General features: G+C 36.8%; 7 protein-coding genes and 1 pseudogene across 9 annotated transcripts in view; 5 read left to right on the top strand and 3 right to left on the bottom strand.

The window, feature by feature from the left end:
- Positions 1–908, top strand: part of LOC149406649 (uncharacterized) — a 3985-nt gene extending 3077 nt beyond the window's left edge. The window contains exons 3-4 of the mRNA XM_089617255.1: positions 146–648; positions 719–908. Coding sequence (XP_089473381.1) covers positions 146–648; positions 719–908 — 693 coding nt within the window. The remainder of the gene's footprint in view (positions 1–145; positions 649–718) is intronic.
- A 794-nt stretch (positions 909–1702) lies between these two features.
- Positions 1703–4272, bottom strand: LOC149406648 (uncharacterized). Its single transcript, XM_089617243.1, has 6 exons — positions 3821–4272; positions 3248–3537; positions 2713–3088; positions 2452–2668; positions 2335–2403; positions 1703–2152 (listed from the first exon to the last, which is right to left on the bottom strand). The coding sequence occupies exons 1-6, from the start codon at positions 4270–4272 to the stop codon at positions 1703–1705; spliced, it is 1854 nt and encodes a 617-aa protein (XP_089473369.1).
- A 1381-nt stretch (positions 4273–5653) lies between these two features.
- Positions 5654–7991, top strand: LOC149406647 (plant-specific TFIIB-related protein PTF2 pseudogene; annotated as a pseudogene). The gene is made up of 2 exons (XR_016295581.1): positions 5654–5879; positions 6454–7991. The product of XR_016295581.1 is annotated as a plant-specific TFIIB-related protein PTF2 pseudogene (transcript).
- A 10130-nt stretch (positions 7992–18121) lies between these two features.
- On the top strand, positions 18122–19418 carry LOC149406646 (heavy metal-associated isoprenylated plant protein 28-like). Its single transcript, XM_089627873.1, has 3 exons — positions 18122–18382; positions 18472–18547; positions 18980–19418. The coding sequence occupies exons 1-3, from the start codon at positions 18374–18376 to the stop codon at positions 19351–19353; spliced, it is 459 nt and encodes a 152-aa protein (XP_089483999.1). The 5' UTR covers positions 18122–18373; the 3' UTR covers positions 19354–19418.
- An 18407-nt stretch (positions 19419–37825) lies between these two features.
- On the top strand, positions 37826–41267 carry LOC149406645 (peptidase M50B-like protein). 2 transcript variants are annotated; one of them, XM_089607973.1, is made up of 10 exons: positions 37850–38273; positions 38781–38876; positions 39635–39719; positions 39801–39922; positions 40043–40067; positions 40164–40247; positions 40338–40367; positions 40458–40563; positions 40642–40706; positions 40997–41267. In XM_089607973.1, exons 1-9 carry the CDS (start codon positions 38178–38180, stop codon positions 40703–40705), a joined length of 708 nt encoding a protein of 235 aa, XP_089464099.1. In that variant the 5' UTR covers positions 37850–38177; the 3' UTR covers position 40706; positions 40997–41267. The 2 variants fall into 2 exon arrangements, with proteins under 2 accessions (XP_089464106.1, XP_089464099.1); XM_089607980.1 differs by lacking the exon at positions 40997–41267 and having other exon boundaries at positions 37826–38273; positions 40458–40559; positions 40637–40710.
- A 292-nt stretch (positions 41268–41559) lies between these two features.
- On the bottom strand, positions 41560–45496 carry LOC149406644 (elongator complex protein). The gene is made up of 9 exons (XM_089607961.1): positions 45253–45496; positions 45049–45141; positions 44785–44924; positions 44628–44674; positions 43387–43456; positions 42894–43111; positions 42665–42754; positions 42078–42153; positions 41560–41930 (listed from the first exon to the last, which is right to left on the bottom strand). Exons 1-9 carry the CDS (start codon positions 45417–45419, stop codon positions 41740–41742), a joined length of 1092 nt encoding a protein of 363 aa, XP_089464087.1. The 5' UTR covers positions 45420–45496; the 3' UTR covers positions 41560–41739.
- A 9381-nt stretch (positions 45497–54877) lies between these two features.
- On the bottom strand, positions 54878–60205 carry LOC149406643 (uncharacterized). Its single transcript, XM_089617232.1, has 4 exons — positions 59368–60205; positions 56966–59061; positions 55979–56869; positions 54878–55861 (listed from the first exon to the last, which is right to left on the bottom strand). The coding sequence occupies exons 1-4, from the start codon at positions 60203–60205 to the stop codon at positions 54878–54880; spliced, it is 4809 nt and encodes a 1602-aa protein (XP_089473358.1).
- Positions 60206–65923: 5718 nt separating this feature from the next.
- Positions 65924–68874, top strand: DIN9 (Mannose-6-phosphate isomerase, type I). The gene is made up of 5 exons (XM_089607949.1): positions 65924–66525; positions 66637–66804; positions 67424–67636; positions 67749–68015; positions 68356–68874. Exons 1-5 carry the CDS (start codon positions 66163–66165, stop codon positions 68671–68673), a joined length of 1329 nt encoding a protein of 442 aa, XP_089464075.1. The 5' UTR covers positions 65924–66162; the 3' UTR covers positions 68674–68874.
- Positions 68875–70590: the final 1716 nt, after the last annotated feature.

Below are 70590 nucleotides of genomic sequence, written 5' to 3'. Positions count from 1 at the left end.
TTTATTATTAAATGAATAAGCAATTACAAGTAAGAGTCTTCGTAAGACTATATGACATCAAATGTACATAAATAGACACTACTACTCTTCTTGTGGGCACCATTGACAACAGTAGTGTAATTGTAGACTTATTTTTTTTTTGTAGCATATCGACATTGCCATGTACTACTTGGGCAAGAAGCGGAAGTATGGTCAAATGTCACAGAAGTTCACCATAATGGACGGGTTTTTTTATAGTTACGCCGATGAGGCATATGACAAATGGAAAGCGGGCACCGACAAGGATGAATTTAACTGGAAGAAGGAAACCCGCATCTTGGACTACATTACTGCTGATATTGAGTGTCAACTTCATTCATGGCCGTGGGTGGAGGTTGATTATATCTACGTCCCTTGTTGTATCAAGAAGTTGTCTCATTGGGTCCTTTTGGTAGCTCATCTAAAGTCACGGAAGCTAATGGTCTACGACTCCATGTCCAAGAGCAAAAGGAGCCACAAATCCGTGATGACGCACCTGCTCAGACTCGCTGAAATCATCCCAATTGTTCTGTGTTCGATTAATGCTTTCGACGGATTAGGCATCGAAGACACAAGCTCGGCGGCGTTCAGCGTTGAGGACCATGATGCTATGCCACAACAAGAGAATGGGTAATGCCCTCCGCTAGAATTCTTGTGTATTTCATAATTTTTTATACTAAACTAACATATATATTTACAGCGGAGATTGTGGCATGTTCGTGATCAAGGCAGTTGAGTACTTGACCCACGGCGTACACATGTCTAATTTAGACGCATCCCTCATGAACATGTTTAGGCGGAAGCTCACGATTGATTTATTCCGTCATGGGGCGGTGAAACTTGCGACCGGCTACGGATCTGACGACGAGTTTCCGACATCTTTGGACTAGATTTTTATGTTTACATGAACTCAATCTCAAACTATGAAGTTACTTTTAAAACTATGTTTTATATTTTTGTATGGCTTTGTATGACAATTTGAAGCATGAATGCCTAAACAGTGCTATCTATCTTGGTATGGTTTGTTTTGTTATGGCTACAGTCGTCGTGATTGTAGACATATATATCTAAAGTTTGACATTATAGGTCTACAATCATAACAACTGTAGACATTAATGTCTACATTCACTACAACTGATAGCTTTTGTTTTGTTATGGCCGTGTCTAAAGATCTATACAGTGATGTCTACAGTCGTCGTGATTGTAGACATATATATCTACAGTTTGACATTTTACGTCTACACAACAACTGTAGACATTAATGTCTACATTCACTACAACTGATAGCTTTTGTTTTGTTATGGCCGTGTCTAAAGATGTGTACAGTGATGTCTACAATCGTCGTGATTGTAGACATATATATCTACAGTTTGACATTTTATGTCTACAATCACAACAACTGTAGACATTAATGTCTACATTCACCACAACTGTAGACATTAATGTCTACATTCACCACAACTGGTAGACAATGAAGTCTATAATTTGAACAACTTCTATCATGTAATGTATTCAAGACGTAAAAAAGACATAATTTTATCATATAAGTCGTCATTCAAACTCCAAAACAGAGTAAATACACTCCAAGTTCCAAAAAGACATTAAATACACATTCAAAGGCGTACACTCAGCCGGAATTTGAGAAGTACATGTGTATGTTGGACTCTGAAAATCCGGAAATAATTCATCCATTCCTCTCCGACAAAGGAACTGGACTGCTGCATGTAGTCTGGTTGTGACCAAATTCTCCACACCGCGAACACTTCCTACGAATAGGCTCTTCCCCTTGAGAAGGTATACGTCTCTTCTTCGGTCTACCGGCGGCACGTGCTCTGTGTGTTGGAGGCTGAATTACAAAATTTGCGACCTCAGGGGGAATAGTCCACGTCTGAATATTACCATGGGGATGGTGGACACCTGCATAACTTGCCCTCCAATACTCTGCAGTATAGTAAGGCGAAATATATCCCTCAACCGCAAGGTTACGATGTCCACATGCAGCAATACCATGAGCACATATGAAACTGTCAAGTTGAAATTCCCGACACGAGCATGTTTTTTCGTGCAAATTGACAGCCCACGTGTTTCCATCTCTGTCACCTATCTCAAACTCGAGGAATGATGATGGCCTCACCTAGAATAAAAGAATAATTAGAGTAAGTCATGTACGTGTAGACATATAACTAAAATTGTAGACGTAGATGTCTATAAATACCTGTAACTGTAGACTTCAATGTCATTGTAGACATCAATGTCTATAGTTTTATACAAATTGTGGACATCAATGTATATAATCACCACCAATTGTAGACATACGTCATCTACAATCACTGCTAATTGTAAACATAAATGTCTACAATCATCACAGTTGTAGATGACGTATGTCTACAGTTAGAACACAATACTGAATAAAATACAAAAAGATCAACATACCGGCATTCCACAAGCTGCAGCATAGTTTGTCTCTAGTTTCTTCTGGGCCTCTTTGGTCAATAACGTTGTTGTTTTTGTTGCCAACTCTGTACGTTCGTGATACCATCCTAGACTTCTTTCTCGCAACCAGTCGAACAACTTAGAAATAGGAAACTCTCTAGGCTTAACGTTGAACGCATTCAATGATTCCACGTTGTTGTTCGTCATGATATCGTACCTGTTTTCACGAAAACAAGATCATGCCCACCTTTGATACCCAACCTCCTTCTCCAGGTATGGGCGTATTTCTGGATTTTCAGAGTCCAACATATACATGTACTTCTCAAATTCGTCTGAGTGTACGCCTTTGCTGCGGCGTAAAATTTCCACTTTACTTGCTTTGTTATGCTCCCTTTGAATGTGGTCTTCAAGTTACCAAGCAAATGATGTACGCAAAAACCGTGTTCACGGGTTGGATACACCTCCTTGACTGCATTAACTATTCCTTGGTGCCTATCAGATACAATTACCGTATGCTCCCTATCCCCAATAGCGTCCTTCACCTTTCTCAAGAAGTAAATCCAAGTCTCATTAGATTCATTAGAACCATGAAAGAAGGCGAGTGAAAATATTTGTTCATTTCCGTCCATGGCACACGCTGTATACAAAGTTCATTTGTAATAGTTCTTCAAGAAAGTTGCATCAACAATGATAATAGGCCTGCAATACTTCCAACCCCTCCTCCACGGGCTAAGTGACATGAAGAAGCTAACGAACTGATTATTCGACCCCGTAGTGACAAGGTCAAAGAGAGAACCTGGATTTTTAGTCTCGATCATGTACATCAACTTAGGTAGGAACGCGTAGGACTCTGCTTCGGTGCCGTAAAGGGACTTAAGAGCTTTTCCTCTCGACCGCCACGCTTTTTTGTATGACATACGAACTCCATAATCCATTTGCATGTAATTAATGATCTCATTTGGTTTACACAATCCCAACGTCGGATCTATGCACTTGTGCTTCACAACCTCTCCCACTACTTTGGATGTGGCTTGAGGATGATATCTTTGTCTTTCATTTATAGGACAAATATGTTCACTCTCAAAACTGAATAAGAAAATTCCAAATTAAACATTACTTTCAATTTATATGTATAATTGTAATAAAAAATCTCATAAACTGTAGACTTATAAGTCTACAATTAACGATAATTGTAGAGATATATGTCTACAGTTTCAGTAACTGTGTACTTATAATATCTACAATTGTTGTCAATTATAGAATTGCAAGTCTACAATTTATGTAAACTGTAGACTTGCATGTCTACAGTTGGAGTAGTTTGTAGACATGTAAACTAACAATTATTCTATTATGGCAACCTAATAATTACCTTTTAATCCTAAAAATCGGAGAGCTGGGAATTCTAACTGCTCGAACACTCCATTTACAATGCTCTCCCGGACAAACTACATGGAGACATTCTTTAGATGAATACTTTGTCCGAAACGTACAGTGTTTGTTAATGGCATACAAACTCAATTGTTTTTGCAACACCAATTTGCTAGCATACATTCCATGAAGCTTGAGTGTCACAGGGGAATTGATATCCAGCACTTGCTCATCGCTACTTGGATGAGGAGGAGGAGGATGAGCGGACTGCCTACGTGGAGGAGGCGGAGGATGGGACTCTCTATGCGGAGGAGGCGGAGGATGGGACTCTCTACATGGAGGAGGCGGAGGAGGGGATTCTCTACGTGGAGGAGGCGGAGTAGGAGGAGTCTGTCTAGGTGGTCGAGGAGGGGATTCTCTACATTCTTCCGTTGCATCGTAGAAAGTATTCATGTCCTCAAGTCCATGCGTTGGCTCAACCGTGTTAGGAGTTGATCTAAATCCTGGAGAAACTACGCTTTCCCATGCTGCCTCATGCCCTTCCCGTGGCTCTTCAGATATTTCCAAAATCATATGAAATCTTCCGACGTCAAGTATCGTTTTCCTCAAATACAAATAAGCTTTCAATTGACCGTTGTCTTTAATCTCAACAGGTTTACATGCACCGTCAATCAAGTACTTCAAACCGATCCTGTGAGTTGATGGGGAAAGGCCAAGCTCCGCGAACAAAATCTGCATCAAACTAGGGTAGTTCACCGAAGACGACACCATAATACCCAAATTTCCTCCCTCGACGTATACTGTGGGTTCGACCCATGTACCACTGTGTTTCAAAAATATATATATTTCGGACATTCCTGCATAGGAGAAACGCATATCTGATTTTGTTATTATCATGTATGAAAAAAATTAAATGTCTACAATGAAAATATTTGTAGAAATGTATATCTACAATTACACCAATGAAGTGTAATTGTAGATATACTGTCTACAATTATTGTAATTGTAGATATACTGTCTACAACTGTAGACATACAGGTCTACACCTTCAGCTGTTGTAGACTAATACGTCTACAACAACGGAAGTTGTAGACCTATATGTCTACAATTACAACATGTCTACAGTCTACAATTTTAGAGACTGTAGACATGTATGTCTACAATTCAAGAACGCGAAAAACAATGAAGAACAACACACAAACAAACCCAGCAACAAACAACACAGAGACGGCGGGTAATGGCAGCAACAAACCCAGAACGACACAGACCTAAAACCCAGACAAACGCACGAAAACAAAGATGAACGACGAAAAAGAAGCTTTCTTTTAAGATGCACGATAATGACGTTGAACAAACATGAATCCGAAACCCATAAACTCAAAAACCCCACGACGATGAACGAAAGCCCAGAAACAAAAAGAGAGGAGAGAAGACGACGAAGACGATGAACGAAAGAAGCTTACTTTTAGACGAGGACGAGGTGGCCGGAGAGCTGAGCTTCACTTCATAGACACGCAGCTCATGGAGGATCATGACAGGGAGATGAAACGTCCTTCACACGCAGAGAAAAAAAAAAGAGAGGAGAGAGAGAGCTGTACATGACACAATAAACAAGACCGTATGAGAAGTCTTATACAACAAGTTTTGGTTTGGGGGTTTGAATGAACAAAATTACAAATTCAAGGGCAAACCCGGTATCAAACTATTATCTCTCCTCAAAACACTACTAAAAGTGTCCAAAAACAAGGTACCCTATATTTTGGTCCAAATAATTGAAAACACTACTACATCCGGCCATTTCCCACAAAATATTGGAACTTGCTGGGCTGGATCAGGCAGATGGCACTATGTAGTGGGTTAGTGAGGAACGGGCTGAGCAGAAACATCCATACGACCCCTAATCCATATATTATATATAGCGCTGTATTTGAAATCGAAATCGAGTAATCCTTTCTTCAATCTCGTCTGAACTCCATGTTTGGCTCTGGTTTCGTTTGTTCTTCAAGGTGAGGCGTGAGAGTTCGTGGATTGGATCGTCGGAGCTCGTGCTCTTCGACGAGGTAGGAAACCTCGAAACTTGCATCCTCTATGTCCGATTTAGGTTTTGGAAATTAGGAATTTCGATTCTCTTTTTGTATTCCGTGGATTAATGGTTGTAGGACTTGGTTTGTGATTTACTTGGTTTGAATTTGTTTTTTAGGTTTCAATATCTGAAAACTGTTCCTGTGTAGCGGAATTAGGGTTTTAATTTGGGGGTTTTCATGTTGTTGTTGAAGCTTGAATCTTTTAATTGGTGACCGGGTCTTGGTTTTTTTTAATATTGAATTGATGAATTACATGTTCAATTTTTTTATTCCTTTCTTGAATTGAGTTTTTGGCCGAATTTGGTTTGAAATTGTGTTTGCTCGAATATTTGCTGGAATTAGGATTCCGATTCTGGTTATTGTTGTTCATTCTGTGGTGAATTGGTTTGTTCTTGGAATTGTAGAGTTAGTCAGAAAATTCTTAGTGGAACTAGGATTGAAATTGTTTATACTCGATTTCATATTTGATGCTGAACTGATTTGCCAACAGGATTTTGATTGTCTTTTTTTTAAAAAACTGATGTGCTCTTGTTGAGTTCCATATATAAAGCGCCGTGATCGAAATCGAAATCAAAATCGAGTGATCTGAGAGAGAATGTCGTGCTCGAAGTGTCGGTCACCGGCGTTAATCCGCGACGACGACACCGGTCAGCAAGTGTGCTCGTCGTGCGGTCTCCTCCAAGAATTCGACAGCTTCGAAGCCCACTTCGGCGGAATCAGCGGTGCCCCCGAGGGCACTTTCGTCCGCCTCGGCACCGCCGGCTCGGGAACGGTCCTCTCGTACCGCACCAAGAAGCTTCTCGACGCTCGCTCCCTCATCGACGACGTGGCGCTCCGCCTCGGCCTCTCCGCCGCCAAGTCCGCCCAGATCAGAGCCACCGCGTCGGAGATCACCGCCGGCGAGTTCGGCGCCGGACGCTGGTTCACCGTCTTCGTCGCCGCCTGCGCCTACGTCGTCATGAGGGCCGAGTCGAAGCCGCTCCTCGTCTCCGAAGCCTCCTCCGTGGCCGGCTGCGACGACCACGAGCTCGGCCGCATGGTCGAGCGAGTCGTCCGATTCCTCGACCTCCGAGCCTCCTCGAGCTACCCGGAGCTCGACGTGGTCGCGCTCTTCGAGCGAGCGCTCAGAGACTCTCCGAGCCTCTCCGGCGGAGACTCCGAGAGGATGAGGAAGCAGGGCGTGTTTCTCGTCGAGTTTATGGTCAAGCGGTGGTTGACCACCGGACGGAGGCCGGCTCCGGTGGTGGCGGCGGCGCTGGCGCTGGTCGGAGAGGCGAACGGGATCGAGAGCGCCGGGATCGAAGCCGCAGCGAGCGAGCTCCGAGCGAACCTTCACACGTGCAAGAAAAGATACAGAGAGCTCTGCGATGCTCTGGTGAAAATCGCTCAGAAGCTCCCGTGGGGGAGCAATGTGACAGTCAAGAACATCACGAAGAACGCGCCTCTCGTCATCCACTTCATGGAGAAGAAGAAGAGCTCCTCCGATATCCCGCGTGGCGGCACGTCGGATCTCGAAAGCCTCGGCCTCGAACTCGACGAGGCGGTTCGAGATTGCCTCAGGAAGGACGTCGGGTACGGCGAGATCAGGACCAGCGAATCGAGGTACTTTGACGTCCTCGGAAGTGAGTGCTCGTCGGCGCTGGCGGTTCTGTCGCCGGAGGCAGCGGAGGAGGAGGTTTTGCCGCCGGCGCTCGTGGCGGGTCGGGAGGCTTGTGAGAAGAGGAGAGAGAGGATCGAGGCGGCGAAGAGGCGGATCGAGATGATCGCTGCGAGGCCGTCCAAGAAGAATAAGAAGAAGAGGAGATTCGAGGGAGACATTGATTGGGAAGACATGATTGTGGAGGCTCTTCTTCTTCACGGCGTAAGGGAAGATGATATCTTGACGGGTCATTATAACGCCTTGATGGGATTGCATGTCTTGTAGATATATATATATTTACTCTTGTCATTGGATTACACGGGATTAAAGTGAAATAGTGATTTATGTAGGTGGTTTGAGAGGTTATAAGTGTTACTTACTGTCCCTTTCGAGTTTGGAACGTTATAAGCTGTCAAATCTATGATTCTTTTTGCTGAAGAAGTATCTAAATTCTTCTCATTTTTCTTTTATTAATTGAAATATATGAGAGGCTCACGTGCTTAATTGAAATCGAAATGCAGCCGACTTTATTTTGGATTTTCATAGATGTTCTTTACTTTATTATTAATAGTACGTTTGTATCTTAAAAAAAAAATTAATCAAATATGACCCTTCTAAGACTTCATGTTGACTTTATTAAGAAATAAATCATAAGAGGTTAAAAATACTCTTGATGTAAAAATATTACTATGAATTCAAAATAAAAAAAAAAACTATAAAATATATGATCATATCAAGTGTTTCTTGTTCACAAACTGTATAATTCTTTTTTCTGGTTAATGCTTCATCGCTTCTTATGATTAGTTTGGTGTTCCAAATTCTGCCTCTTTTGTAGAGAAACACAGATGATTTCCCTTGATAGAAGAAGGGATGATTAGTCTCTGACACTTGGATTAATAATCCTTATTTGAAACATTAATTTTATTTTAATTTGAAATCCACCATAACACTTGGATATGGCGAGCTTTGAGCCCGCCTCGTGGCATGTCTTCACGATCGCTCCTTTCTTCTCCGTTTCAATGAATTCCTTCTCTTCTAATATGTTTAAATCTTTTTACTGGGCTTAGATTTGGAGCTATTTGTAAAGACATCATAGTTTGCATGAGACAAGTTAGGTGGAGAATCCAAAGAGGATGAGCCTCCAAGATTCTGAATTTGTATATCATACTTTTATCTTCAGCCTTAACAATACATGCATGTTTCTAGAGCTTCTCCAATAGCTTTGGCAACAATATAATTGTCTCAATGGTTCCTGTTTTGGAGCGTGCACAAGATGCTCTAGCTATAGTCTTACCATGTGATGTAATTCACAAGGGAAATCGATTTTGTTCATAGAGGCTTTTATTCAGAGCTGTGAGCTTGTGACAACAATGTGTTGATCTAAGAATAAAACTATCATTCAAGTATGAGTACTGATCTATATTTATCTTGTACTTTGGTATTTACTAACATAAAATTTATATTTATTTTTCATCTTATATTGTTGATTTGTGTTATACGCAGAGCAAAGCCGCAGAATCGATTTGTAAGCACTACGTTCATACGTAGTTTTTGAGAGAGGAAGGTTTATATTCTTATCTAAATGTATATATATCTGTCGGATGGTTAGCATTGGGAATGACTTTTGTATGAGAAGGGACTGAAAGCATGAACTAAGAAACATAACTAAGTCGTGAAAATCTTAGCTCCAAATTTTTCTCTACAAAATTATTGTTCTCTATTGCCTTAGTGGGTTTAAGAGCGTGACAAAAGCAAGCTCTTTGACCGTCTAAGGTTTGTGTATATATGTCATTGGAAAAGAAAAAAAAAATCTGAAAAATATATAGGTGATTCTCGTTGATCAATTTTCCTGCGTGTAAATCGACCTAATGCTAGATTAATTACAAAACCTATATATTCATTTAACACTGTATAAGCCGTTTTTCAACAATCTGTCGCATAATTGGATTAAAAAAAAATACTATTGTAACTTAATCGTACTTATTGTTATCATAAACTTGTAACAATTTGATTAGTAGATGGATTCCAAGTTTCAACTAATATAAAAAGAACTATAGGGCCATAAAAAAAGGCAGACAAGAAGTTACTTTGCAATTAGAACACTAGTACAATTAATAGCATCAGGTGCAACAAAAGTCGCACCTGAAAGCATCATCGTCGCACCTGAAAGTATCATCAGGTGCGACTTTAGATGCGACAAAGTCGCATCTGAAAGTGCGCACCTGATGATTTTAGGTGCGACTTGTCGCACCTGAAAGTCATCACTATCAGGTGCGACATTTTAGGTGCGACTAGTCGCACCAAACTTCGCATCTAAATATCCCTCAAAATAAGAAATTAAAGCGTGAATTATAGTATCAGATGCGACTAGTCGCATCTGATACTTTCGCGGGAAGAGTATCAGATGCGACTAGTCGCATCTGATAGCAATTCCCCGCGAAATATTTGGCGGGTGTTAGTACAATCAGATGCGACTAGTCGCATCTGATACTCTTCCCGCGAAAGTATCAGATGCGACTAGTCGCATCTGATTGTCTGTAGTTATTTTTTTAAAAATGCTGATTCTAATAGAATCAGCCTATTAAATATATAAAAATTATAATTTAAAAAATTAATTAAATAATTTTTTTGTTAAATTAAATAAATAATTTGAATAATATTAATTAGAATAATTATATAAATAATTTAATAGAAATTCTAATATTAAATTCATAAAATTTGATAATTTACATTCAATAAATTAAAAAAATTACAATTTATTCTTTTTGTTTCCCTTTTTCATTCGAAGTCTGCCAATTCTGGAATGCACGGCCTCCTCTTCCGCCAGATCTTGCTCGTGCGCCTTGGCGGCCTGATGCGCTGCCGCTCGAACGATGTCGCTGAAATTCTACCGAACCTGGCGTCTGATCAACATTTGGCATTGAAGCGGATGGCGGCGTCTGAACATTCGGCATTGAAGCGGATGCCGGCGTCTGAACATTCGGCATTGAAGCTGATGGCGGCGTCGTCCCAGGGTGCATCATCGCGGGGGACGTCTGCATGGGAGACGGATGCTGCTGTGTGTAGGCAAAGAACTGTCGCTGAAACGCCTCCATCTGAGCTTGTTGTGCGGCCAACGCTGCTTGTAGCTCGCTAATCACTGGATCTGGAACGCGCGTCGATGAAGAACCTGAGGACGAGCTGTCGTCCTGAGCCTGAGCCAAGAGATACGAGGATCTCGGGATCGAGTGACCTATCCCGACATACCAATCTCGACGTTGCCCGAGAACATTATCCATCGCGTACTGCTCCGCCTGGTCTATGTCAAACATTTGGCCTGACTCCGCTGCTTGTCGCTGCATATCCTCGACTTGAGTCATAATTCGCGCCTTCAAACATATGTTAAAAAAATTATTAAGATTATCGAAACTTGATTATTAAGTAATTAACACAAGTAACTTACAAATGCTTGTTGCGCCCAAGCTGTCGTCCAATTGCCTTGATCATCTTGATGTTTTTTCTCCCACGTGTTTAACGCCGAGGCCAAAGTCCCATCTTCCCTACTCTGCAGTTCTTATGAAAATATGAGTAATGTATTTATTGCAAAAAAAAAATTACAAAATTAGAATAAACTTACGTTCAAATGTCGATGAGCCAAAAAAGAAATCGACCCTTGTGTGGACTTCGTTTTCTTGTTCTTTGAATTGTCTCTGTTGCGAGTAGACTTTTTCTGCACATATTAAATTGCGTTATAATTCGATTTCATAGAAGATAACATAATTTTTTGAATTATACATTACATTTCAATCGTCAGTTGCGAACTCATCTATCACCTTCTCCCAATCGTCTTTTTGATATCCTTTTGGGATTTCTTTCTTGGCGACATTCATTTGCCCACAACATTTTCCTAAGAAAGTCCCTGATAATCTAGACTTTTGGTTGCGCCTCATACGCTTTGCATCGCGAATGATAGTCTGGTCAATCTGATGACGATAGCAATCCGCCGGAAGCAGCTCCTCGGTCTCATCATCCTTGTACACGAAAGTGTACTCGGAATGAAGTGCGCTCAGAATATTGCCCAACATCTGGGGCGTCACTTCGTTCCAATCACGAAGTGTGACCGGGATATGGACTTTCACCAAAGCGCCGACGCGGTTGTTGAATACTCCTACCTTTTTTATTGTTTTTCTTACGTCCTGGTAGAAAGTTTGGTTAATTGGGTCGTACCTAACAACTTTCGCACCGGGTACCCCATGCGCTGCTTTTGCCGAAGTAGACCCGGTTGTTGGTCCCCTTGTTTTCTTAGGACCTTGGGAACCCGGTGTCTCTAGCGGAGACTCATCTCCACCTGCTCCTGAACGGTGTAGCGGAGACTCATCTCCACTTGCTCCACCTGCATCTGACATCCTGTAAGATGTGAACAATATTAGTAAATAAATATTAGTTTTCTGTTTAAAAAAAACGTGGACGGCACCACGGATTTTATTATTAACAAACCTCACATATGGCGGAGGAAAACCGTGGTTACATTATATAGTAAATAAACATACAAAAAAGACATTAATCATTCATCATCATCTATGCCTATAATGTTAATATCATCTTCTATATCGACATCAACATCTTCTCCCTCAAAAACGACATGTCTCTCATTTTCATCATCGTCAACGACAGTCACTAACTCAGCTTCATCGATTTCGTGTCGATGATTCAAACGCTCGATGTTTGACAACTCTATAGTCAATGGGATCGAGGCTGAGTTGGAGGGGTCAACTTCAGGAATGTCCCAAATCCCTCGATGATTGCATTCCTGGACGATTTCCCAGTCGCCGCCTTTAATAAGATCTTCGATGTAAAAAACTTGTTTCACTTGAGTCGCGAGTACGTACGGCTCCTCTTTAAACCACTGTTTCGCAGTATAAGCACTCGTTTCTCCAGTAGTCTTATCGGTGTGCACTAGTCGGTTTGCATGATACTTGTCACCGTACCAAATGCATTTGAACATACAACACTACAGTTGTGCCTATAGTTCACGACGATGACGTCTTCCATTCGACCATAGTAAGTGAAATCATCCACAAGTACACATACACCGCTATTTTGAGTGACTCGTTGATTATCGCGACGACGAGTGATGAACTTCACGCCATTTACAAAGCAGCTCGGATATTGATAGGCGACTTGAAGGGAACCGATAGAAAGCGAATAGAGCTCGTCAGACACGTCAGAACCACTAGCTTTCATATCAAAAATCTGATTACGAAAGAAAGCATTGATTAGCACTTGTGCGTTTATCAAAAAATTGCATTGATATTGTGTTATTACCTTCTTCTCAAACCAAATTTTGAACCTCTTTCTATGCTCCGCTTCAATATCGCAAACTCTAGATTCGCTCAAGAAATCCAAATGCTCGCTGTTATTAAAAACATTACTTCAATAGCAATATATAAAAAAGAATGAATTGAAACACATTCCCAACGATAACTTACGTCAAATATGGATCCACTTCAGGACAGTTGGTATAGATGTACCACTCCGCATTCTCTTTCTGTTCATCGTTTAATACTATCGGTTTCATCATCCCATAAGGCACACACATCTCGGATCGAAAAACAGAGAGCTCTTGCACTTGAACTTCATCTACACTTTTTTTATCTTCAAGATACCTTGCAACGAACGTTAGAGCTTCTTCTACAACATAAGCTTCCGCAATAGAGCCTTCTGGTCTAGCTCTATTTTTGACAAAATGTTTTAACGTCCCAACGTATCTCTCAAATGGGTACATCCACCGCATATGCACCGGACCGCCATACAACGCTTCATCTGGTAGATGAATCGCCACGTGAATCATGATCGTGAAAAAAGCTGGTGGAAATATCATCTCAAGCTTACACAAGATCTCGATGATAGACTCTTGCGCATTTTCAAGATCTTCTACTCTCAAGGTTCTCGAACTTATCAGCTTGAAAAAGTTGCAAAGCTCGGAGATCGTCTGATGTATTTCTTTTGGCACAAAAGGACGAATACCAACAGCCAACAACCTCTGCAAGATCACGTGGCAATCATGCGACTTCAAACCTGTGAGTTTTCCATCAGCAGTCACATTTTTCTTCAAATTCCCAGCGACCCCATCTGGAAATTTGACAGATTGGAGGAACTCGGTAAATCGCTGCCTCTGAACAAGGGTTAAGGTGTACGATGCTCGCGGTTTGTACCACGAATCCCCTTGTTTTTTCAAGTGGAGAGCGGTCTTGATGCCCAAGTCCATCAAATCAAACCTCGCCTTATCTGTGTCGTAGTTCTTCTTTTCTAAGCTGAGCAAGGCTCCGAGAAGATTCTCGCACACGTTCTTCTCTATGTGCATGAAGTCCATGTTATGCTTCAACTCCAAATCTGACCAGTACGGCAACTCGTAAAAGATGCTTTTCTTGGCCCAATTTAGTTCGCACTCGGCTCGCTTTCGTTTTCTGCCCACGGAGCCAACATGTTTGCCAGTTGTCGTGCAAGAGACACTAGCCAACTGAGCGAGTATGTCTTGCGGAGTCAACTTCTCGGGTTTACTGCGTTTCTCGTGGCGATCCTTGTAGTGATCGGTGCTTTTTCTCAATCGGTGACGCATACGCAAGAATCGACGATGGTCGTAGTAGACGATCATGTTTCTGACTTTCAAAGACGGCGTGTCAAGGTTGCACGTCGGGCAAGCGAGATACCATTGGCCACTCCATCCCGATAAATAGGATCGAGCTGAAAAATCGTTAATCGTCCAAAGTAGCGCGGCACGCAATCGAAACACTTCATCGTTGGCTCCATCTCGAACGCGGAATCCGGTCTCCCACAGTTCTTTCAGCTCTTCGACAATTAGCTGCAAAAATACGTCCATGTCCTTTCCTGGTGAGTGAGGCCCCGGGATCAAAAGCGTCAGCATCAAGTACTCTTTCTTCATGCATAACCAAGGCGGCAAGTTGTACGCAGTTAGTACCACAGGCCACATGTTGTACGATAAACTCATTTCTCCGAACGGATTGAATCCATCCGCAGCTAGTCCAAGCCGCACGTTTCGAGGCTCTGCAGCAAAGCCTGGGTATCTCTCGTCCAGGTTTTTCCACGTCGTACCATCCGCAGGATGTCGTAGAACACCAACTTCCCTGACGCGATCTCTTTCGTGCCACTGCATCAAAAGCGACGTGTGTCGAGACGCGTACAACCGCTTCAATCGATCTTTCAAGGGAAAATATCGCAAAATCTTTTGCGGTATCATTTTCCCAGTTGGCTTCCATCTGCTCTCGTTGCATACTGGGCACACATCGACTTCCGCGAGATCTTTTCGAAATAGGACACAATCGTTAATACACGCATCGATCATCTCGTATCCCATGCCAAAACGCTTCAGCTTCGCCTTTGCCTCGTAATGCTTCTCCGGAATTCGATTACCAGCTGGATGAGACTTCTTCAAGAGCTGCAAGAGTTCTGTAAAAGACTTGTTCGTCCAATGGTTCGTGACTTTGAGGTGCATCAATGAAACCAAGAACGACAAAGAAGAAAACTCTTTGCATCCAGGGTACAATTCTGCTTCCAACTCGGCGAAGAGGTCTTCCACTTGCTCCTCTGCACGCACCTCGCTCTGGGTCGGCTCCGTAGCATCGTCGAAATCCTCGTGATCCCTGATATCCTCCACAGCACCGTGCAATCCTCCTATTCCTCTCTGATCTGTTCCTCCGATGGAATCTTCTTCATGAGGAAGGACGACATGCTCGAGCTCGCCGTGATGATACCATTTTGTTTAGCCTGGGGTAAACCCCTTGTTCAACAAATGATTCCTGACAACCCCGATGTCGTGCCATCTCACGTTGTTGCAAGGTTTGCAAGGACACCGATATTTGCCAATTTCGTTAGGGAATCTTCTTGCAGCGCGAATAAACTCGTTAACACCGGTTTTGTACTGCAATGTCACCCAATCATTCTCCGTGATCCAATCTCTACTTGGATTGGACATTTCGCTGAATGAGAGCGAGAAATGAAAGTTTGGAAGAGTTATTGATAAAGGACGACGGAGATCAAAATGAAAGAGAGATTATGAATTCTATGTTATTTTGAGCTCGGATTGAATAAGTTGGGAGGTTTTAAACTAATTAATTCGAAACTCTACCGAAATTTCGGCAGAGTTTCCCCTATTATACTGACAAACCAAAAACCTGCAAAATTATTTAAAAACATACACAAACCATCCAGAACTATCCTATAAATTAGCTCAGCCCTAAACCGAACCTCCGTGGTTCGATCACAACATTTATAAATGAAAAATCGAAATAAACAAAATATCACAAACTATCAAACATGTCACAAACTATCAAAGCATGTCACAAAACTATTTTTCTTATTTAAATTACAATTTAATTACATGTTAAATCAACTACACAAACTTATCACAAATTAATTAACTAATTATAAACTAAGCAACATAAATGTAATTATTAAACTAATTACAATTTTTAGGTAATAATTTACTTACAATTAATCTAAATTAATTAAAAGCAAAAAATTTAAAAATGTCACAAACTATATATCAAAACATGTCAAAAAACAACTAAAACTTAATTTTAACCTAATATAAACTAATCACATTATTAAACTTAATTATCAAAATCAAACTTATTTTAACCATATATCATTTTAATACTAACTAATTTACAATCAATTATCAAAATTAATTATCAAATTACTAAACATGTTAAATTAATTATCAAATTAATACTAATTAAGTTACACATTATTATTAACTTACATATTTCACATTAATTAACTAACCTAACATATTATATATATACACTAACCTAACATATTATATATATACACTAACCTAACTAACTAATATATACACTAACCTAGGACGGCCGGCTGGGGACTCGGGGACAGCGGCTCGGAGGCTGGGACTCGGGGACAGAGGCTCGGTGTGGCTGGGACTCGGAGGCAGCGGGGCCGGGGCTGAGCGCACGGTGAGGTCCGGAGGCACGAGACGACGGCTGTGAGTTTAAACCGAGTTAGAGAGAGCGAGGCAGAGAGGGAGCGAGGCAGAGAGGGAGTGAGAGAGAGAAATACCGAGTGAGAGAGAGAGTCGGTGGTGACTCGGAGGCAGCGGGGCCGGGGCTGAGCGCACGGCGAGGTCCGGAGGCACGAGACGACGTACGGCTGTGAGTTTAAACCGAGCTGTGAGAGAGCGAGGCAGAGAGGGAGCGAGGCAGAGAGGGAGTGAGAGAGAGAAATACCGAGTGAGAGAGAGAGGCAGTGGTGACTGGCGAGGTCCGGTGGCCAGGTACGGGTACGTGGCGTGGTGGTCGGCGAAGGAAGAGGCCGAGAAGAGAGGGACGGAGGAGATGGAGCAGCGACAGCGGCGGAGCTCGGTGTGGCTGGGACTCGGAGGCAGCGGAACTTGAGACTCGGCGGCGGAGCTCGGTGTGGCTGGGACTCGGCGGAGCTCGGTGTGGTGGTCCGGTGGTGGTCGGCGAAGTGTTCTTAGGCGAAGGAATAGTCGGAGAAGAGAGGGACAGAGGAGATGGATGTGGGCTAATGAGTTTACAACCGGAGAAGAAGAGAAGTTCGCAGGGAGAGAGAGAGCGTTTTTTTTTTAACAGAGTTTGAGCGGCTGGAGAAGAAAGGATCGCGACCTGAGTTTTTAAACAAAACCCTAATAATCAGGTGCGACAGAATCGCACCTGATTATTCTTCATATGCGACTAGTCGCATCTGATGAGTTATCAGGTGCGACTAGTCGCACCTGATTATAAAAATAAAAAATAAAAATTTCATTCGGCACGTCAGACTAATGAAATAAAAGAGGGGGAGATGAGGCCCGCTCAAAAATTTCAAACTATCTGATGCGACAGAGTCGCACCTGAAAGTTTCAACATATTTTCAGGTGCGACTAGTCGCATCGGATTGTCAAAATCAAAAGACAATTTGAGCGAATTTTTTCGGCTTCTGATTGACTATCAGATGCGACTAGTCGCACCTGAAAGTTATTTAGATGCGACTTTTAGGTGCGACTAGTCGCAACTGATAGTCTTGCGCATCAGAAAATCAATTTTGTAGTAGTGGAAGTGAATACCTAATCTTACGAGAGTCCTTGTTGGATTTTATGGCAATAGTGACAAAAACATATTTTAAATTGATCACAGTTACATATTGAGGTGTAACCAAGTAACTTACTCATTACAATATATAATTAGTCCGACGTGGTGAATCAATCATGAATACATAAATGGCATTTATGTCATATAATATGCTTGACCAAAGCATTCGGGTCTTTATATATGTATATATACATATATACACAGGCCTGTATATACATATATATGTATGTATATATATATATATAATCTTGATATGATAGTTACGATATTCCAGTTGGCCCGCGAAAGATATTACCTTTGAATCTTCAGGCAATCGCTACGCACTTTCCAAAAGTCACCGGGTCCGGTATTTGTCGCTTCAAAGCAAGTTGAGCAAAAGAAATATTCTATGTATATGCATATATCCTGGTAATATCCATAACCTATATATAATGAATGATAACATATTATATATATTTATACAGACCGGTGATAGAAATTGTGTGGGGGACTGCTATTATTGCAAATATAATATTATTCTATCTTATCCAGCTTCAATTAATTCCATTCCAAGCATAATTGAAAGAAAACAGCGAGAGAGACAGAGAGATATAGAGAAGATGTTTCTCTATATATTGTAAGATCAAACACCAAAATATATATCGCTTCAAGTCAGTTTTGAAAAAGAATTACGAACCAAGCCAAGGGCTTCCTATTAGTACGATAAATACTATACGCCTCCAAAAATGAGTACGGTGAGAACTCGTAATAATCGATCGATCTTATTTCGTGATTCGTAATATACATTATGTAATTAATACTCTGATTTATTATATATTTGCAGATGATAGACTTGATAGTGCACATGGACTGCTCAGGGTGCGAGAGCAAGATTAAGAAAGCACTTCAAAAATTAAAAGGTAAACATCAATAAAGGGAATGTCATGGTGTGTTATACATCATGATTTAAAGCGATCATATTGTTTTTCTTATGATATTTGAAAAGAAATTGAAAATTCATACTTGTGAGGGTGTGAGAAATCAAAATTTGTAAGAGTTACACATGGTATTTATATCAAAATTTTGTAAGAGTGGTATGGTTAACCAAAAATAAATAAGTTGAATTAAATTAAGTGAAATTGTAGCGTCTTAAAAATAATATATTTTGTCCATAATTTTTTTTTTTTTTTTGTATATATACACATTTTCTTTAGTCGTATATTGAATATTTCGATATATATTACGTACTTTCAATATGATCACAGCAAGAAACTATATATGGTTTATAATTAAGTTAAAGCATGTTTATGGATATGTTACATATGTATATGTATATATATACTACGTACCAGGAGTGGATGACGTGGCGGTGGATATTAACATGCAAAAAGTGTCGGTGAGTGGATGGGCAGAGCAAGAGAAGATCTTGAAGACGATCAGAAAAACCGGACGGAGGGCTGATTTGTGGCCCTACACGGCGGAGAGTCAACACAACGCCACCGTAATCACTGACCTTCACTACCATCACCAACATGACACGTCATCATCGTCATCAACACTATTCACGGCCTTTGACGCTCCGGCTATGTCCTACAACTACCTCACTTCTGATCACACTTCCGATTCTACCCTCTACGATGATCTCAGGCCTTACTCCACGCTTGTCGATGACCAAGCCACCGTGCTTTTCAGCGACGACAATGCTCATGCTTGTTCTATAATGTGATTTATATATTATATAAGTTGTATAGCTTCTACTTCTACTTTCTATTCCATGTACCGTGGTTGTTACTTGCCTTTGAATTTCATTTTGGCTCTATAGTTATATATAGTCATATAAAAATCTGAAATCCTAGGTATTAATTAGCCACTAATTCTATTAACACACAATTAATTAACAAACACTAGTACAAAAATGGGCTTCGAAGTCACCCATATAACGTCATTGGCACATTAGAGCGACGCTTTACTTTTTTTTTTTTGCGTTTAAAATTGACATGGCATCTTTAGGAATGTGCCACGTGTACGAATCTCGGCGTCACTATGTGCACAACCGACGCCACCTTTTTTAATCCCGCCAAAATGGGATTTTGCGTCGCTCTTATAATATTTAACGCTATATGATAGATGAGGATGATTCTGGTGACAACATGTGGCGGGGCATCATTCAATTTATAAGTGATGCAATAAGTTGGTGTGCATCACCTGTTTTGTAAGTGATGCAATAAGTAAAAAAACATCACTTATATTTGTAAGTGATGCAATAAGTAAAAGATGTGTGATGCTTTTGAGAAATTTTATATATAATAATATATAAATAATTCTCTCTCAGAAAGGCGAAAATTAGTGATCAATTAATTATAATTAATCAAGCATTGTCTATTAAGCAATTTAAATTTGTAAGAGATGTGCTTATAAATTTCTTAAATTTCTCTCTTTCTTTGTAGTTAAATTTTTTTTTTAATTATTTTGATTGAATTTATTCAGTAATAATTTCAAAACATAATATATTATATATATATATATATATATATATATATATATATATATATTCTAAACTTTTCAAAACCTAAAAATCAATAAATAAAAAAATGAAGACTTAAATTTAAAATCAATTGTAAAAAATATTCATCAATTATTAAGTTATATAGTCACACGATTATAGTGAATTGAGATCTAGCCAACCTTTGATTAATTTCTTGTAAATAGCCAAATTAACTTATTAACACATTAGTAAAAGACTTATTTAATTAACTCAGCTAAACATGTAAAAAATGTAATTAATAGGTTATCACGTATGCAAGTTGGATAATTACAAAGTATTTACCAAAGGTTGGCTAATTTACAATTCTCATAGTTTAGGTGGCTACGTAGCCAATTTTTTTTGTATATTAAATCAATTATAACCATTCAGAAAATGGAAAAAAAAAATAAAAATAAAAAAAGCATTAAAGCAATTTATTATTTAAAACGTGTCGCATGTGAGATGCTTGTATCTTCGAATTCCTTATTTTCATAGATCTTCACAATTTTGATTCTTAAAAGCTTAAATTGAGGACAATCTTGTTCTTGAATCTAAAGAAATATAACATCTAATTTTTCACAAATGCCGCCTAGAAACTGTGACGACATTATTAAAAAAAAATAATCATAATCTAAATTATAACCCAAATTCTCAAATTATAATATATTATAAATATAAGATTGGTTCTTTCTAATAACTGTGAAAATGTATCATATATATAACCCCAATTACTCGCTTTTCGGTCATAGAACATCCCAATTACTCGTTGCTCGCTTATAAATATCTCAATTGGACTACTATCTTTAATATCACTTGAAGTCAATAGATGATTGTCTTTCTCTGTTTTGCTTTTCTCATCTTGGATTCAATGTATTTATCTCTAAGCCTCTCAAATGGTCACTAATGTTGAGAGAAAAATAATTTAGTGATTATGAAAATAACATATAAATAATTAAAACTCTATCAATAGAAATTTACCTTAAAGATTAAGCAAAGCTCACGTCAAGAAAAAAAAATTGAAAAAAAATATTGATTGTCACGCTCAGTGATTAACGGCACCAAGAGAAGACCAATGAGCGGTGAGTGAGTGGTCAAACACACTTTCAACAGATTCGGTGGTAAGTGAAGACCAATGGACCATTTTTTTTTAAATGGCAATCAGATACAAAATAAAAATTATGTCTTATAGAATTCGTGGGCCTTATATTTAAGTGAGTTAATGAGCCTTTTTTTTCTTTATTTCATGGGCCCTATAGAATTCAATTAGGCTATCAGACTTGCCTATTAAATAAAAAAAAATTGGGCCTTATTTTTTTCTAATATTCTTGAGCCTTAAGCATTTGCTTATCTGGCTTATCATATGGTCTGGCTCTGCTTGTAACAACATGTTCTCTGAACAAAAAAAAACTGTTGAATCACTCATTCGTGGTTGTCTGTTTTTTCACTAAGCCCTTCTGTTAATTTAGTCGTAAAAAATGCCAAAAATTGACCACATCCATGGCACGAGAAAGCCATTAACCGGGAAACTATGGTTTTGCCGCTACTCGAAGTTATTTATTGGAATTCAGTTATATATTAAAGGAAAGGAAATTATATTCCATTAAAGTACAAAGAAATCAAATCCCAACTCGAAGAACTAGGGCAAGACGATGGGTTGCGATTGAGGTAATCGAAGATTCCCTCTTACGTTCAGAGCCACATCGAGTTCAAGATTCTCTCTTATCTTATATTTCAAATTATATTTATAATATTTTTTTTGTCGGCTACTGCAATTTTCATGGACACATTCATTTTAAAAATTTCACAATATTTTTTACCCAATTTTCATTGGCCACCAAAATTTATAATTTTCGAGAAGATGGACACAAAGTCAGCGACTGACGTTTTAATCATTTGATGTCAATACTACAAGTAATAAGGAAATCGGTAACTTTTTTTGTACTCGATGATTCCCTAAAAAAATAGTCGTTGCTGATTAATTTAATGATAACTTTCATATTTACTTATGGATTTACTTAGTATTTTTTTTATACAAAATTAAGTCATTTTATGTTTTTCTTTAATTAAAATTGAAGGATATATTTTGAAACCTTAAATTTTTCTTGATGAATTCAATTTATATTTTTATTAAGATATTTTATATAATTTATAAATTTTATATATCAATTATCTTGTAAAACAAAAAAAAAACATAAAATATTACTGTCGGCCACTCTCTTGATTCTGCCCCTTATCCATTTATTAAGAACTAATTTTCGTGCTATTCATTTTTTTGTCCATTAGATATGTAGCCTTATTTATATATATGATTTGATATTCAGTCCATTTTTAGTAAGTTTTTAGTAAATAGTCATAAGTCGATATTTACATGTTCAAAAATCTTAACAGCAACAAAATAAATACATGTAAATACGTTAAGTATGTGACTATTTATCTAATATTTACTAAAAATTGGCTAATCAACTATTTCGAAAGTCTAAGCGGATTAGCTTCTTAATTGTGTGTTCATTTTTTTATCCAATTAAAGTAAGGTTGGCTAACTAAATTTTAATTTTTAACGCAATTTATTTATTTATTCCTTATTGGATAGCAAAGGAATTTAATGGATAAAATCAAAATATTTTATCATCAAGTTGACCAAGTCTATTTATTGACCTACATTATACTTTCGCTTCAAGTTAGGCAACGTGTACCGTGTTTCCTTCTTTCCTTTTCCTACTCTTCACACCAACTCTGTCTCCTTTATAAACCAAAACCCTATTTAATTCTTCTCAAATCATCCCCAACAGAGCAAAGCAGAGCACATAAAGTATCTCTAAAGCTTTTTCTGTTTCTCTCAAACGATCACAATGAATTCGATGTTCAGCAGCTTCGACGCTCTCTGTGCTGAGTTTTGCTTCGGAAAGACGATGAATGTTCCAAATTCCTTCTTTTCTCTGAAAGCGAATCCTTCGGTGGGCAAGGAAAAGGCGACGGAAAGCACGGCGCAAAAGCATGGGAACGACGGTAACAGGGAATCGAAAGATAGAAAGATCAGATCGGCGCCGGAGTTCGACGGACTCCACTGTTTTGAGACGATCGTTCGCTTCTAAGTTGATTCGAGCGAGTTTTGAATTCGGGAATATATTGATTTTGTATATACAATACTTATATTTTAGAACTATATAACATTCCTTTGATCATTCTTAAATTTATTAAATATTCGATTGATTCTACTCAATTATGTACCAATTGTTTTGGTTTATTCAATTTCAAGTTTCCAGGAATTAATCTACTCGTCGTAATGAAAAAATAAATAAATAAAGAAAAAAAAAATTATATTCGATCATTCGATGTTATACTACTAATATCTTGACAAAAATTGAATAAAAAACTGCACTCTACCTTACTAGTTGTTTTTTAAACTTAAAATTGTGAAATAGCAAACATTTTACTAATATTTTGTAATTATCGCTTCAAAGCAAGTTGAGCAAAAGAAATATTATATGTATATGCATATATGCTGGTGGTAATATCCATAACCTATATATAATGAATGATCACATATTATATAAACTTATAGATCGGTGATAGAAATTGTGTGGGGGACTGTTTGCAAATATAATATTATTATAACTTGCAAATATAAAATTAGGTGTTAATTAGCCACTAATTCTATTAACACACAATTGATTAATAAGTTTGCTTAAACAATTATCTCTCGGAAAGACGAAAATTAGTGATCAATTAATTATAATTAATAAAGCATTGCCTATTCAGCAATTGAAATTTGTAAGAGATCTGCTTATAGATTTCTTAAATTTCTCTCTTTCTTTGTAGTGAATTTTTTTCAAATTATTTTGATTGAATTATTCAGTAATAATTTCAAAACATAATATATATATATATATAGATATATATATATATATATAGATATATATATATATATATATATATATTCTAAACTTTTCAAAACCTAAAAAAAAAACGAAGATTTAAAAAGAGGTCTCTGAATATGCTCTATTAGGAAATATAAAAAGAGAAAACAGAAAATTAAAGAGTACATGAATCTTCTTCGACAGTGGGACCTCAACACTTTCAGGGTGTCCAAGCGCGACTTTGACACCATTCCAATCCATGGAAGAACTTATCAAAGACCTTTAAAGATAATGTTTCATTCCACTCCAAGCCGTTCAAGCTTCGTATCATTCTCAGAGACGTCGTCTCATTTCCTTATGGTATGTTAAACAAGAAATTAGTGAGAATTGATAAACGAATGAGGAGAAATCCGATGCCAGCTACAACTGGGAATAGCTTTTAAATTGAAGGTTTTTTTTTTTTCCTTTGGTGCCAATTTGATCTATTTTATGTAGTTTATGTTGTAGAACAATTTGTAGAAGTTTTTACTTTGACCTTAACGTGATATGTTAGAGTGTTTGTGTATATTATTTGTTGTGCTTGATGCATTAATTGGTTTGGGACTTTGTTATTTACTAGATTTTGTTGCCATATTGTCGTCGTTGAACAAATACTAGAACTCCACTTGTTGTTGTCTTTGAAGGATTGAGTTTTTTTCAACACTGTAGTTAGTTTTTCTAACATTCGAGAATTTTGTGAGAGATGGGTCACGAAATTTTCTAATTTTGTGACAGATGTGTCACGAAATAAAATAATTTTGTGATCCGTTGTGAAATTCAAATGTGTCACGAAGGTAATAGATCTTTGAAATTTTCATTCATAGTATCACAGTCTTTTTACATTCATTTAGTAATAGATTTATCAGATTGTCATTTTTAGTTGATTTTTGATAAGGTCCAGCCAAATAATAATATTGGTGTTAATATCACTTTCATTTTCTTTTTATATCTTCGTTCAAATAATCATATTTGTTGGCAGATTTTCAAATGCTCCATGATCCGTGAGAGCTAAAAAATCTATCTTCCCCTATATCTATGTTTACGATTGATCTATATTCTAATATCATTTTTCTAAACCTCTTTTTATAAATATATATAAGAAAAATAAAATCTTAACTTATATTTTAAATTATATTTACAATATTTTTTTTTTGTCATCTACTGCAATTTTCATGGAGACATTCATTTTAAAAATTTCAGAATATTTTTTACCCAATTTTCATAGGCCACCGAAATTTATAATTTTCTAGAAGATGGACACAAAGTCAGCCACTGACATTCTAATCATTTGATGTTAGTACTACAAGTAATAAGGAAATCGGCAACTTTTTTCGTATTCGATGATTCCCTAAAAAATAGTCGTTGCTGATTAATGTAATGATAACTTTGATATTTACTATAGATTTACTTAGTATTTTTTTATACAAAATTAAGTCATTTTATGTTTTTTTTTATTAAAATTGAAGGATATATTTTGAAACCTTTTTTAATTTTTCTTGATGAATTCAATTTATATTTTTATTAAGATATTTTATATTATTTATGAATTTTATATATCAATTATCTTGTAAAAAAAAAAAAAACAAAAACAATATTATTGTCAACCACTCTCTTGATTCCGCCCCTTATCTATTTATTAAGAACTCATTTTCGTGCTATTCATTTTTTGGTCCATTAGATATGTAGCCTTATTTATATATCTGATTTGCTATTCAGTCCATTTTTAGTAAATAGTCATAAGTCATTATTTACACGTTAAAAATCTTAACAGCAAAAAAAAATGTAAATACGTTAAGTTTGTGGATATTTATCTAATATTTACTAAAAATTGAGTCTAAGTGGATTAGTTTCTTAATTGTTTAATTGTGTGTTCATTTTTTTATCCAATTGAAGTAAACTTCAGTTTGGCTAACTAAATTTTAATTTTTGACGCAATTTTATTTATTTATTCGTTATTGGATAACAAAGGAATTTAATTAATAAAATCAAAATATTTTATGATCAAGTTGACCAAGTCTATTTATTGACTTATATTATACTTTCGCTTCAAGTTAGGCAACGTGTACCGTGTATGCGCTAAGATTCCAAGTCAGCGTAGTTTCACCGACCTTTCCCGTTTCCTTCCCAATTCTCTTTTCCTTTTCCTACTTTTCACACACTCTGTCTCCTATATAAACCAAAACCCTATTTAATTCTTAACAAATCATCCCCAACTGAGCAGAGCACATAAAATATCTCTAAAGCTTTTTTCTGTTTCTCTCAAACGATCACAATGAATTCGATGTTCAGCAGCTTCGACACTCTCTGGGCTGAGTTTTGCTTCGTAAAGACGATGAATGTTCCAAATTCCTTCTTTTCTCTGACAGCGAATCCTTCGGTGGGTAAGGAAAAGGCGACGGAAAGCACGGCGCAAAAGCATGGAAACGACGGTAACAGGGAATCGAGAGACACAATAAAGATCAGATCGGCGCCGGAGTTCGACGGACTCCACTGTTTTGAGACGATCGTTCGCTTCTAAGTTGATTCGAGCGAGTTTTGAATTAGTGAATATATTGATTTTGTATATACCATACCTATATTTTAGAACTATATAACATTCCTTTGATCATTCTTAAATTTATTAAATATTCGATTGATTCTACTCAATTATGTACCAATTGTTTTGGTTTATTCAATTTCAAGTTTCCAGCAATTAATCTACTCGTCGTAATGAAAAAAAAAAAAAAAGTAAAAATTATATTCGATCATTCGATGTTATACTATTAATTAGCCACTAATTCTATTAACACACAATTGATTAATAAGTTTGCTTAAATAATTCTCTCTCAAGACGGAAATTAGTGATCAATTAATTATAATTAACAAAGCGTTATCTATTTAGCAATTGAAATTTGTAAGAGATCTACTTATAGAATTCTTATATTTCTCTCTTTCTTTGTAGTGAATTTTTTTAAAAATTAGTTTGATTGAATTATTCAGTAATAATTTCAAAACATAATACATATATATATACATATATATATATATATATATATATATATATATATATATATTCTAAACTTTTCAACACCTAAAAGAAATGAAGACTCAAAAAGAGGTCTCTGAATATGCTCTATTAGGAAATATAAAAAGAGGAAACAGAAAAATAAAGAGTACATGAATCTTCTTCGACAGTGGGACCTCAACACTTTCAGGGCGTCGGGCGCTGCAACAAGCGCGACTTTGACACCTTTCCTCTCCATGGAAGAACCTATCAGGGACCTTTAAAGATAATGTTTTGTTCCACTCCAAGCAGTTCAAGCTTCGGATCATTCTCAGAGACGTCGTCCCATTTCCTTGTGGTACGTTAAACAAGAAATCTGTGAGAATTGAGAAACGAATGAGGAGAAATCCGATGCCAGCTACAACTGGGAATAGCTTTCGAATTGAAGGAATTTTTTTTTGTTAGTTTCTTTGGTGCCAATTTGATCTATTTTATGTAGTTTATGTTGTAGGACAATTTGTAGAAGTTTTTACTTTGACCTTAACGTGATATGTTAGAGTGTTTGTGTATATTATTTGTTGTGCTTGATGCATTAATTGGTTTGAGACTTTGTTATTTTCAAGATTTTGTTGCCATATTTTCTGGCGTTGAACAAATACTAGAACTCCACTTTTTGTTGTCTTTGCAGGAAATGCGTGTTAAGGATTGAGTTTTTTACGACACTATGATTAGTTTTTCTAACATTAGAGAATTTTGTGAGAGATGGATCACAAAATTCTCTAATTTTGTGACAAATGTGTCACGAAATAAAATAATTTTATTATCCGTCATGAAATTCAAATGTGTCACTAAGGTAATAGATCTTTGAAATTTTCATTCAGAGTATAACAGTCTTTTTACATTCATTTAGTAATAGATTTATCAAATTATCATTTTTAGTTGATTTTTGATAAGGTACAGCCAAATAATAATATTGGTGTTAATATCACTTTCATTTTCTTTTTATATCTTCTTTCAAATAATCATATTTGTTGGTAGATTTTCAAATGCTCCATGATCCGTGAGAGCAAATAAGTCTATCTTCCCCTATATCTATGTTTACGATTGATCTATATTCTAATATCTTCCCCTATCTTCCCCTATATCTATGTTTACGATGGATAACAAAGGAATTTAATGAATAAAATAAAAATACTTTATCATCAAGCTGACCAAGTCTATTTATTGACTTGCGTTATACTTTCGTTTCAAGTCAAGTTAGGCAACGTGTACCGTGCACGCGCTAAGATTCCAAGTCAGTGTAGTTCCACTTCCCTTTCCTGTTTCCTTCCCAATTCTCTTTTCCTTTTCCTATTCTTCACATAAACTCTGTCTCCTATATAAATCAAAACCCTATTAAATTCTTAACAAATCATCCCCAACAGAGCAGAGCACATAAAGTATCTCTAAAGCTTTTTCTGTTTCTCTCAAACGATCACAATGAATTCGATGTTCAGCAGCTTCGACGCTCTCTGTGCTGAGTTTTGCTTCGGAAAGACGATGAATGTTCCAAATTCCTTCTTTTCTCTGAAAGCGAATCCTTCGGTGGGCAAGGAAAAGGCGACGGAAAGCACGGCGCAAAAGCATGGGAACGACGGTAACAGGGAATCGAAAGATAGAAAGATCAGATCGGCGCCGGAGTTCGACGGACTCCACTGTTTTGAGACGATCGTTCGCTTCTAAGTTGATTCGAGCGAGTTTTGAATTCGGGAATATATTGATTGTGTATATACAATACCTATATTTTAGAACTACATAACATTCCTTTGATCGTTCTTAAATTTATTCAATATTTGATTGATTCTACTCAATATGTACCAATTGTTTTGGTTTATTCAATTTCAAGTTTCCAGGAATTAATCTACTCGTCGTAATGAAAAAAAAAATTAATTAATTAATTAATTTATATTCGATCATTCGATGTTATACTACTAATATGTTGACAAAAAATAATAATAATAATAAGAGGTAAAAAAATCTTGAAATAACTTGCTCAAGATGCGTATTTTCAATAGAACGGTCTCGGTTGAGGTGTTGGATTGGGATGGAAACGAGAGTGACAAAGGTGGGGTTGGGTGACGTATGCAGTGACTACGGTCGAGGCGGAAGAAGGAGGAATGTTGTCTTTTTTCTCGTTTGGATTTAAAGTTTTTCTTATTTAAATGTTGTCTTCTTTCTCGTTTGGATATATATTTCTTTTTGTTTCGGTTCTGTTTTCCCACATATCAATGGTGGGCTTTTGTCGCTGAAGATGGAAATACCATCTTTCAAGTTTTTCTGTCGGAGTCTTAGCAGTACAGGTACTCAGCTGTCCTTTCTCGAGGCGGATGATTCTCAGGTGTATGATTTCATCAAGTAACTTTTGTGTGTTTATTGAACGAGCCATGGAATTGCTCTAAATATAATGTGTATTATCTTCTTCCTTTTATAGGAAGATCACACAGTTGTGCTATTATTCGATTCTAGTTTTGAATCATTTGCGTCTTGAGGTCTTAATTTTCCTTGTTGAAAAGAATTTGGTGTCTGTACTAGTGAGTATTTTACCTAGAACCTTTTTTTAATCTCTCTTGCCATATTTTCTCTTAAATTTCTAATCATTTTTTTATTTTGAAAATTATAAAATCTATTGAATTAAGAACGTATATAGGAGAATTTTTTTTTTTTTTTTTTGTAATTTCTCTATATTTTACTGTTGCAACTATTTTTTAACCTCACAATTGCAACTATTTTTTAAGCTTAAATACCTAATTTTTTACTTTAAATTCAATTGTTAAACCTTATTTTAATGCCCAAAAAGCAGCCCATAAATGGAATGCGCTTTTTGCTCATATTAAAATAGCCCAATTAAGAGGCCTCGCGGTAGAGAGCAAAGCCTTTTTTTTTTTTTTTTGCTAACCGTTGAGAGTTGAAACCTTGTTTGTGTTGGATTTAAAAAAAGAAAACAAATTGAAAGGAAACTGGTTTTTTTTAGCAGGGGCCTTAAGCTATTGCCACACTCAACCCACCCTTGGACCGGGGCTGGTTGCGGATGAGTTGAGTTGCTCGCAAGCAATAAGACTCATCCGACTAGATCTATAGATTATTGTCTCTGCTAAATTGAAGTCCACTTAAGATAGCAAGGCCCTTCATAAGAAGAGCAGATACGACGATGGTTAATATCTCACCTAGAGCTCCTATCATAGTACATGTCTCGGCCCAGATGACCTCATAAATGAGCTCGCTTTGATAACCAATCAATTCAGATCTTGAACTCGGTTTGATCAACAATGCCCACGTCAATCTAAGGAGAGAAGAAATAGCTCAAGGAAGGTGAGTTCATCAATTATTTCATAGTTGATGAACTATGAGACATTATTTGTGTACGGCCTTCAAGTCCCAGATTCATGGCCTAATTGTGCATAATTCAACCAAAGAGTCGGGGCTAGGCCCAACAAACCCAATCCCCCTCCGATATTCAAGTTTGAGAACCAGAATTCCTACAGTAGTTATTAATATTAACATAATAGAAGCAAGTGAGTCAATTAAAGAACCAAATTCTAACGAAAAGTCATTATTGATAGTCCAAGACCATAGATACATAGATAGTCGGTTTATTCACTTGTAAAAATCATAACTATACTTAAGAATAAAATACTTGTAAAAACCCACATACGGCGAAGAGCTTTTGTTGCTGTGGGAAAAAGTAAAAGTCCTACTCCTATTAATATAGGAACTGTAAGGGGAATAAAAGATATAATCCATGATTATTGATTATTGATATGTATATTGCATAAAAAAAAATTATATCTTTATCTAATTGTTTATGATTTACCGGCTGTTATTTTTTTTTTAATGAAAGGATTCGGTTAATAAAAAAAATAGAGAATTTAATAGTCGTAATTATTTGTACGTATTATTACACTAATTTATATATCTATTATCTATAGCACAATGATAAAAAATTACACCAAAAAAATAAAGAAGTGTTTGACCTGAATTATAAAAAACTCTAATTTTTATAAAAAAAAAAAATGTTATTTTTTGTTGGCTTATTGAGAATCATTAACCAATAGATTTTTGGGTGGTAATTTTTTGTGTAAAAAAGTAAGAAAATACAGCTTTTTTTTTTTAGTAAAGGCTGAGATCTTCAAACCATAATATCCAATTCTAACATTTGGCGCTCCCTCCCTAAAATTAAATGGAGGAATTAACAACATAGCTTTATAAACTTTATAGATTAAGTACAGATCTTTTATACATTTTCAAATTTAATGTACTCTTTGAGCGGCCCTGGCCTATTAAATTTGAAATCAATAAGGTATGGGAGTTGAAACTTTTGATGATTTTATCACCCATATAAATAGAAGTAGGACAACAAAACTAAATTTTAGAGAGATATAAAGAAGGGTAACTCATCCTGAATTATCGAGCTCGGGATACTTGTCGTAGCTCGCTTATGATAATGTGTCTAACAAATAGCGAGTTACACATAATATGAATTCTAGTGAAAAAAATTGTGTCTCCAATTACATCGCTTATTCTCAGTGTTTTAAATGCCGACGAAAATTGTCGGAATTCGGCATCGGCGCCGCTGCCGAAGCATAAACGACCGGCGAAGTACAAATTTTTCGTTTTGCCTTCGTTTTTCGTCGAAAATCGTCGTTTTTTTTGTTTCTGTACCGTTTTTCGCTTAAAAATTTATGGTGAAAATTGCAACTCTTGGGATTTGAACTCCAAGCTTCTGCATGAGGCGCTCTACAACTACCACTCAACTACGGTTTCACTTTGTTATACTATGTATAAGTTTAATATAAAATTTTTAAATCAAAAATCATATACAATCATAAATTGATACAAAAAAAAAATTATGATCGGAGCCTCGGGCCCCACTTCACGGTCCCTCCGGCGTGTCTAGCGGTGGCAACGACGCTGGCTCTAATGATAGGGCTTGTGCTCTATGAACGCCTCTTCATCCCGACCGTTAAGCATTACACGGGAAACCCTAGAGGGATCTCTATGCTCCAAAGGCTCGGGACCGGCATTGTTCTCAACATGCTCGTCTCGGCCACGACTTGCTGGGCCGAGAAAGAGAGGCTCGGCGTCGCTAGGTAATTATGGTTATCCAAATTTTTCACTTTATATTGTGAAAATTAAACCACACTTTTTGTACGTGCAAAATTGAAAATGATCTTAAAAAATTATGGTACTCCTTGCAAAAAATAAAAAAATAAATAAAAATAAAAAATAAAAATTGCATGAGTTAGCGCATTAGGGTCACTTGCGGTCTGCCTATAACAACATGGTCTCTGAACAAAAAAAAATGTTGAATCACCCATTCGTGATTGTCTGTTTTTTCATTAGGCCCTTCTGTTAATTTAGTCGTAAAAAATGCCAAAACTTGACCACGTCCATGGCACGAGAAAGCCATTAACCGTGAAACTATGGTTTTGCCGCTACTCGAAGTTGTTTATAGGAATTCAACTATATATTAAAGGAAATGAAATTATATTCCATTAAAGTACAAAGGAATCAAATCCCAAATCGAAGAACTAGAGCACGACGATGAGTTGCGATTGAGCTAATCGAAGATTCCCTCTTACGTTCAGAGCCACATCAAGTTCAAGATTCCCTCTTTTCTTATATTTCAAATTATATTTACAATTTTTTTTTTGTCGGCTACTGCAATTTTCATGGACACATTCATTTTAAAAAGTTCACAATATTTATTACCCAATTTTCATCGGCCACCAAAATTTATAATTTCCGAGAAGATGGACACAAAGTCAACTACTGACGTTTTAATCATTTGATGTCAATACTACAAGTAATAAGGAAATCGGCAACTTTTTTCGTACTCGCTGATTCGCTAAAATATAGTCGTTGCTGATTAATTTAATGATAACTTTGATATTTACTTAGTATTTTTCATACAAAATTAAGTCATTTTATGTTTTTTTTTATTAAAATTGAAGGATATATTTTGAAACCTTCTTAAATTTTTCTTGATGAATTCAATTTATATTTTTATTAAGATATTTTATATTATTTAATTTTATATATCAATTATCTTGTAAAACAAAAAAAACATAAAATATTAACTACTGACGTTTTAATCATTTGATGTCAATACTACAAGTAATAAGGAAATCGGCAACTTTTTTCGTACTCGCTGATTCGCTAAAATATAGTCGTTGCTGATTAATTTAATGATAACTTTGATATTTACTTATGGATTTACTTAGTATTTTTCATACAAAATTAAGTCATTTTATGTTTTTTTTTATTAAAATTGAAGGATATATTTTGAAACCTTCTTAAATTTTTCTTGATGAATTCAATTTATATTTTTATTAAGATATTTTATATTATTTAATTTTATATATCAATTATCTTGTATAACAAAAAAAAACATAAAATATTATTGTCGGCCACCCTCTTGATTCCGCCCCTTATCCATTTATTAAGAACTAATTTTCGTACAATTCATTTTTTGGTCCATTAGATATGCAGCCTTATTTATATATCTGATTTGATATTCAGTCCATTTTTAGTTAGTTTTAAGTAAATAGTCATAATTCGATATTTACAAGTTCAAAAATCTTAACACCAACAAAAAAATACATGTAAATACGTTAAGTTTGTGACTATTTATCTAATATTTACTAAAAATTGGCTAAACATCTATTCCAAAGTCTAAGTGGATTAGCTTCTTAATTGTGTGTTCATTTTTTTAATCCAATTGAAGTAAGGTTGGCTAACTAAATTTTAATTTTTGACGCAATTTTATTTATTTATTCGTTATTGGATAACAAAGGAATTTAATGAATAAAATCAAAATATTTTATCATCAAGTTGACCAAGTCTATTTATAGACTTACATTATACTTACTTTCGCTTCAAGTTAGGCAACGTGTACCGTGTACGCGCTAAGATTCCAAGTCAGCGTAGTTTCACTTCCCTTTCCTGTTTCCTTCCCAATTCTCTTTTCCTTTTCCTATTCTTCACATAAACTCTGTCTCCTATATAAACCAAAACCCTATTAAATTCTTAACAAATCATCCCCAACAGAGCAGAGCACATAAAGTATCTCTAAAGCTTTTTCTGTTTCTCTCAAACGATCACAATGAATTCGATGTTCAGCAGCTTCGACGCTCTCTGTGCTGAGTTTTGCTTCGGAAAGACGATGAATGTTCCAAATTCCTTCTTTTCTCTGAAAGCAAATCCTTCGGTGGGCAAGGAAAAGGCGACGGAAAGCACGACGCAAAAGCATGGGAACGACGGTAACAGGGAATCGAAAGATAGAAAGATCAGATCGGCGCCGGAGTTCGACGGACTCCACTGTTTTGAGACGATCGTTCGCTTCTAAGTTGATTCGAGCGAGTTTTGAATTCGGGAATATATTGATTGTGTATATACAATACCTATATTTTAGAACTACATAACATTCCTTTGATCGTTCTTAAATTTATTCAATATTTGATTGATTCTACTCAATATGTACCAATTGTTTTGGTTTATTCAATTTCAAGTTTCCAGGAATTAATCTACTCGTCGTAATGAAAAAAAAAAAATAAATAATTAATTAATTTATATTCGATCATTCGATGTTATACTACTAATATGTTGACAAAAAATAATAATAATAATAATAAGAGGCAAAAAAATCTTGAAATAACTTGCTCAAGATAAGTATTTTCAATAGAACGGTCTCGGTTGAGGTGTTGGATTGGAATTTATTCAGCACCGTTATGTGGGTCGTCGGGCTTGAAGCTTTGGAGCTTGTTGTCTTCTCAACTTCATTCTCTAGTGGGTATCGATTGGGATGGAAACGAGAGTGAAAAAGGTGGGGTTGGGTGACGTAAGAGATGTGGGTGCAGTGACTACGGTCAGGGCGGAAGAAGGAAGAATGTTGTCTTTTTTCTTGTTTGGATTTAAAGTTTTTCTTATTTAAAAAAATGTTGTCTTCTTTCTTGTTTGTTTGGATATATATCTCTTTTTGTTTCGGTTCAATGGTGGGCTTTTGTCACTGAAGATGGAAATACCATCTTTCAAGTTTATCTGTCAGAGTCTTTGTCCTACAGGTACTTAGATGTTCCTTTCTCGAGGCGGATGATTCTCAGGTGTAGATTTCATCTAGTCGTCTTTGTGGGTTTATTGAACGAGACATGGAGTTGCTCTAAATATAATGTGTATTATCTTCTTCGTTTGATAGGAAGATCACACACGTTGTGCTGTTATTCGATTCTAGTTTTGAATCATTTGTGTCTTGAGTTCTTAATTTTTCTTATTGAAAGGAGTTAGTGTCTGTACTAGTGGGTATTTTACCTAGAACCTTTTTTCGATCTCTCTTGCTATATTTTCTCTTAAATTTCTAATCATTTTTTTTTTATATTTTGAAAATTATAAAATCTATTGAATTAATAACGTATATAGGAGATCTTTTTTTTTTTTTTGGTAATTTCTCTATATTTTACCGTTGCAACTATTTTTTAACCTTACAATTGCAACTATTTTTTAAGCTTAAATACCTAATTTTTTACTTTAAATTCAATTGTTAAACCTTATTTTAATACCCAAAAAGCAGCCCATAAATGGAATGCACTTTTTGCTCATATTAAAATGGCCCAATTAAGAGGCCACGCGGTAGAGAGCAGAACATTTTTTTTTTTTTTTTGCTAACCGTTAAGATTTGAAACCTTGTTTATGTTGGATTTAAAAAAAAAACAAATTGAAAGGAAACTAGTTTTTTTAGCGGGGGCCTTAAGCTATTGCCTCACTCAACCCACCCTTGGACCGGGACTGGTTGCGGATGAGTTGAGTTGCTCGCAAGCAATAAGACTCGTCCGACTAGATCTATAGATTATTGTCTCTGCTAAATTGTTGTTCAATTAAGATAGCAATGCCCTTCACGAGAAGAGCAGATACGACGATGGTTAATATCTCACCTAGAGCTCCTATCATAGTACATGTCTCGGCCCAGATGACCTCATAAATGAGCTCGCTTTGATAACCAATCAATTCAGATCTTGAACTCGGCTTGATCAACAATGCCCATGTCAATCTAAGGAGAGAAGAAATAGCTCAAGGAAGGTGAGTTCATCAATTATTTCAAACTTGATGAACTATGAGACATTATTTGTGTACAGCCTTCAAGTCCCGGATTCATGGCCTAATTGTGCATAATTCAACAAAAGAGTCGGGGTTAGGCCCAACAAACCCAGTCCCCCTCCGAGATTCAAGTTTGACTCGTTTGTTGAACTTATCCTGAATTACTGAGCTCGGGATACTTGTCGTAGCTCGCTTATGAGAAGTGTCTAACAAATAGCGAGTTACACATAATATGAAGTCTAGTGAAAAAAATTGTGTCTCCAATTACATCGCTTATTCTCAGTGTTTTAAATGCCGATGAAATTTGTCGGAATTCGGCATCGGTGCCGCTGCCGAAGCATAAAGGGCCAGCGAAGTACAAATTTTTCGTTTTGCCTTCGTTTTTCATCGAAAATCGTCGTTTTTTTTGTTTTTGTATTGTTTTTCGCTTAAAAATTTATGGTGAAAATTGCAACTCTTGGGATTTGAACTCCAAACTTCCTCATGGGGCGCTCAACAATTACCACTCAACTACGTTTTCACTTTGTTATACTATGTATAAGTTTAATATAAAATTTGTAAATCAAAAATCATATACTATCATAAACTAATACAAAAATAAAAATTATAAAACATTATAAATTAAGTTATAAAAATATATCACATAAAAACTTGAAAATCTCATCTAGATTTAAGAAATAATATATATATAAATAATACATAGATATATATTGGAATTAACAAGTTGTGGGTATTGGAATATTGAATATTATATTGGTGTAAAAAAATTACGTATTGAAGAATATAAAATATAGTTGCCATAAATCTTAAGTTTAATGTATCGTGTGTGTGTGTGTGTGTCTATATATATATATATATATATATATATATATATATATATATATATATATAACACATTCAACAACAATATTTTCATTCGGTTTTCCATCCTAATGTCAATTTTTCATCGAAAACAGTATTTCACTTGCATTTTTTTCACATTTTTTCGTTTGGTTTTTTGTTGACGTGTCGGATTTCTGTGAATCAAGACGTTCGAAACGACATCGAACACAGCATTTCAAACCTTGCTAATTCTGGATCGACGAAGACACATATCGCAAATTGGATGGAGAAGATCAATTGCCTTTTTTTGAGTAGGAAGATCAATTGTCTTGATGTGTCATGAATACACATCTCGTAAGAAGATCCAGGATCTATAAATAGATGTTCAGATCCTTAAAAAAAGTATATTTATTATTATTCTCATGATCTCATCTTCGAGCATTTTTATATAATTCTTTGTACTAATCTTCCGAGCCCACCTCATTCAATTATATTGTTCTTTTACAACTGCGATAAAATCTTCTCTTGTCATAATTACTTATTTAATTTAATCATAATTTTGTTTACGCCAACAATTATTTCCTTATTATATTTTTTTGTTAACCCGATAATTCGAGGAAGAAAAATAAATGCAAATAAGTTTTCATTTATGAAATTTCGGATTCTTTGGAGTAAATTCTCATGTCAATTATCGATTTTTTTTAGAACGAATTAGTATCTTCAGAATTTCAAAAAAAAAAAAAGGGCTTGGCAAAAAGTCATGAAAATTGAAACATCAAAACCGTGTTAGATTATGTTTTCTAAAAAAAAAACCGTGTTAGATTAGAACTTAGAAAGACACTTAGAATTAGAAACCTAAAAGAGGAAAAATCAAATAACGAAAAACAAGACCGGGTTTTCAAATTTTATTTTTTATTTTTATTTTTTTGGAATCATGACCGGGTTTTCAAACTTTATTTATAATTAAAGGAGAAAATAGATTGCGTATGATTGGGCAACTCAACTCAGCTCAACGACTCCCTTTGAACTCTTCTTCTGTTTCGATTATAATTATCGCTTTCTTTGCTTCCCAGCAATTCTCAAATCCGACGAACATTTTGTTCCTCTTCCATTGTGATCTCTGTGCTTAACCGAAATTCGCAGGTTTCAGCTTTGTCTTCGATTGATTTCTTCGCAGAGAAGATTAAAAAGCGCAAATAATGGTAACGCCTAATTGGGAGCTTAAGAACTGTTGCGACCATGACCAGGTCGTTTTTATGTCGACAATCGGAATCTTCACTGTCGTCATTCTGTTGGTAAGACTAAGATCCCTCGTCTTTTCTATATTCCGGTCGGAACTTTTTACTTTCTCGGGTTCCCCAAATAAAGGCATCGAATGAAAAAAAAAAAAAAAAAAGTAGATAAGTTCACAATGAAAAGGAAAAAAAAAAGAGCTAGGTTTTCCTTTTGCCTTTTTTGCAAACGTCAACTGTGCTGAAATGCTTGCTGATCTGAGTTGAGTTGAGAGTCACAGAGAACATTTTCATACATAATTTGTTTAGGGAATTTCTTTTTTTAATTCTTCATGAATAGAACTTATGCCAGGATCTGATATTTCATCACTCAAGATTATTTTGGTCAAGTCGCAATTGGAATTTTTTACATGATTTTAATAAGTGATTTTAGGTACTCGTAAGCCTAGTTTATCTGCAATGTAGTGTTTCTATAACTCCCACACTCTCATATATTACTTCAGTAATTTTTTTTTCCCTTAATCGAATTTGCCTTTGGGTTCTGATTTTTTTTTTTTTTTTATGTGGAAGCTATGGAGGACTGTACTACTCACACCGTTTAAGCTCATCACTGTGTTCCTTCATGAAGCTAGTCATGCAATCGCTTGCATTCTCACCTGTGGTAAGGTTAGTAGATTCTTTTTCCCTTTTTCCATTTTTTTTATTCAATCTCTTCTATAATTCTATTTATGTAAGCCTATATCCTGTAGTTTATGTCCATTTTACGGAAAATCAGCAATGAATTTGATGAATCCCTGTAACAAGATTTTCACGAACTTATCTTGTTAATATCTTCATCTTTTTTTTTTTTTTTTTTCCAGTCTTCTATCGTACTTTATGGCAGATGTATCTTCTCTAGTATATCTAAATCTCATGTCAATAAACAAAAAGAAACATTTCTTGTTTGAAACACTCTTAATCAATAGTTGCCTGATTGTCCTTGCAGTCTTCTATAAGAAATATTTGTAGTTTAATCCGTTCATAAATATTTATGTTGTCCTGTTGTTGCTTTTTTGTTTTCTTGTGCTTAAAGCGCTTAGCTCTTTTTAATCTATGTCATTCAAGTTCACTTCCATTTTTTTTTTCGTTTACGTTTTGATCTATCGTACTTTATGGCAAATATATCTTCTCTAGTATATCTGAATCTAGTGTCAATACACAAAAAGAAACATTTCTTGTTTGAAACGAACTTAATCAATAGTTGTCCGATTGTCCTTGCAGTCTTTTATAAGAAATATTTGTAGTATAATCCGTTAATAAATATTTGTGTTGTCCTGTTGCTGCTTTTTTGTTTTCTTGTGCTTAAAGCGCTTAGGCCTTTTTAATCTATGTCATCCCACTTTCATTTTTTTTCCGTTTATGTTTTGATCTATGTGAATGTTTAGGTTGAGGGAATCCAAGTTCATGCGAACGAGGGCGGCGTAACACAAACACGTGGCGGTGCATATTGGGTGATCTTACCCGCGGGATGTAATACACTCTCCCTAAATTCCTCATTACTGATAGTCTCTCTCGATTTTTCGTAATTTAATATCTAATAATGCAACGCAGACCTTGGCTCGTCATTCTGGGGAATGGCTTTGATACTCGCATCGACAAACCTCTTGACCGCAAGAATCGCCGCTGGTTGCTTCGTTCTTGCTCTTGTTGTTGTGCTCTTCATAGCTAAGAACGTAAGATCTTTAGCTCGGTTGCTGATTTAGTATATCGATCTTCGTATTCATTTCTTTAGGATTTTTTTTGTTGCTAATTTTGGTTGCGATTTTTTTTTTTTTTTTTTAATTTCGCATCAGTGGACACTCCGGGGACTTTGCATCGGTCAGTACTCCTGTCAAGATGTCGAGATATTATTGCTTTATTTATCTATCTACATTCTTCTCTTCTAACCTTTTGTTTGTGTATTGAATAACACAGGATTCATTATATTCCTTGCGATCGTATGGGTTTTGCAAGAGAAAACGACCGTCCGTATTCTTCGATATGTCATTCTTTTTATTGGTATGTTTCTATAGATTTCACACATTTATATGAAGCAACTTTGAAGTATATTGTTACGGTGATAATCAAGAATTGCTGTCTAATTTTCAGGTGTAATGAACAGCTTGTTTTCGGTGTACGGTATGCACAATGACACTACAACTCTTTAATTCTACTTTCATAAGTCCTATTTTTTTTTTTTTAGTAAATATATTGAGCCGCGAATTGTAGATATCTATGATGATTTAATATCTCGACGAGTCAACTCGAGCGATGCTGAAAAATTTGCGGAAGTTTGCCCTTGCCCTTGCAATGGCGTCGGCTGGGGAGTCATATGGTATAGTCTTTAAATAAAAAATCTTTCATTTCTTTTTTCTTATATATATAAAATAATTACCTCTTTTTTTTTTTTCAGGGGAATGATATCATTCGTATTTCTTTGTGCATCCATGTATCTTGGACTCGTCATCTTATCTTGAGGTAAATCTAGCTCTGTGTCCATCTTTGACTTTTGACTTAGCTTCACAAGAGTATCCTGAAATTGGTCTCGTGTCGTGGTATTCTGATACTGTTTATTCATTCATAATTAATAACTCGATACGTGTGACTCTTATTGCACGATATTAAAATATTATATGATTTCTAAACTTTCTTTGTTTGTGATACTGTATATGTCTTCAAGAAACTTGTCCGTGTTCATGTCATATTTTGTTGCTTTTATCACTGATAATATTTACCTAAAACTATGGAGATTGCTTTTCATTGTTCAGATTCTCGAATAATTTCGTCTCTTCATTTCTACAATGCTCAGTGGCTTCGCTCGGTTATCTTCTTCAGGGACATACTTCCGCATTATTATATAGCATAATTGGATTCACACTGAATTGTCCATGCCTTCATTCTTTTCACCCTCTCATTCAGGGTAGTTTTATTGGATTATAATTCTTGGTAGCGAAATTATGATTGATTATTGTAGAGGTTGGAGATTGATTTGAGGTTTAGGTCATGCCTCCACGTATATTTTAATATTTTTTTCGAATAGCCATTTTTTTAATGGCTCTCGGCTTATAATCCTACGTTGTTACAGCTGATGCACAAAAGAGTGAGAGATCACTTACAAAAACTGGGTAAGTGGTGAATTACATGGTTAACCAAATTTTCGGTTAAATTCAATCAATATTAACCAAAACTCCACCTAGAATCCTATCAACCTCCCATAATAATATTAATAATAAAAGCCAACGATTATTAATATTTTGCTTCTAGCGTATCCTTTATCCTTATTACACTGGCCAAAAATCTGCCGGAAAATTGAACTTAAAATTCAATCCTGTTTATCAGGCACAACCCAGAGCTAACAAACTGGGAGTCTATTGATGACATTGTCTGCCGTAAAGATTGACAATACATCGTTTCATATTATTTATACATCAGAACAAGGGAACTAAATCAGGAGGTACAACTAAATAACTATTAAATCCTATTTACTAAAATGGTGAACAGGCATCCATATCTATATATCTAAATCATCATCTGGGTCCTCGTCAGAATCTGGCATTTCGTCGTCTGAATCACGAAAATATATAATCTCTCCCTTGCAGGACTCACTAGTCTCTGATTTCTTTGATGAAACATGAGTTGTTCCGTTTTGGTCATCCCCCTGAGATTTGCGACCGTCGTATATTTCTATATGTTTACCAATTCCTGCAAGCCAGTTGGATATAAAATACGTAAGACACTATTATTATTATTATTATTATTATTATTATTATTATATACACAGAATACTATTCTAATCTCATCCTGATAGTGGAAATCAAAAGAAACAAAGTGATATAAACGCATTTTCACCTTGATGTTCAAAGGGAAGCACAACATTTGCCCTGTCTGTAAGCTCTTTCTCTGATAGTTGTAGGTTAAATTGCACCTGCACGATGAAAGCATATTTGTTTAGCATTTTTTGGAAAAATCTCTGTTTTACATATTAATGGAGAATCAGTTTCTGTTCACCAAAAAAAAAAAAAAACAATTTGCCATCATTAATTATACTTTCTATTGGGCGAATTAAGGCTTCAAATTCTTAGTGAAAGCTACGGCAGGTCTGGGTATCTATTTCAAAGGAAAAAGTCATTGTCTTTGCAAACATTAACCTGTGGTTTGCAATCCACTAGAGATGACCGCCCTCCTGGTTTTTGTGGGAGGGTAATTTTGTAATTAGGCTTTTACAGCCCTGTTAATAGAAAAGATTATTGTTTAAAAAAAAAATCCACTAGAGATCATGGGAAAGATTATTTCACGCATTTCTTATCATATCATTATTTGAAATGAGAAATCATGGGAAAGTAGTCCCTTGGATGAATTCTTCGTACTCAAACCGCCAAATTAATTACAAAATGAAAAAGAAAAGAGATCTGCGGAGATGATATCATGAGCTTTACCTTAGGGATAAGAGTCTGATTTACAATTCCACCTTCAGATGAAATCGATGTAAACTTAACACCCGATAGCCCTACATGAATTTCTTCAGACTGAACATAGCGTTGAAAGAATACGGAAATTAGCTTTACAAATTAAAAGAAGTATTATGAACACGAGCAACTCACTCACATGCAATGATCAATAATAATAAATTAATTAAAAAAAAGGATAGAGTCTTAGAGAGATCACCATGACACGAACTCGTCCGTTTCTACGCTTGGACCGTACATTTAACTTTCCCTTTGTTAAATTCTGCTCAAGCAATGGAATAGAATTCACTTGTACATTCCCATATTGATCTAACGGTTCTACACTTGCGACCATAGAGGAGATATACTCAAGGGTGGCAGTGACTTTATCTTCATGAAGATCTGAATGCAACAACCAAAAAAGACTCGAAACCTGATCTGTAACCACAAATGAAAATTAAATCAGTCTCAACATTTTACATAACAGGAGCCGGTAACTTAGATACAAGACATGATAAGTTAATCTATATGAACCCCAACATCAAATCTAATTCATTATTTGAAATTTGAGTAAGCTTGTGAACATACATATACAAATACAGGGTAAAACTTCAATGTAATATATCAGAAGAAAAAAAATGACGATAAATCGTGAGCAAACAATTAACGGAATCGCAATGCGAATCGTAAGAAAAAGAAAGACATGTACAAACCATGGCTACGAAGGTTACACAAAAGGCCTGAAACAGATGACACTGGTGTATGTCTTAACATTTCACTTACCTGCAGTATTAAAGAAAATAAATAGATTAAAAAACAGCATGAAAAAAGCAGTGGTCAAACAAATGTCAAAAGCACTAGAATCTAGAAAATAAGTTACAATAATGATGAAATATTTACAGAAGTAATACAGCTACTACAGCAACATGAATCGCAAACGGTATTCGTTAGAACTTAAAAGTGAAAAAGTCATAACGTATAATAATACAAAAAATCAAATGCTTCCAATAAAAATTGTTCAGCAAATTTGAACCGGAACATGTTCCAACAATTCAAGTCATAGAGCATCTTGATCCGTTTGGATACAGATTAATTTCCGATCAAGTTACAGTTATACACCAGCAACGTTATTAATACAATTGGATCTTCATAAACCACTAAATTTTGATGTAAAATACTCTATAATAATAATCAACAATTTAGAGGCTCGTGTTTCTAATGCACCATATCAATCAGAATTCACAGTTCCCATGCCTGCTTCAATGGTTAAATAAAAAATTGTCCAAATCATATTAAACCTGTTTGTCATTGTGGGTGTAAGTTATGCATATGCAACAGTTATTTCGCACACTGCAATATGGTTCTCAGTAAATCTAAAACAACTCAAATTACTACTTGTTCAAAACAAAGTTATACTATTCGTAAAGTCACAAGACAAGAAACCAACAAATCAGAAATTTCAACACATGGACAAAAAGAAGTGTAAGTAACAAAGAAACTACCCATCCCATAATACAAGAAATGATAACACAAACATAGGGCAAAATGAATCGACCCCCCCAAACAATGACTATGCGTAAATATTAAAACTAATACGAGGAACTTTCCTGGGGAGGCAGACAAAGTTCAAATCTGATGTCTGTTTTGAAAGAAAAAAAAAATTAAGATAAATGAATAAGATACAAACTTACCTGGATGCTTATGCATATATTGTTCAAAAACATAGCAGATAATTCTAAAATTCAAAATAGTACAAACAACAATTTTAGCAAAGAAAATGTCAAAAATAAACCACAAAACAAACTTAAGGAACCTTCAACGACCCCAAAAGAAAATAGATAAATAAAAGAACTTCAACATTCTTTTCAACCCACTACAATTTCCTTAGACAATTGACCAAAACCAACAAAAACTAAACGATTTGGAAATTTAATTAAAAGCAATGCAGCTTTACCGAGTCTATAGCCACTGAAAATCGAACCTTCCCTTGTCCAACCATTCCTAAACCATGACAACATTTGCCAACATCACAAGAATATTCAGTATCCTGTAAATCTATAATCTACAAAATCCGTAAAGATATTCGATCAAACAAAATGAAATAATCATACCTTGACCAAGCTCAACGATCATAGACAATAACTTAGACAAATCCTTCACATTCTTACAACAGCTAGCTACTTCGGAAGTTTCGTGAGTGAGACCTTCTTTCCACCCGAGAGGGTCGGTATAACAGTCCAAAATCCGAATACTATACAGTTTCATTGCATATAGATATAGTTAGTTACCAATCAAAACTCAGTCCGGTACAGAACTTGAACGATCAATTGAACTGAATGGAAGAAAAAAAACACATTATACTTTTCTTTGCTAACCATTTTTGAGACGGAGACACATCTAATCCTCTTCTCTTCAGTAAGTCCTTGTAAAATGAAGGACTTCGAGAGAACGCGACGAGAACGAGACCTCTGTTTCGACAACCCGAGTAGAAAAAGAACCAAAAAGTAAATCAAACAATGAAAAAAAAAAAGTTCCAGGATCAGCAATGTTGTTATTTGAGCGAGAGAGTAGAAACTAACCGGGACTGGGATTTTCCCGCCAAAATGCTGGAGTAGATCTGGGAGAGAAATTGGGAGAAAACTCCGGAGCCAAGTGGCGAAGCGATAGAGTCCTTGATTGTGAGAGCGGTCGCGTGCTCTCCCTCCAACGCACCGTCTCGCAGAGCTCTGAACACCGAATCCGACATCGTTAGGGCTTTTTTGCAGCTCGGTGAAAGCTTGAACAATAAGCCCTAAAATCCTAATCCCAAAATATTAGTTATTTTGCATAAACGTCCTCGAGCAAATAAAGCTAAGAGCATCATTAGTGCTAAGCTAATATAGTATTAGCTTCCTTTGCCACGTAAGCTTTACAAGTTACAACTTATTTAAGCAAAAAATTTCTCTAATGATAATACTAATTTTTTTTATCACTTATCAAAAATCAATCATAATTGGAACACTAATACAGTTAGTACCAAATCGATCATGAGCTGGGTTGATTTCGTGACACGTTAGTCACGAACTGATTGCAGTTCGTGACCGATTTGATGCTAAATATGTTAATATTTGGATTTCGACTGATTTTTTATAAGTGACAAAAAATTGATATTAATGTTGTTAATTTCCTCCAATATTTTTCTCTTTGCTTGAGTATATCACACATGTAAATACTATTCTCTTCTACTTTTTACTCCATTCTGATTAGTTGAAAAAAGAGTGGAGTCCATTGATTTTGTTGGAGCTAATTTGCTCTACAAAGCAAATAGGGAAAAAAAAATTGAAATACTGGTGGAGTTACTAGCTCTAATTTTGTATAATTTACTATCAAGTCCCTCCAATAAACCATTAAAGATGCTCTAAGATCCTTAATTATAAATCTAATAATATTTGTTATAATAATAATAAATAAATAAAAGGTCCAGTTGGAAAATAGCTAATTTAAAAGTTTGACATTGCTAAATAGTCAACATTTAGTAAATTTTAGGTAAATAGTCACTTTCATATACCAAACGTAGCATATTTATCTAAAATTTACATCTGAAAGTGAAAGTGGCTATTTATCTAAAATTTAACAAACGTTGGCTATTTAGCAATGTCAAACGAATAATTATACTTTAATTAAAACTATAATCTAATTATTAAAAAATTAAAAATACAGCCGCACTCATATCTAGATCTTCCATAAAATGACATATACGTTTTGTTTTGTTTTGTCTTAATTTCAACTATTTTCTTCATTACTATATATTTAGATTTAAACTTTAACGCAGGAAGTCTAAATAAAACATGTCCAATTTCCCCAAAATACAAAATAATTGTGGGCTACTCTCTCTCTCTGTAAATGATTTAGGAAAGAGAAATATAAATTCAAAAACAAAACTACTCCCGTATATAATATATGATAAAATAACTACAAAGTCATTTTTTTCTCATCACTTTTTTCTTCTCAAGTAAGGATCTCTTCTTTGATCTATCATCTTCATTGCGATCACATTCGACTTTAACATATGTGATGTTTGCTTCTTCATCGGCGACTTCGCTTCAACATCTTTTTCAACTTATGGTTATAAGCTATTTTTACTAAGGTTCTTGCTAATTTAAATGAGTATGGGTGAACACTTTCGTTTGCATTGATTTAAACATAATTAGATCGGGAAAAACACGTCATTTTTCTTACGAACTTTTCAACGTTTAAAAATAATAGCTTTTCATATTAGATAGGTACTCTAATAATTATACTCAAGTATCGTGATAATTTTCTGCAGATTTTATATTATTGTTATACAATATATTTATGTTTAACAAACAAAAACTATTAGTTTTGATGATCGACTCTAATTCTTTCGTTAGCTATTTGAATTTGAGGGATTTGGTGTCTCAGCTACTACTAAACAATATGAATGCTACTTAACTTAGCATAAGTTGATGACATAAGTATAATTTATTATACAAAAAATAAAGTAAATGACCAATTTAAACGTTTAAAATTGTTATATAGCCACATTTTCGTAATTACTAGGTAATTGATCACAAACATGACGTGATATTTTTGGTTTACTCTTTCATTGAAATGAAATGGTGAGGTGAGCGTGTAAATACGTGGACGGGTCATTTACCTATTATTTACGAAATATTAACTATGTAACAATGTAAAAATATAAATATAATTATATATTTAGCGGACCATTTATTATATATACACCAAATATTCACTCAATATTCACCAAATTTGACATACCCCTTACATACCTCAACTCAATAGATATTTCATGCACCAAATTTGACATACCTTACATACCTTAACTCAATACATATTTTGCACAAAGGTGAAAAATACAACACATCAGTTTAAAACCATGAGAAGTTCAACGATCAATACAAATCTTCCGGAGTGCAATGTTGAGATAGCTTTGATCATTTTAGTTGGTGCACACAATAAACAAAGGTTTACTTAAATTAATGCAAACAAACATGTAAACAATGCACAATAATTCAAATAAATAATAAATGTGGGGTTGTCCAAAACAATTAAAAAAAGACTAAAACCAAACCCTACTACTTGATTGATTTATTTGTACAATTTTTTAAATAAGAAATTTAATTAATAGTTTTTAAAACTCCCCAAACTTAGAAAAAATTGACAGCAATAATATCATTTGTTTCTATTACCAAAAATCAATTAAAATCTAAATATTAATACATTTAATATCAAATCACTCATGAACTGATTAATTTCGTGATACATTTAGTCACGAATTGATTGATTCCCGAATGAGTCGATATTTTGTTTTAGTTGATTTTTGATAAGTGACAAACAATAGGTAATATTATTGTCAATTTCTTCAAACTTATTAGTATTATTGTTATCAATTTTCCAAATTTAGCAGAGGTTAGTTGATGTAATTCTTTAAAGTATTAATTCCAAATTTCCATTTCCAAATGTAATAGTCGTTGGTTTGACTTTGCTCTAATATAATTGTATAGTGATTTGATCTAAGTATACATATCGCGATATATTTTATAGAGACATACGCAACACGTATAATGATAGCTTATAATAAAATGTCGTTTTGATCCGATTCATATTCGTCTTCAATCTCAAGATCTGATTGCGTGTGTATCTTTATGAACTATATGTTGAAGCAATTAATAAAATATGAGATATAGTATTGCTATTTAGATCTGATAATGCAATTCAATATGAACTATTGATGCCCTTCAATGATTTTTTTTAATGAGATTCCCTTCAATGATATAAAAAGAAAGAAAAATGACACGAACTAAACCACTACGAATGTCGAAATTGTAATTTAGCCAACGTTTTAAATATGTTTCAAATATAGCCACAAAATATGATGTGACAAGTTATTTCTAATTAATTTTTGTTATATTTCAGATATTTGTATATTGTTAATTCTTATTAATGGCTATTTTTGCAAAATTAACCAAACATTGACTATTTGTTAAAATTTGATTTTATATATGGTTAGTTAGCTACATAACTCAAAAATTATAATTTAGCCAACGTTTTAAATATGTTTCAAATATAGCCACAAAATTTGATGTGACAAGTTATTTTTAATTAAATTTTGTTATATTTTAGATATTTGTATACTGTTAATTCATATTAATGATTTTTTTGTAAAATTAACTAAACGTTGACTATTTGTTAAAATTTGAGTTTATATATAATTAGTTAGCTACGATAACCCCAAAACGAATCTTAAAGATTCAATCGAATCTCAATTATATGAAGTTAATGTGTCCACTTCGTAGTATAACGTATATGGCCCCAAATAAATGATGGGAATTTTCTTAACTAAAGAAAAATTCTACACGACGCAAGCGAACGTGTCGTCAAGTAATAAAGTGCAAAAGCACGGATATCGATCCCACAAGGACTCTAGACTATTTCCGAAGCAAACTCACTAGCTTTCTTTTTCGAGTTATGGAAAATGAAAAATGGGGGGTTTTTGATTGTTTTGAGAACAAGATGAAATGTAAACAAAAGTGAAAACACTATTTAAACACAAGTTAAAAGGAAGGGGCGCGATTTCGTTATTTCATCGAGTCGGTCGGTCTTGGTACGATTCTAAGCTCGGGTTTAGAGTTGTAAAATTTAGTCTCAATCCCTCTTAAAACATTCACTAATCTCTCTCGAATCTTTAGGAATCTAGTTACGTGTCGAACTTACACCTCTCGGTTTGGGTCCTACTAAAACACAAAACCGCATTTAGCCCGGGATTTCAATCAACTACATCTACCCCCTAGTCTTTCTATAGCTCTAGGAAGGTTAATGATGGGACGGGTAGAGCTCACTCGTTTATTACCTCTCGGTTTCTAAACTCGTCTAAGGTTCACTAATTAGTTAGCTACTCTAATTAGCGTTAACACACAACCCATACCCATAATATTTCACTCTCAACCCAACCATGAAGCACAAAATCTAATCTAAAGGTTTGACCAACCAACTCAACTACTCAACTACATCGCACCCCAAATCTATTTAGCTACTCATAATTAAGAATAAACAAAGTAAAATTGAAATAAGTAAAAGAAACAAAACAATAAAGAAACAAGACATTGAATGCTAATCTCAACAACCAAACAAAGCTTTCATTAACTCAAGCACTACTTCAATATTCCACTAAGATAAAACAATAAAGTAATCGCAATACTCAATGCTCAATAGATAAAAATAATCAACAAAACTCAATAGAATGCTTGAAAGCTTAAAATATGTTCAACAAAACATTAAGTGGAGTAAATAAGTAAATAACAATAAATAAAAGAGATAGAGTTAAGGATGAACAAATGGAGATGATGAGGATGATGGAGGTTGTCACTTCTCCCTCTTCTTCTTCACTTCCAAGCTCAAGAACAAAAATGAGTGTCAACCCTAGCTTTCTCTCTCTCACTTTCTCTCTCAAGGTTTCAAAACAAAAACTAAAAGTGTTCTATGCTCAAGCCTCCTCTTTTTTTTCTTTGAATAAGTGTATATGAGGGTTTAGAAGAGGTTTTCGGAGCAAATATGGACCCTTGGATGAGATCCAAGGGCCAGAAATGATTTAAAAGACGAGCTCCAAGAATTCTGAAAAAGCACCTGGCGCGGCGCGCCACATAACAGGCGCGCCGCGCCACTCTTGAATTTCTGAAGGCGCGCCGCGCCTCTCTTGCGCGTTGGCCGCTCGAGCTCTCGGGTGAAAATTTGGTCACCAGGGGCGCGGCGCGCCATTAAATCGGCGCGGCGCGCCAGCCTTGAGAAGCTGACTTCTTGTTGACCTCCGTTGACTTTTGTTGACTTGACTTCAAATGACCATAACTTGCTCGATTTAGCTCCGATTCAGCCCGTTTTCGCACCACTACCTTCTCATACTCTCTCAAACCTGAAAATGCAATGAAAACTACAAAATAATATCAAAAACATTAAGAACAAGCTTCGATTCTTATCTAAGAGTCATAGATAAGTGTGAATGAATCTCACTTATCAAACCCCCAAACTTGAACCGTTACTTGTCCTCAAGTAACAAAGCAAAAATATATACAACACAACCACACAAAACTTAACAAAGTCACAAAGCTATACCGAAGAATGAAAGAAGTTATGCTACGCTAAACTAAAAAAAATGAGTGTTGAAAGTGCTATGGCCTTGGTTTCGCATGAACATCTCTCCTAGACAAAATCGACTCAAGAGTAAGAACAATCACAAGTAAAGCTCAATTAATACAAGTGTTCAACCAATTCTCGTGTGGCTTTACCTAGCTTGAGGCTTCCCGTGTAAAAGTTTTCATCGAGTCCAAGTCAAGTATCTTCGGAGTTCTTTCTACCTTTTCCTAGCATGCAAACTCAAAATGGATATTCAATGATGAATTAGGAACACCATAAGGCTTTCACCAAACACTCTCCACTCGGTTTAGGAGAGTAAGCGCTAGTCCAAAGGTCTTTTAAGGCTTGTAACGTTAGGCTTGGGTCAAGGGTAGGATATGGAGTTTTTAAGTGACTAAACACGCTACCCTAGCGACTCATACTCACCAAAAGAGCAACATTCACAACTTTCTTTTACATTCTTTTCTTCGTTAACACTAAGCTTCACCAATACCCCCAAACTTAGACTTTTCAAACTCTAGTCTAGATTATGTGATTGCTTGTCTAACAAGAAATGTTGCACCACGCCAAATACAAACAACATAAAATAAAATGTAAAAGGATATATGAATATGTACATCTCTTTACCAAGCAAGATTTGTGCTCTTTTTTTTTTTTTTTTTTTTTTTTTTTTTTTTTTTTTTTTTTTTTTTTTTTTTTTTTTTTTGAAGAAATAAAGGGAAATAATAATTTACATGGATATAAACAAAAGCCGGCGCGGCACAAATTTCGACAAGTAAAGAGAGCACACAATCTACAAGATATCACACACACGCTCAAAGAGTCACTCAAGAGTCGCTAGATCACGGGGTTCTTTGTGGGAATTTCAATTCATTGGCTAGGCTTCTTTGTGACTATGTATCAAGAGTTGATTTACGTTCGGCTTTTTGTGAATAGGGTTCTAAGTGGAAGTAGAACGGGTTGGCTTTTGGCTCGATTGGCTATTCCTATGCCTTTTTCATCCTAACGCTTCTCTCCTATTACCATTGAGCCTCGAGGAAGGATCAAACGGTTCTAGTGTTCCGAGATGCATTCTTGCTAAGGTTAGATTTTCAAAACTCCTAAATACTCTCTATGGACTCGAAACGTGCAACGTGAGATGAAGATTCATCGGGTCACTAAAAGCTAAGCAAAGCCACCATAGAGTTTTGGCCAAGCACAAGACTTGTAGCGCAAGAAAGATACATTGCTATTACTCCTAAGTCTCAAGATTCTACGGGTCATCAACATTCATATTCCACAAGCAAAACCAAGGCATTTCACACATCCAAACACGACAAAAAAAAAAAAAAAAAAAAAAAAAAAAAGGAAAGAAAATAAATTATGAAATTAAGCTACTTAAGATCAAGTCACAAATTATGGAAAACCTAAAAAGAAAAAAAGAAACTAGATTAAACCAAAGACACACATAACACAACAAACAAACTTAAATTATCCAAAACAAAATATGCTACGAAAACGAAAATAAAGCAATAAAACTTAAATTATCCATGAAAAATGAGAAAAGAGAGAAAATAGAGTACCGACAAGCCCCCGCAATTTGTGGAAACACCCCCCCAAACTTGAACTCGACATTGTCCTCGATGGCGCGCATTGGAGGGGGGCGGAGCTAAGAGATCACATGGCGGTGTCGCCATCATTGTCCGGCGGTGGCGGTGGTGCGTCGTAGTAGCTTTGGTATCGGTAACATGGCGGGAATGGGTCGAAGAAGCCGTCGGGGAGGCTTGACGATGCACCGGATCCACTTGCGTCGGGGTAGCTTGCCGAGGCGCCTCCGGAAGTCCATTGGGTGTAGGCGTTGTAGCCGAACTCCGCCGTGGTCGAGAACCACGAGTGTTGATTCTCGACAAAGGTGGCGAGCGAGTTGTGCGCCGCACCGAGTTGATCGATGCTCCGCTCGAGTTGCCCAAGTCGAGCCTCCGATTGCTCCCACCTTTGGTCTTCTACACGGCGTCGTTCCGTCTCCTCGCGCATGAATTGAGAGGTGTACTCCCATCTTTGATCGTCCTGTTGGCGCCGCTCGGCTTCTTGACGCATGAAGTCATCCCACCTTCGGTCCTCGACTTGGTACCGCTCTTGAGAGGCGACACCGAGGTTCCCCATCATTGCGAGCACTTGAGCGTATTGTGGCTCATTGATGTCGGGCTCGGGCATAGGCGCTTCCGGAGCCGCGTGTCGGTAGCGGGCGGGTTCCTCGAGGTCGGGAGCCATGTTGAGGAAGCCTCTTCCATTCGCCTCCGCTAGCCCGGCCATTTGAGGAAGACCGTTGATGAAGGCGGAGTCGATCTTCTTCCCTTTCGGCGCCCTCTCTTCGTCGTCATACGTCTTCACATTGGCCGTCTCACACATCTCCGTGATAAGCCCGCCAAAACCGAGACCGCCGGTTGTAGAACACTTTGCCGCATCGAACATCTTTGCTCGAATTATTTTCCCGACGTTGACACTACGCCCGGTGACGATGCAATACAAGAGCACCACTTTGGAGATCGGGAGGCCGTGGGCGTGCGTGCTCGGCATGATGTTCGAGCTTATGAAATGAGCCCAAGTTTTTGCGTACTTGCTCATGTGTGTTGTCTTGAGCTCGAGCGGTTCTCCCGCTTGATTGCGCTTCCACGACGCTCCGGGGCCGCACAACGTGGTCAAAATATCGTTGAATGGAGGGTTGAGGGCTAAGTTGTGGTAGTCGTCGTCGGGTATATTAGGGAGGCCGAGATGCTCGTTGATTGCCCTCGACGTTATGCTCACGAAAACCCCCCGAACCGTTACCGAAGGGCTCGTTTCTTCGGTGGCCCCAAGGTTCGCGTAAAATTCACGAACGAGGTCCATGATAGCGCGGGTCTCGATGGTCGCTAATTTTGTCCACCCGCGCTCTTCGATTTGAGCCATGAGGTTGCCGTTGTCGGGGCTCGGTATGAATTTCCTCTCCGGGATGAAGTTCTTTTCTACGATTTTTGCCCATTTAGCGTCGGCTCCTACGATGAGCCTCGACAACGGAGTTCCACGGGCTGACGCCGCCCTCGCTCGCTTTGGTGCCATTCCTGAAAATCACAACTCGACACGGCATTAGACTCCCGACGCCGGGACGCGGCGTCCGGGAAAACGGGTCACAATATGGAAAAAATTAAAAATCGACCCTATGTTCAAAATTGTCAAATCAACACTTATGCACCACACTACCACCTTATATGAAGTCAACAACAAGTTCAAATTCGGCCTAAAACACACAAAAATCACAAAATTTCTCTCTCGGACATTTTTACGAACACCTAGCGTGCATGAGATTTTCCTAAGAACACCACACTAAACTAGAGTTTTGATCACCCAAACACATCTAAAAACATCCTAAACACATTATTATACCAATATCCAAGCTCAAAATGTGCAAACAACTCATAAAAATTCGAAATCAAACTCACCTCAAAAGTTGAAATTCGGGTGAAAAAATGCCAAAAGGAGTTGAAATCGACGATGAAATCCGGAGTAAACGCACAAATGATGATGTTGGATGCAAGATTTTGAAGAAATTTTGTGTTTGGAATGAGAAATTTTCGAGCAAAAATGAGTATGGGTCGGAGAGAAGAGGAGAGAGTTTGTGAAAATTTTGAAAATGAGGTGTTTTGAGCCAAATCGGGGTTATTAAAACGCGTAGGCGCGCCGCGCCACTTATCAAGCGCGCCGCGCCAATGTCCAGAAAAGCAAAGGCGCGCCGCGCCCTTGAGCGCGCCTCAACGCGCCTGCTCTCGGTAAGTTTTTTTTCCTTTAGGCGCGGCGCGCCACTTGTCAAGCGCGCCGCGCCCTGAAGCTTTTTTTTTTTTTTTTTTTTTTTTTTTTTTTTTTTTGAAATACAAAAAAAAAGAACAAAATAAAAACTAAGAAAGAAAACTTCACACAGAATATTTAAAGAAAATAAAATTGAAGAAAATCAAATGAAAATTCAATGAAAGAAATTTGTGGGTTGCCTCCCATAAGCGCTTAATTTAACGTCTAGAGCTCGACGGGGTACCGTTTTGATGTTCATCATTCGGGATCGAGGAGAGTGACTACCCGCTCACTCTCGAATACTCCACCGTAGTAAGGCTTCACACGTTGTCCATTCACTTTGAATACCGATCCATTTGCGGCCTTGAGTTCCACCGAGCCGTACGGGAACACTTGAGTGACTTCGAACGGTCCGGACCATCGAGATTTCAGCTTCCCGGGAAAGAGTTTCAACCTAGAGTTGAAGAGAAGAACTCGTTGACCCACTACGAACTCCTTGCGCACGATATGTTTGTCATGCCACGCCTTGGTCTTTTCTTTGTAGATCTTTGCGTTCTCATACGCATCGGTTCTTAGCTCGTCAAGGGCGTTGAGGTGAAGGAGTCGTTGTTGTCCCGCCGCTTGGTAGTCGAAGTTTAGCTTTTTCATCGCCCACAAGGCCTTGTGCTCAAGCTCAACCGGTAAGTGACAAGCTTTTCCATAAACAAGTCGATACGGAGACATACCTAAGGGCGTTTTGAATGCGGTTCGGTAAGCCCAAAGAGCGTCGTCGAGCTTGTTAGACCAATCTTTCAACGAACTACCCACCGTCTTTTCGAGAATTTGCTTGATTTCTCGATTCGACACTTCCGCTTGGCCATTGGCTTGAGGATGATAAGCCAACGCTTTCCGATGGGTAACGCTATACTTGGTGAGAAGCGCTTCAAATTGGCGGTTGCAAAAGTGAGACCCACCGTCGCTTATGATGGCTCGAGGGGTACCGAATCGAGAGAAGATGTTCTTCTTGAGGAAGTTTAGGACCGCTTTCCCGTCACTCATCGGTGTCGCTTTAGCTTCGACCCACTTCGTTACATAATCCACCGCGAGGAGGATATACTTGTTGTTGTAGGACGATGGAAATGGGCCCATGAAGTCGATCCCCCACACATCAAACGGCTCGATCTCTTGAACATTTGTCAATGGCATCTCGTTTCGGTTGGAGATGTTTCCCGTCCGTTGACATCGATCGCACGCCATGATGAACTCTCGGCAATCCTTGAAGATCGACGGCCAATAAAAACCGCTTTGGAGAATCTTAGCCGCGGTGCGTGTCGGGCCGAAGTGCCCTCCACATTCCAACTTGTGGCAATGCCTCATCACCGAGTCCATCTCATCTTCCGGAACACACCGACGAATGATTTGATCCGCACATTGCCGATAGAGAATCGGCTCTTCCCAATAGTACCTTCGAACATCCGAGAGAAACTTCTTCTTTTGGTACGACTTGAGGTCTTCCGGAATCACCTCGCCGACTAAATAGTTGACATAGTCGGCATACCATGGTAGTGCGACTCCTTGAACCGCCATGAGTTTCTCGTCGGGGAATAAGTCGTCAATGGGCTTGGCACGATCATGGACGTGCTCAAAGGTCTCGAGACGCGAGAGATGGTCGGCTACCAAATTCTCCGTTCCTTTCTTGTCCTTGACCTCCACATCAAATTCTTGAAGCAAGAGAACCCACCGAATAAGCCGAGGCTTGGCATCTTTCTTCGTCATTAAATATCGTATCGCGGCGTGATCGGTGTAGACTACCACCTTGTTTCCGATGACGTACGGCCGGAACTTGTCGAAGGCAAACACCACGGCTAAGAGCTCTTTTTCGGTGGTGGTGTAGTTGAGTTGAGCTTCGTTGAGAGTTCGGCTTGCGTAGTAGATGGTGTGGAAGACCTTGTCCTTCCTTTGACCGAGAACCGCTCCAACCGCGAAGTCACTCGCGTCACACATCAACTCAAAAGGCAAGTCCCAATTCGGGGCGGTGATGATCGGGGCCGTGCTTAACATCTTCTTTAGAGTGTTGAAAGCTTCCAAACACTCCAAAGTGAAAACAAACTTCGCGTCCTTCTCGAGCAAGCCACAAAGAGGCTTAGTGATCTTTGAAAAATCTTTGATGAAGCGCCTATAGAAACCCGCATGGCCGAGAAAGCTTCGGACTCCCTTCACCGATATTGGAGGAGGTAACTTAGAAATCGTCTCTATCTTTGCTCGGTCAACCTCCAATCCTTTCGCCGAGATTCGATGACCCAACACAATGCCTTCTTTCACCATAAAGTGACACTTCTCCCAATTTAGCACAAGGTTGGTCTCAACACACCTCGAAAGCACCATGGACAAATGTTCAAGGCATTGGTCAAAGTCGGAACCAAACACCGAGAAATCGTCCATGAATACCTCGATGGTACGCTCCACCATGTCGGAGAAGATCGCCATCATGCACCGTTGGAAAGTCGCCGGTGCGTTGCATAGCCCAAATGGCATTCTCCGGAAAGCAAACGTGCCGTAGGGACACGTGAAAGTGGTCTTCTCTTGATCTTCGGGGGCGATGGCGATTTGATTATACCCGGAATAGCCGTCGAGGAAGCAATAGTAGTTGTGGCCGGCGAGACGGTCGAGCATTTGATCAATGAATGGCAACGGAAAATGGTCTTTCCGAGTTGCGTTGTTGAGCTTTCGGTAGTCCATGCAAATGCGGTGACCGGTCACCGTTCGAGTCGGAATGAGCTCGTTGTTGGCGTTCTTCACCACCGTTATGCCTCCTTTCTTCGGCACACATTGAACCGGGCTCACCCAAGGGCTATCGGAGATGGCGTAAATGACTCCGGCGTCGAGCCACTTCAAAATCTCCTTTCTCACCACTTCCTTCATCGCCGGGTTGAGTCGTCTTTGATGCTCGATCGAGGGGCGGTGGTCGTCTTCCATGAGGATTCGGTGCGTGCAATAGGATGAACTAATGCCTTTGATGTCGGACAAAGTCCATCCTAAAGCGGTCTTGTGTCTCCGCAACACCTCCAAGATTTTCTCTTCCTCCATTTTGCTCAAGTGAGCGGAAATGATCACCGGGAGTGTGGACTCGTCTCCTAGGTAGGAATATCGGAGGTGCGATGGCAACTCCTTGAGCTCTAGCTCGGGTGGCTTCTCGATGGATGGAAGGACTCGTGGTGGTCTCTCTCCCAAACTTTCAAAATACTTCTTTCGGTTTGGCTCAAAGCTATCCATGTAATTTGCTTCACCTAAAGCTTCACATCTCAACAACTCATTAGCAAAATCCATTGAGTTTAGAAGACATACCTCGAGTGAGTCGGTGGATTGGTGAGCATAATCGTTGATGATGGCGTTGCACATATCGACTCGGAACACGTCATCGCTAGCTCTCGAATACTTCACCGAGTCGAAGACGTTGAAATGAGCTTCTTCGCCATTGACCCGCAACTTCAATTCTCCTTTTTGCACATCGATGAGCGCACCGGCGGTCGCTAAGAAAGGTCTCCCCAAAATGATCGGAATGTTCCGATCTTCCTCCATGTCGAGCACAACAAAATCCGCGGGGAGGATGAACTTATCAACCTTGACGAGTACATCTTCAATCACTCCACGAGGATACTTGATTGACCGGTCCGCCATTTGAAGCGTGATGCGAGTCGGTTTGATTTCTCCGATTCCAAGCTTGAGGAAGATTGAGTACGGCATCAAGTTGATGCTAGCTCCCAAGTCACATAACGCCCTCCCAAGATTCGAGCCTCCAATATCACAAGGAACGGTGAAGCTCCCCGGATCTTTCAACTTCGTGGGTAGCCTCCGTTGGATAATCGCACTACACTCCTCGGTGAGAGCTATAGTATCGCACTCTTCGCTTATCCGTCTCTTGTGGGAAATGATCTCCTTTAGGAATTTCGCGTATTTCGGCATTTGCTCTATCGCATCGGCAAATGGTATATTGATCTCTAGTTTCTTGAAGATGTCAAGAAACTTACCAAATTGCTTGTCGATGTTGTTTTTCTTGAGGCGTTGAGGGAACGGGACTTGAACGGGAACCTTGGTGGTTGGTGGAGCAATCGGAAGTCGCGTCGGTGAAGCTTGATCCGTCGGTGAAGACTCGTCTACATGCCCCTTTCCTTTCTTTTTCTCTTGGCTCTCGGTCGAGTTGTCAACCACATTACCACTTCTCAAAGTGATGGCGTTACATTGTGATCGGGGGTTGACATCGGTATTGCTTGGAAGGGACCCTTGCGGTCTCTCGCTCATGGCTTTAGCGAAGTGACCCATTTGAACTTCAAGAGTTCTTATTTGGGCCGAGTTGCTTTTGAGGACCGCTTCTTGGCGTTCGAGTGCGGCCGTGGTGTTCGTCATGAACTTGGTGTTTTCAATTGCCATTTGGGCAATTAAATCTTCAAGATTTGGTCTCTTGTCTTGAGGAGGAGGATTATTCCGGTATTGTGAGCTCCCATGGTGTTGTTGATGTTGTTGTTGAGGCGGTGGGTGTTGATGTTGTTGATGATGTGGTGGAAGGTATGGTTGTTGGTGTTGAGGTGGAGCCGGTTGCATCGCCACTTGGTCTTGAGGATTTCTCCATGAGAAGTTTGGATGATTGTTCCTCGCTCCCGTGTAATAATTCCCCGAGTTTTGGTACGTGGGACGATTGTTGTGGTTTCCCACAAACTTGGACTCCTCTATCTCGCCACATTCGTCCGTCGGATGAGGACCCGCACACAAACCACACTTGTGGTGAGATGTTCCCACCGCCTTCACCGCTTCTTTTCCGTGGACGGTCTTTGCGAGTTTGGCTACCTCAATTGTCAACGATTTGAGGAGCTCCATCTCCGGAGTTATCGGTTCTCTCGCGGCAATTCTCCTCTCGACCGGGCATTGATCGTTCACTTGGGCCATCTTCTCGAGTAGTGCAAATGCATCGGTGGTGGTGTTGTCGAGAAGTGAGCCTCCCGATGCGGTGTTGACTCGGTCTTGCGTCGAGGCCATAAGCCCGCTATAGAAGATTTGGAGTTGCACCCACTCCGCAATACCGTGGCCCGGACACTTCCGAATCATGTCCTTGAAGCGAGCCCACGCTTCGTAAAGGGACTCTCCGTCGTATTGTCCAAAGTTATGGATTTCGTTTCTCCTCCGGGTCATCTTCTCAAAAGTGAAGAATCGTGAGATGAACTTCGAGCATAAGTCATCCCATGTGGTGATCGAACCCGGAGCAAGAGAGGATAACCACCCATGTGCGCGGTCTCGGATGGAGAACGGGAAGAGTCGTAGACACACGGCCTCCTTGGATAAGTGAGGGAGATTGAACGTGTTGCAAATCCGCAAGAAGTTGTTGATGTGGTCTTGCGGATCTTCGGAGGGGGAACCGGCAAATTGGTTGTTTTGCACCATGTGGATGATCGAGGTTTTAATCTCGAAGTTTGGGTTCCCTTCCATCTCCGGAATTCGTATTGCCGATTGGTGCTCGTCGAAAGTAGGTTGACCATAGTCGAGTATGGTCCTTCGTTCTTCTCCATGTTCCGCGTTTCGACGAGCATGATGTTGTGCTTCATTGCCTCCTTCCATGGCGGCTCGCCTTGCCTCCGCTCGGTTCCGTCGGCAAGTCCGTTCGATCTCGTGATTGATAGGAATGAGCGGAGGGTTACGTCGTCGCATACACCTTTAAAACATAAGAGGCACACAATAAGCACAAGAATAACAAACAAACTCAAAAATTAAACTAGATAATTCAATCGAAAATAGAACCGAAGTCCCCGGCAACGGCGCCAAAAACTTGATGGGAATTTTCTTAACTAAAGAAAAATTCTACACGACGCAAGCGAACGTGTCGTCAAGTAATAAAGTGCAAAAGCACGGATATCGATCCCACAAGGACTCTAGACTATTTCCGAAGCAAACTCACTAGCTTTCTTTTTCGAGTTATGGAAAATGAAAAATGGGGGGTTTTTGATTGTTTTGAGAACAAGATGAAATGTAAACAAAAGTGAAAACACTATTTAAACACAAGTTAAAAGGAAGGGGCGCGATTTCGTTATTTCATCGAGTCGGTCGGTCTTGGTACGATTCTAAGCTCGGGTTTAGAGTTGTAAAATTTAGTCTCAATCCCTCTTAAAACATTCACTAATCTCTCTCGAATCTTTAGGAATCTAGTTACGTGTCGAACTTACACCTCTCGGTTTGGGTCCTACTAAAACACAAAACCGCATTTAGCCCGGGATTTCAATCAACTACATCTACCCCCTAGTCTTTCTATAGCTCTAGGAAGGTTAATGATGGGACGGGTAGAGCTCACTCGTTTATTACCTCTCGGTTTCTAAACTCGTCTAAGGTTCACTAATTAGTTAGCTACTCTAATTAGCGTTAACACACAACCCATACCCATAATATTTCACTCTCAACCCAACCATGAAGCACAAAATCTAATCTAAAGGTTTGACCAACCAACTCAACTACTCAACTACATCGCACCCCAAATCTATTTAGCTACTCATAATTAAGAATAAACAAAGTAAAATTGAAATAAGTAAAAGAAACAAAACAATAAAGAAACAAGACATTGAATGCTAATCTCAACAACCAAACAAAGCTTTCATTAACTCAAGCACTACTTCAATATTCCACTAAGATAAAACAATAAAGTAATCGCAATACTCAATGCTCAATAGATAAAAATAATCAACAAAACTCAATAGAATGCTTGAAAGCTTAAAATATGTTCAACAAAACATTAAGTGGAGTAAATAAGTAAATAACAATAAATAAAAGAGATAGAGTTAAGGATGAACAAATGGAGATGATGAGGATGATGGAGGTTGTCACTTCTCCCTCTTCTTCTTCACTTCCAAGCTCAAGAACAAAAATGAGTGTCAACCCTAGCTTTCTCTCTCTCACTTTCTCTCTCAAGGTTTCAAAACAAAAACTAAAAGTGTTCTATGCTCAAGCCTCCTCTTTTTTTTCTTTGAATAAGTGTATATGAGGGTTTAGAAGAGGTTTTCGGAGCAAATATGGACCCTTGGATGAGATCCAAGGGCCAGAAATGATTTAAAAGACGAGCTCCAAGAATTCTGAAAAAGCACCTGGCGCGGCGCGCCACATAACAGGCGCGCCGCGCCACTCTTGAATTTCTGAAGGCGCGCCGCGCCTCTCTTGCGCGTTGGCCGCTCGAGCTCTCGGGTGAAAATTTGGTCACCAGGGGCGCGGCGCGCCATTAAATCGGCGCGGCGCGCCAGCCTTGAGAAGCTGACTTCTTGTTGACCTCCGTTGACTTTTGTTGACTTGACTTCAAATGACCATAACTTGCTCGATTTAGCTCCGATTCAGCCCGTTTTCGCACCACTACCTTCTCATACTCTCTCAAACCTGAAAATGCAATGAAAACTACAAAATAATATCAAAAACATTAAGAACAAGCTTCGATTCTTATCTAAGAGTCATAGATAAGTGTGAATGAATCTCACTTATCAATAAAACAATATATTTTCAAATTAAAATAAGGTATCTCCAAAGCTAAGGTTAAAATGCAACATGAGGAATAAGCATTTACATGTAAATTTGTTATTGTCAATTTTTTTTTTCATATCGCAAGTAATCTAATATATAGATTTTTTTTATCTAGCAAGTCAACTCAAGTTAGGGAAGACATTTGACACTATTAATCCTACCTCGTTTTACTACTCATTCTAGAGAAGAAGAAAAAACGACTTTGTATACTTTATGTTTGAATGAATTACAAATATAAATAAATTAAATCAGCAATAATTATAATAAATTATCAACGTTTGTATGCGAACAAATTATAAATAAATAGTAATATGACTATATGATCCTTTTGATTTGGATAAAGTACAAATAAGTGTTAGAATATTTGTACATTTTTTCCTAAAGATAGAATTTTGTGCATTTATATTTTAAGAGGCGAAGAGTTTATGACAAATTCATCATAACATTAGTTTCTATTATTTAAAAACAAATATAAAATCTTTTAACATGACATTATAAATGCTTTTTAGGTTGGTTGTTGAACTTTGTTGAACAAGTCTGATATCTTTGGTTGAACTTACATTACATTAGAAATGCCTTTTTAGCTGGGTCATGGGTGGCTGGACTTTCCTGAATATTTTGGGTACAAAGATTAAAAATAGAAAAAATAACACATAATATTTTGTGTTTTAGTGAAATGTCGAATTTATCTTTTGATTTTTTGAAAATGTCGAGTTCAAATCTTCTTTTTAACTAAAATGATAAAATTATACATTGAAATAGATAACAGTGCCACAAATCTTTTTTTTTTTATTGATTTTTCATGGTGTTAACTATAATATTTTTATATAAACACCAATTATCTTTACTCATTCGCGCCATATTTGTAATTTATTTAAAAACGAAAAAACAAATAACAATCTCTGAATCGTGGAGAACACAGAAAGAAGCAAATGGTAAAAATCGAGAGTTGATAGTCATGAAAATTACATATTCGAACAGATAATCTAGGATTTAGAGTTGAAATTCGAACACGGATTGAAGTCATCTCCTGGAAAATATAAATTTTATTATTTAATTTCGATTTAAGGTAATTTTTATTTCAAAATTGAGAGTTTGGAAGTTATGATACTTTTGATTCGTTTTTGCTTATATAAGAGTTAACATCAATGAAAATGAGATTTGTAACATTGTTATCAATTTTATGGTATAATTTCGTTATTTTAGACTAACAGATGATATAAACTCGACATTTTTTAAAATCAAAGATTAAACTTGAACTTTTACTAAAACACATGTTATTTTCCCTTAGTTTACTAGTAGTAAACGCGTTTTCAAACTGTTTTATTGGGAAGAAAAAAAACAACAAACCTGTTTTATTAGATTAATTTTCGAATACTTGTTTTTGGAACTTGAGTCAAAGCTATGGCAGTTGTTTTTTGAAGATTGGAGATCTAATTCGGTCAATAAAAACTAGAATAATAAAAAGTCAAAAACACGTTATTTTTAGGCTTAGAAAGTTAATAGAGAAGCTGGATTAATAGGAAATAGATAGGATGTATAATATATACTTTGAGACCTTTTATTTCTATTTTACTTTATAATTTGGATATGCATGAAAATTTGAGGCGGTTTTTGTAGTGACCAATTTTCAGCTGACCGAATTTTACATGCAGACATGGCCAACCGCAAGCCGTATATGCGACGTGACATCACGCTCATCAAATCCACCGTCATCACATTTGACATTAAAAGAAAAAAAAAATCAAATACATGAGTTTCTTTAAATTATTTAAGAGTAGTGTAGCAAAATATCCAAAATGAAACTATGAAATTTGTTTTTAGCTTACTGTTTCACAATTTTTAGGGAAATAGCCAACAGATTTATGTGACAATAATTAAGGTCTGATTTGACCTTATTTATTAATAAATTCGTCATTTTCTCCCTCCTACTTTTTTCTTACACTTTTTTTTACATACAAACTTCAAAAAACAATATCTATCTCATATGAAATCGAAATTGAGTGATTCCAAATCCTACGGATTCGTGACGTTGAGATCTTCAAAAATAGATCCATTGTGTTTGATGAAAAATCATATTTAATATCATAGATGTAGAAAAATCACGTTACTACCTTAAATATGAAAATAACTGAATTTTTTTGAAATTATCAAAAAAATAAATGGAAATGTAAATATGATGCATTAAACATAATTTTTCATCAAACACAATAGGTCTATTTTTTAAGATCTCGACGTCACGAATTTGTAGGATATGAAATCACTCAATTTGGAGTTCGTATGAGAAAGATACGAATTTTTTAAGTTTTTATGCAAAAAAAAATTATTTCAAAAAAACAGGAGAGAGAAAGTGACGAACTTGTTAATAAATAAGGGCAAATAAGACATTAATTATTGCCACATAAGTCAAATCACATGTTTAAAGTGGTCTAATTAGTTACAAATCTCATAAATTAAAACTAAATAGAAACTTTTTTTTTGTGACGCGTACAAAAGGTATATTCTTAATTCACATATATTTTTTTTATTTTACTAGCTAAAGTTTATATTGTAAATAATTTTATTTTTTCAAGTAACCATACTTTGTCATAAATTAACTAATATACGTGTGTATATATATTATTTTGTTGGTATATAATATTAAAATTTCTATTGCGCTAAATGTTAACTGATGATTTTTTGCGGTTTTTTAGTGTCTTTGAGGTAAAACTTATTGTGTACTTTTATTTGTCACCTTAAAGAGTTTCATCTTTCACCCATGATCGAGCACCAATCAGTATGTGGTCGAAAGAGTATATATTTATGCCTTGTTTAGTATAGGGGAAGGAGAGCGAAAAGAATGAATTTTTCAATCAATATGATAATTTTGGTTGTTCGGTAGAAAAGATGGAGAAAAAACATGAAAGATTAGGAGGGATTGTAAATTTATGGGACCCACTATTTCAATCTCTCCAATATTGAAAATAATGAAATACAAAGTTTTTTTTTTTTTTTGCACAAATATACCTCATGAACAATTTATCCAATCATTATTATTTTATTTCTACCAAACATATATAAGAAGTCATTCAATCATTTTTTTTCTTTTCCATTTTTTTTCCTTGTAAAAGGATCTATCTATTCCCTCTTATTCCTTCTTATCAAACAAGTATATGCATCATAGACTCGTTGCATTCATCATTGTTCATAAATTGTTGATTGGTCGAAAGAGTATACGTTTCAATGCTTACCTAAGACTTCGACAGAGTGGCAACGATAGAGATTGTTCACCTTTGCTTGAGTTTCTATTTTTTGGTTTCGTCATTGAGTTCGTTGATAGAGATAATTAAGAAGACGAAGGGAATCAAAAAGAGTGAAAAATGAAAAGTCACGAAATGAAGGAGAAAGAAGAAGATGAATGACGGTTGAAAATAATTTTTTTTTCTTCTTAAATTATAAATTTAATTGATCTTTAAAAGTACAAAAGTCTTTACATTTAGGTCTTGGTAATAAATCTGTCAATTTTTGTTATTTTAGTTGAAAATTGGTAAATGCAAACTAATAATATTAGTGCTAATATCCCAATATTCAAAATAGTGGTACGAAAGATGCTTTTTTTTTTTTTGACATTATGAAAGATGCTTATTCCGTTTATAAAATACTTTTTTTTTTAATAATATTTGAACCTAAACTCTTTTTTTTTTTTTTAATACAAAAATGGATAATTACACTTCTTAAAAAAGTTAATTTTTTTGTCCGATTTGCCTCAACTATATGTCTTCTTATAGCAAGCGAAACTTGAGAATTCTGATCAAGCAGAGAGAGAGAGAGAGAAGACATCGAGTTTTGGAAATGAGGAATCCGAACTCGGAAATTTCTCGAGACTGGTTCGACCGAGATGACTATATATAGGCATCAATTCGTTCTTTGTCGTCTATAACGCTTGAGAAACTGGTTCAAATTTGAGATACTGGTCCGACAAAATTCCGTATCTCTCTCTCTCTCTCTCTCTATATATATATATAATTTGTTCACGTTAGTTCATGGAGGTCGTAATGGAGGTCAAGAGGCTGAGATGTCCAGTCCAGAACTACGATTGGGGACGGCGAGGACGCGAATCCACAGTCGCGAAGCTCTTCGCTCGAAACTCCGCCGCGGATATCGCCGGCGACGTTCCGTACGCGGAGCTCTGGATGGGGACTCACGAGTCGGGACCGTCGCTCCTGGTTCGCAGCTCCGGCCGAGTCTCCGCCGGCACAAGCGACGGAGGTGACTCGCTGGGGACCGATTCCGACGCCTCCGAGTCGCCGAGTCGCAGCCTCAAGTCTTGGATTTCGAGAAATCCTAGCGTCCTCGGCGAGAAGGTGGTTCAGAAATGGGGTACGGAATTACCTTTCTTGTTCAAGGTAAATTCCAGTGTTGGTCGAGTTGAATTCAACTTTTTTTTTCTTTTTTTTTGTGAATTCCTTTTCTTGTAATTATTATTATTATTTTACATTTGATTTCGTGATTTTCAGGTTCTTTCTGTAGCGAAAGCATTGTCGATACAGGCTCATCCGGATAAGGAGTTGGCCGAGGCTTTGCACAAGTTACAGCCGAGTGTTTACAAGGATGACAATCACAAGCCTGAGATGGCTCTGGCGATAACACAGTTCGAGGCTCTTTGTGGCTTTATTAGTCTCAAGGTATATAGATATTTTATCTTCCTTCTTGTTACGGTTACTTTGGAAGAATTTTTGCTGTCAACTTGTCGAAATGGATCTATCACACACACCTATGTTTGGAATTCGCTCTTTTGTAACTTTTTTTATTTTGATATTTGTAATAATTTGATTCCCACCTGGAATTGAGTTTCAAAAATTTGGCTCTATCTGGTTTTTAGGTCCGGCCTTTTTGTTTTTATACGAATATTTTTTAAATATCTTTATGACGTCACTATTTATGTGATAATTAGCAACTTTTAAATAGCTTAGCTTAAGTTTATGGAAGATTTTGTTGGTACCTTTATTGAGCAAATATGACCTTCCCATAAAATCTAGTCATTTTATGAGATGGTCTTCCAATTTGGTACCATAATTCATCAGCCCATAAATGTTGATACCCCTGCTATTGAAATTGGCATGGAAAAACAGAATCACAGATCAGAGTGCGATGTGATCTTTATTTATGATGCTAGTTACAATAATTGAAGCATCAATTCAAACATCAAACCCAAGTTTATAAGATGATTACTTGATAAGCAACCATGTTTTTTTTTATTGCTACGTAAGCCCTTTTTAAAATTTCCCCGTCTCTGTTTTCCAGGAGCTGAAATCTGTGGTTCGTGACATTCCTGAGATCGTAGAATTGGTCGGGATATTCGACGCAAACCAAGTAACGTCGCTCAGTGACCAAGATGACGAGGAAAAACAAAAGTCTGTTCTGCGCTCGATTTTCACTAAACTCATGTCGGCTAGCAAAGAGACGATAATCGAAGCCACAGCCAAATTGAAAAATCGTCTGCACCTCGAGAGCCAAGTAATGAATTGAGGCATTATGAGTAGTGAATTGAGGCACATAAGTACATAATTCTGAATATATTTTTTTCTTGCTACTTTTTTTTTTTTCTTTTTTCTGTTTCCTTGATCAGGTACGGAAGTTAACAGACAAGGAATGTTTGGTATTGGAGTTGGAAAAGCAATATCCAAATGATATCGGCGTTATATCTGCCTTCTTCTTCAATTATGTGAGGCTTAATCCCGGTGAAGCGTTATATCTCGGAGCAAATGAACCACATGCTTATTTATCTGGGGAGTGCGTAGAATGTATGGCAACTTCAGACAATGTCGTGAGAGCCGGTCTAACTCCGAAACACCGCGACATTAACACTCTTTGCTCTATGCTCACGTATAAACAGGTAAATATTACTTTCTAAGCTTTTTCGGATTTCCTTTGCCTTTCATTCATTTTTTTTTTTACTAAAGGAGGATTAGGTGGTCCTAAAGGGGATAATATAAGTGAAGGAATAAGATACCCACTTTTGGGCCATATATATTTAAAGCACATAAATAATATCATAGACCAACTCGCTCTTTAAAATCTCAGAGGAGTTAGCCATATGGTATGGATTAGCAGCAGAGAAAGTAGAAAATGAAATCCAAGATGTTTCTCTCAACTTGTGTACCCTACTATGCTTTTATGCAAGAAAAATAAAATTATATGTTTCTTAACGTTCGTTGCTCTTTATAAAATTTCAGGGCTTCCCCGAAATTCTGCCAGGAGTTCCTTTGAATCCATACGTAACGAGATATTCCCCGCCATTTGATGAATTCGAGGTCGACAGTTGCAATATTCCCGAACACGAATGTGCTTTGTTTCAGGCGGCCCCGGGTCCTTCAATATTAATCGTCACGCGTGGCGATGGAGTATTACATACGAATTCTCTCGGAAAAGATTCAATTACGGAAGGCGACGTTTTTTTCGTCCCCGCCAATGTGGAAATTAGAATAACAAGCGAATCCGAGTTGCAACTATACAGAGCTGGAGTGAACAGCAAGTTCTTTCAAAGCTCCTAAACACACTCATATACATACATACAAAATTGTGTCACTTCTTCTTCTTCTTCTTTTTTTTTTTTTTTAATCACTACGCTCTTACTATCCTTCCATACCACGTCTGTCGTCATTCAATAATAAAGCCGTTTATAAATGTATATTTGTTTTGTATAATGTAATGTAACTTAATAATAAATAATAAATTTCTGAATATTTAAAGTAGCGACTTGCATATTATACGGGTAATAGGAATATACTTTTGTATAAGGACTAGATGACAAGTGGAAATGGAATCACGTCTCATTATTACGATACTGTCAGAACCAGAAGATGCTTTATGCTTCAATCTTCATGGTATATGGCATCGGATCGGACAACATTAAAGTTGTTGCCTTGTATTATGTATATAATTATAATATACACATATTGATTTTATATATATATATATATATATATACACACACTCAAGCATGAAACACGTGCGGAAGAGATCTAGATTGTATTTAGAAAAGTGAAAAATTATGTGTTATTTTTCTAATTTGAAATAATCAAATAAAATTAGTTCTGTACGATCGAGGCAATGGCGTTGAAAGTTGAAACTTAGTAAGAAAAAAGCAAGAGATGCATAATGTTACACGTTCAGATCGTGACAGAAAATGCATCCCATAGCATCCGAATATAATATATTAAAACAAATCTGCGAAGACTTGTTTATTTATTTTTGCTGTTGCTTGAGGTGGCATTAATTAGCCTTTTAGATGTTCTTTTTGTGCAAATGCTTTGCGTAAACATTAAAGTACTGACCGTTAAGCAAAAAAATTATCAAGTACCAATTTGGCCAACGGGGACAAAACTGCTATTCGTATTGTATTCAAAACCTAGGCTCTCGGAACACAGATATTCTTTTCTTTAAGTTGATCATAACCACGGTCCACGTACAATCAATTTTAGAAGAAACGGAAGTTCCACTGCCATTTTTGTGCATTCTCGATTGTGATCGGAAGGATCATTTCCTTTCAATCTTGACCGAAATTTCATTGTATACGAAACAAAAAATTTTTGTTCCAGTGACAGAAATTTGTGTTCCGTATATTAAAAAAATTAAATTTATTAGTTTTACAAATGATTAAAATGTAATTTTATTAAAATAAATACTGGAATATAGATTTAAATTATATATTAAAACTATATACTAAAGTTATATATGAAAATTATATTAGCAACTATATATGAAAATTATATAATAATATATATAAGAAGTTGTATGAGAAAGAAAGTAGTTGAAAAAAGTGTGAGAAGATTGTATTGAGAATGTGAGGTTTTGAAGAAATTATGTGAAATGAGGGTGATATTATAAGAGTAAAAAATATGCGGGGTTAAAAAATAAAAACATTATTGATTCTGCCAATGTATTTTGTTTTCAATTATAGCCTTTGGATTTGCAACGGCCACAAATTTAACGGCTGAATAGCTACAATTAATCAAATGTTGACTAGCATGCAAACTTAAGTTTCAAAATGGCTATATAGCTAGGGAACGCTAAGAAAAAATACAACTTAAAAACAACTCTCAAACGGAACTAAACGGGCATCTCAATTCCATCCAACTTCCTAGACCATATGAGGATAAAAGTTTCAAAACCATTTTTATTTCAGAATATATATGTTTCTCATTTCCCAGGTGTACTAAAAATACGGAAAAAAATTTCAGTGGCCAATTTTAGACGGGAATCTATGAATAAATAATTATATGTAATATTTTAATCAACGCGCATATATGCTTTTGGGTGTTTTTGTAAGTTTTAGGCACTCCTGAATATTTCGACTTCCTGAGATTTCACATTGGCGCTTTGGTTCTTCAGACAGAGTGAAGGTCTCTCTCTCTCTCTCTCTCTCTCTCTCTCTCTCTCTCTCTCAAGCCCTCGAAAATTCTTCAAGC

The sequence above is a fragment of the Urtica dioica genome, chromosome 1, assembly GCF_054948205.1.
Source record: "Urtica dioica subsp. dioica isolate 48M chromosome 1, U.dioica_male_clone48M_v1_H2, whole genome shotgun sequence".
Classification (NCBI taxonomy): Eukaryota; Viridiplantae; Streptophyta; class Magnoliopsida; order Rosales; family Urticaceae; genus Urtica; species Urtica dioica.
This window is presented reverse-complemented; position numbering and strand designations above follow the sequence as displayed.

What these genes read in the sequence shown, in the direction of transcription:
- DIN9 (XM_089607949.1), top strand. Translation starts at nt 66,163, where the DNA reads ATGGAGGTCGTAATGGAGGTCAAGAGGCTGAGATGTCCAGTCCAGAAC. An exon ending in GTGGCTTTATTAGTCTCAAG is followed by an intron (nt 66,805 to 67,423) that starts GTATATAGATAT and finishes TCTGTTTTCCAG; the next exon opens with GAGCTGAAATCTGTGGTTCG. An exon ending in GTCTGCACCTCGAGAGCCAA is followed by an intron (nt 67,637 to 67,748) that starts GTAATGAATTGA and finishes TTCCTTGATCAG; the next exon opens with GTACGGAAGTTAACAGACAA.
- LOC149406646 (XM_089627873.1), top strand. An exon ending in AGCACTTCAAAAATTAAAAG is followed by an intron (nt 18,548 to 18,979) that starts GTAAACATCAAT and finishes ACTACGTACCAG; the next exon opens with GAGTGGATGACGTGGCGGTG.
- LOC149406644 (XM_089607961.1), bottom strand. Translation starts at nt 45,419, where the DNA reads ATGTCGGATTCGGTGTTCAGAGCTCTGCGAGACGGTGCGTTGGAGGGA. An exon ending in GCGGGAAAATCCCAGTCCCG is followed by an intron (nt 45,142 to 45,252) that starts GTTAGTTTCTAC and finishes TTGTCGAAACAG; the next exon opens with AGGTCTCGTTCTCGTCGCGT. An exon ending in GCTTCCCTTTGAACATCAAG is followed by an intron (nt 41,931 to 42,077) that starts GTGAAAATGCGT and finishes ACTGGCTTGCAG; the next exon opens with GAATTGGTAAACATATAGAA.
- LOC149406643 (XM_089617232.1), bottom strand. Translation starts at nt 60,205, where the DNA reads ATGGAAGGAGGCAATGAAGCACAACATCATGCTCGTCGAAACGCGGAA. An exon ending in AACATCTCACCACAAGTGTG is followed by an intron (nt 59,062 to 59,367) that starts GTTTGTGTGCGG and finishes CTCCTCCTCAAG; the next exon opens with ACAAGAGACCAAATCTTGAA. An exon ending in CCATGGTGCTTTCGAGGTGT is followed by an intron (nt 56,870 to 56,965) that starts GTTGAGACCAAC and finishes AAAGGATTGGAG; the next exon opens with GTTGACCGAGCAAAGATAGA.
- LOC149406645 (XM_089607980.1), top strand. Translation starts at nt 38,178, where the DNA reads ATGGTAACGCCTAATTGGGAGCTTAAGAACTGTTGCGACCATGACCAG. An exon ending in ACTCCGGGGACTTTGCATCG is followed by an intron (nt 40,068 to 40,163) that starts GTCAGTACTCCT and finishes TGAATAACACAG; the next exon opens with GATTCATTATATTCCTTGCG. An exon ending in TGGCGTCGGCTGGGGAGTCA is followed by an intron (nt 40,560 to 40,636) that starts TATGGTATAGTC and finishes TCTTTTTTTTTT; the next exon opens with TTCAGGGGAATGATATCATT.
- LOC149406648 (XM_089617243.1), bottom strand. Translation starts at nt 4,272, where the DNA reads ATGAATACTTTCTACGATGCAACGGAAGAATGTAGAGAATCCCCTCCT. An exon ending in GATCGAGACTAAAAATCCAG is followed by an intron (nt 3,089 to 3,247) that starts GTTCTCTCTTTG and finishes CTTTGTATACAG; the next exon opens with CGTGTGCCATGGACGGAAAT. An exon ending in CTGCAGCTTGTGGAATGCCG is followed by an intron (nt 2,404 to 2,451) that starts GTATGTTGATCT and finishes TTCTAACTGTAG; the next exon opens with ACATACGTCATCTACAACTG.